We start from the raw sequence: 65,834 nt of genomic DNA on the forward strand, positions 1-65,834 counted from the left end.
GAGTATTGTGGCTGTTTGAGCTTTTTGGTAAATTACCCTTACTATATTTTATTCCATTGAAAAAGAAGAAAGAAGATACTAAGAAAAAATGCTGGCTTTAGAAAAGTGGGAAAGGATCCTTAATTTTTCCAAGGTAAATTTCTTTTGTTACCTTCTGAGCAAGACATCTATCCCCCCAAGGGGTATAGTTCACTTTCTGAGCTCTTAAAATAGATTTTTGTAATGGGTTTGTTCCTTCATCAGACACTTTCCTTCTGTAGCTGCCTTAAAAGGGCTTAAATTCTTCTAGTTACTGCCTGATTGCCTCATTTCATATCACACATGTCTTTGGCTGAGAAGAATGTTGAAGCATTAGCTTTTTCTTCAAAGAGAAATTTTAGCATGCAGATTCGAAGAGGAATGATGAAAAATACAAGCTCATGCTTCTGATCACATAGCAATTACTAACTGCAATGGCTGACTCCTCTAGTCACAAATAGTAGAGCTGGTAGGAAACACATTTTGGGGAAAGCAGAATGAGGGACAGCTCTTCAAAGTTTTAGTACTCAGTACTTCTTAGTTTAAAAGGTGGACGAAGAAATCTGCTGAGGAAGGGAAGGTTAGCCTATAATATGGACGCTAATTTTATTAAAGTGTCAGGAAAGAAAGAGTAAGGGATACTGCCAGGCAGTATTTCTGCTTGTGTACTTGTCGTGGTTTAACCCCAGCCAGCAACTAAGCACCACGCAGCCGCTTCCCCCTCCCAGTGGGGTGAGGAGCAGAGAAAAAAAAAAAACGTAAAACTGGTGGGTTAAGAACAGTTTAACAACTAAAGTAAACTAAAATATACTACTAACTAAGAATAATAATATTATAATAATTGTAATGAAAAGGAGTATAACAACAACAAAAAAAAAAAACAGGAAAAGACAAGTGATGCACAATGCAGTTGCTCAGCACCCACTGACCGATGCCAGAGCAGTGATCCGCTGCCCATCCCGGCCAACTCCCCTCTGTTTATATACTGGGCATGACGTTCTATGGTGTGGAATACCCTTTTGGCTAGTTCGGATCAGCTGTCCTGGCCATGCCCCCTCCCAGCTTCTTGCACACCTGCTTGCTGGCAGAGCATGGGAAACTGAAAAATCCTTGACTTAGGATAAGCACTACTTAGCAACAACTAAACCATCAGCGTGTTATCAACATTATTCTCACACTCAATCCAAAACACAGCACTGTACCAGCTACTAAGAAGAAAAATTAACTCTATCCTATCCGAAACCAGGACAGTACTGTAACTGGTTTGTTTCTCGTGTGTGTATGATGTGTAATTTGAATTTGCATTAACGCTTGCATAATTTTGTGTTATGCTTGTGTTTGGGTGGTGGGGTTTTTTATGTTGCAATTTGGTATTCTAAACACTGGTAACTTCCATTTGTGGTTGAATAAATTATTTTATTAACACTTCTGTTATGGTCACTGTTCAAGGTCTAAATCCTGTTGTTAAAAGGTAACACTTTTTTGCTTTAATCACTTAAAACCTTGGTGAAAACATCGGGTCTTTGTCTTCACTGTTCAAAAAATGTAATTTCACTTTAAAATAAGAAGGTTGATAAGCTGATGAATGTCTTGTCTCTATAGCTATCTGAAATAATTTCCAGGTGAGAAGATAGCACTGGACTCCTTATACCGATTTTAAACCTTTTCCTATCTAGAGCTTTTACAAAGAGAGCACTAAGTATTAAATTACCTTTTCAGGAAATAAAAGCGCAGCTTTGTTAACATGGTCTGTACCCTACTGTGTAAGAAAGCTTTAATCCTGGTACATCTGCCCTGCCCTCTGGTGGTCACACAAAGGCCATCCGAGAGTCTGGTTTTAAATAAACTGGAAGGTTGCCTCTAAGAAATCTTACCTCCATCTGCTACCAAAAAAAAAAAAATTATGTTTGCTCACTTTTAGTGGTTTACAGAGAAGGTACAAAAGAGTTAGACTTTTCCCTATTGTGTTTCAACTACAGTTTTGCAATCCTGTGGTAGCAGCAGAGACATACGTCTTGGACATTAAAGTAACATAGTAGGATTGATGACACTGCATGTTATATGGTGCTTTCTTCTTCTCACCGTATTTTGGAGATCTCCTTTCATATAGTTGAAATGAAGGGCAAAGATTTGTTTTTCTGAATGCTAGCTTGCCATTTTTGTCTGATATTTTTAGATGCATTGAACTTTGCACAAATACGGTAGCTGTACTATTTAATTCCAAATTAAAGTTTTGTGTTCCAGTGTGTGCTTTCATTCTGGAAATTATTGGCTGTTCTTCTGTAATCTTAATAGGAACAGAGACAGAGAAGTTTCTTTTTCCTATTTAAAAAAAATCTTTTGAATGTTTCACTAAAGCTTTTCTGCCTTTCTCCCTCTGCCACATGATTTGCACTTTATCACTCCATTTATTTTCCTTCCGGTTAAGGATACAGAAATTGGTAAAGTTCAAAATGCCCTAAAGGATCTAATCTGAATTTATGACTGTTTCATTTTGAAGCAAATCTGATACACATGTCTTACAGAGATGCAATCTTGTTTTATAAGCCACTGAGGTTTTTTAAGTATAGACTATGAATCTGATCCTGCGAGCTAGTAGTAACATAAATAGATGTTATGTAATGGTTCACGAAGTCACCAGGAAGCATCAGGTTCTTATTCGGAAACTGCTGAGGGAAAGACTTGTATAATACCACTGGGGTTTTTTTCCAAGAAAATGGGAAACGTTCTTTTTTTTTTTTTTTGTCACACTTAGTAAGTGTGACTTCTCGTAAAGGATGTTGTAATCTTTTTACAGTGATATATGCACTGAAGATTCTACATGTAAAATTCACTCAGAAGAGTAATCTGAATCTTCTGTTGAAATTGCAGCTGAATCGGGCTGCCAAACGAGAGCTTATGCTCAGACATATGCAAGGCTGAAATCACAAGATATAGGGTGGAATATTTGAATTAGAACTACTAGAAATTACTTGGACAAAAGAAGTTATGAAACCTAAGACAGAAATCTGTATTGTGAATAAGAAAGCTTTTTTTTTTCTTCAGCTTGTGGAGCCAAAGGTTGGAAAGAGGGTAAATGTTCCAAGTTTACCTCATCAATGAAGAAGGAACAGGCAATTGCAGGCCTACTCACTTGCAAAATATAGCTTTAGTGATGCGATGTTAAAAGGTGTGTGAATGTCTCTGTGTGTATATAGATGCTTATATTTTTAATGAAATGTGTGTTAAATACTGTATATTTATCAGTATATTGGAAGGTTTATAACTGAAAAAACTTGAAAGACAGTGGAACAAAGAAAACTTCCATTTCCTTCTTGTCCAAGCACCATGATGCAGTGGTCCAATTATGACAATTTTTAATAAAAATAAGGAGGGGAGAGTATAGATAACTCTCATATGTGTATCCTGAGTCCATTGAGGTTCTCATGGCAGAGGTCATGCCCTGTAAGTTCTTTTATAGAAGGTTTGTGTAGAGCTCTCTCCTGAAGTACTCTTGTATATAACTTCACCATTAGGGCTTTTGTTTTTATAAGCAATAGCAATTAAATGTCTTCACCCAATAGCTGCTTTCTTCACAGAAAAGCACTTTGAGTGGAAGTGCACCACAGAGGTTGGAAATTCATTCTTTTACCATGCAGGTTCCTTTTCCTGTTGTGCTTGATTAGGATAAGAACGAACCAGAGGTACAGTACTATTTCATTCCTATGCAAAACTAGTAATAATGACCAACAAATTATGTTCAGTGAATTGGCAAGAATGTTTGGCATCTTAAGTAGATATACTTCATATGCAGCTGCAATAGTGTAAGCTTGAGATGAGAAATGACTTTCCTCTTGTCATTTGTTTTATGAACAATAATATCTTTGTTGAAGTCTTACTGCCTAAGATGACCGCAGGTACTGTGGGATAAGGGAGACACCTGCTTTTGTGAGGACTGTGGGAGATCCCAAGCAGGGGTGTTTTGAGTAGGTGTGGCTTACAGAAAACAAATACTTCTGAAATGATCACTTTTTAATTAATCCAGAATTTTTTTATAAGTCTTGATTAGTTTATGAAAAATGCACGTCATAGCACAGACAAAGTACACAAATGAGATGGGAGTATTTAAGGATTTAAGTTTTGCTTTGTTCAGAGCTTTGAGAAGCATCTGCTGCTCAGAGGGAAGGATTGCCTAAACGTGGGACAGAGTCATGGGGAACATGCAAATTCAGTCACTTTGAAGGGGAGGTTACTGCACTGGCTGCAGTATGCTGCCCAATGGTTTTTGGGAGCAATCGGATGGACTGCTGGTGCCTAGAAACTTCAGATGAACGGACCCTGTATGGGTGAGGCTTTACTTCACATGTGCAATAAGCACATGGGAACTACTGCAGAATTAATTTGTGGACATGCCTCAGCTGCGGTGCCTTGGGGACAGATCAGACGATGTGCACATGGCTTTAGTTGGACGACAGCAATGTTGCTCTTCACATGTGCGGTTGTGGTGGTGCAACTGGGGGCCCAGGTGAATCTAAAACTTCTTTCAAGTTTAGACAAGTCCGAGGTCTTGCTGTGAACTCTGCACGCCCGCACTACCTGCAGCTGCTGCCTTTTAACTCTGTGGCCTTGCAAGAGCGCTAAGTAGGTAGCTGCTGTGTATGTGAGGCTTCAGCGGACCATGTGCTTGCATGGGAAAGCCGGTAAACACCGACGCGTGCAGTACATGCATGGGGACAAACACCAGTATGTGGCAGGGGTGGTGGTGACCCACTTCACCTGGACTTCTGTTACTGGAGCTACCTACTGCGGTGCCTTGTGCCTTTGCAGGCAAGAATGAGAAACCGACCCTATCTTTGCAAGATGTCCGCGGGTAGGGGTGTGGTGTGGTTGTGGGTGCGGAACGGAGGTAATGGCGGGAGGACTGGGACAGGCGGGCGCTAGGTGCAGCGCTCCCCTGACAGCGGCTCTCCATCGCGCCTGGGCCTCAGGGAGGAGGACTACAGCTCCCAAGAGGCTTTGCACATCCCGCGCATGCGCACACGAGGATCCGCGCCTCCATTGCGGCGGCGGCTCTCGCGGCACCCAGCGCCCTCTTCTGCGGGCAGGGGTAGGGGGCGCGGCCACGGGCCGGACTACAACTCCCAGCGGCCCCTCGCACATCCCGCGCGTGCGCACGGCGCCGGCCCGGTCGCACTCCGCCGTTGTCGCCGTAGGTGGGTGGGGGGAAGGGAGCGAGCGCGGCGGTGAGGAGGAGGGAGGGGGGGTGAGAGTTGAGAGTTCAGCCGCCGCTGTCGCTGCCAGCTCGGACTCATGATTCCCATATGCCCGGTAGTTTCGTTCACCTATGGTAAGTAACGGCGCTCGGTATGTATGTGTGTCCGTGCGCGCGGAGAGGGAGGGGTTGCGGCCCGCGCGCGCAGGGCGGGGGGGGAGCGGGACGGGACGGGGGACGGGGGGGGTGTCCTGAGGCGCCGTGTCTGACCTGGCGCTCGCGCGCTCTTTCTGTCCCTTGTCTGTCTGTCCCCTTCTCTCCCCCCCCCCTTCCCCCCCCGCCTCCCCCTCCCCCCTCCTCCTGCCGGGCCTCCTGTCATGGCCCCGACCGCCGCCGCCGCCTCTTGGTTATCGTCGACACAGTGCCCAGCCGGCTGGGAGAAGATGCCAAAATGGCCACCGGCAACTACTTTGGATTCACCCATAGCGGGGCTGCTGCCCAGTATAGGTAACCACCGCGACCCCTCCCTGCCCCGCCCCGCCCCTCCCTCTGTCCGGGCCCGCAGCCCCCTCTCCCCTCTTCGCCTCCGGTCCCATGTCTCTGAGCGGGATCTCCCCGCCCCCTCGGGGTGAGGGCTCGGGACTGCTCCCATCCCCCGCCCCGTGCGGGGGCCTTTTCTGCACCCCGCTCCTCCGGGATGGTTGTGCCTGGGACCCTTCTGGTTGTCTGCCCTGCCCGCGGGTGTGTTTTCTTGCTCTCCTGGTAAGGGCCTCCCTGTATTCCCAGTGGTGTGAGGGTGGGGAGGTGGAGCAGGGCACCACAGAGGAGGAGGAGAATCAGCGGCAGCATCAGGTCCCAAGGCCCTTAAATTAAAATGGCCACTTGCAGTCAACACCACCGGCGAGTTACCGTCTGCCGCCCCCGGGCCCTTCTCCTCCTTCAGCTTCAGGGAAGATGAGGCTTGCTCTCCAAGTCTTTGCCCCCACTTATGTCAGTGTGGGAGGACAGAATCCTTTTTAACGTAGGTTAGAACCCAACCTATGGGAGACTGGATGGATAAGGGAAGAGCTGAAGCACCAGAAAATACAGGGGACTTCATTCCATTGAAGCAATGTTATAATTAATGTCTCTAAGAAAGTAGAAAGATACTTTCAGGGCCAGGCGCCTTTTAGAAAGATTTCCTACTTTGATATCTAAGACCAGGAGCAGGTCTTCTAGTGGACCTTGGGGACCTGTAACTGTACATCTTGTACAGACACACTACCATAAGTCTTTGTATCTTTGTAGTTTTCGTGTGTCCAAATTGTGTATCAGAGTGTTAAAAAGTAATTTGTAGCATCTATTATCTCACATTTTCTGAAATCAGATTGCTTAATTTGGCAAAAACCAGATACAATCAGGAACATCTTCACATTTTTGGCTTGTATTGGAGTAGCACCTTAAAGTCCACATTTGAATCTACATTACTCGTTTCATAAATATGTAATAAAGACCTTCCTTGATGCCTAAGTCTTGGTTACTGGGAAAAACAGAAGAATAAAACAAATATATGAGGGATTATTAGCAAACGAATGCAGGTGTGTGGTACTGTTAACTAGCTAATAAAAATTGCATACCTGACATAGTTTCAGGAATATACAGTTTTATGGAGGACTTGGAATGACTCCCAATCTATTCTTTATATATTTTTTTTCCTGGAAATGGACATAAAGTGCATTAAATTTCATTTACTCCAATGCTTAATAGTTAAAGGAGAGGATTAAACTTAGCTCGTCTTCTCGTTCTTTTAAGATTAGGTGCTCACAGTATGTTTATGTTTTACTTGACAGTTATAGTGAAATTTGAAACTGAGTTGTCATGGGGTATCAAGGAGTTTCTGAATAGGATTTTCTTTTTTTTTGTAAGTAAGCAAATTAAGTGAGTAATAAACTGAGATCCGTATGTCTGCAGTTTTGAAGTGGAGATGAATTTTTAAAATTATTATTCCGTTTTTTGTGGAGCTGAGGTGGTCCGTAGACTTACGAACCTGAACAACTCATTTGAAATTTCCTCTTGAATCGCAATATAAAAACATAATTGGAATAACATTGAAGTTCAAAACTTGTTTTCATAGTTGATCCTAAATATGTTCTTGAGCAAATGGAGAAGTGATCAAAAGAAGCTTTTTCCTTTGGTATCACAAGTGCAAGATACTATTTCATTTGCTATCAGTAAAAGACGCTACATCCTATAAATGGTTTGTATATTTGCCATATCTGAAAGTGAAGAGACACAGCAATCAGTGTTAAAGCAGTCCTTTCATAAGAATGAATTTAATATTTTGAGGAGAAAACACAGGAGTCACTTAAAATGTCTAAAAGGGAGCTCACCTTCATGAGGCAGACTTGACAGGTCCTTAGTAGCTTGTTTAGAGTGCTACAAAATGTATATTCCACTCCATTATGTTTGAGAGAGAGATGGTGGTGGCACGGGAAGATAGTAAAAGATTTAATATTGCAACAAGTCCTCTAAGATTGTTACCAGTATTTGAAGTAACAGTTTATAGAATAATAAAATTCTTGCATTCTTAGAAATGAGGATAATAGATAAACAAATGAATGTTTATCTGCATAGTTAATACATGGGTGAGCCTCATAAATCTAAAAAAAAAAAAATTCTGGCCACAGAAATAATCTATGGATTGTAAAAAAGTTCCTCAAAATAGCAAGTTGTTTTAGGAGGGCAAATCAGACACTTGCAATTGAAGATCTTAGTTCTTTGATATATGCCGTTTAGAAGTCCTAGTATAGTTTTTATAGCAAGTAACCAAAATTTTCATAATAAACACATTATTGGTCACGTTTTTGGGGGTTCTGTCTTGGCAAAATGGCTGTAAAAAATTCTGATGTATTGGGAGAACTTTAGGCTGCAACTTTAAGGGAATCTCAATCAGTGCTCCCTAATGATAATGCATAGAATCCTGTTGATTTCAGCACTTCAGCTAAGTGCAAAAAATCTGTGCAATTCTTTTTAGGATACATGCCTTTCTTGGAATATCTCAAAGTATGAAACTGTTAAATCTTCAGCTGGAGACATGCAGAAAAAAAACCCCAAAACTTTGCATCAGAAAGAAGAGAGTCTAAATAGTTTCTGATCAATTTCAAAGAATAGAATAGACTATTTCAGTTGGAAGGGACCTACAATGATCATGTAGTCTAACTGCCTGAGCACTTCAGGGCTGACCAACAGCTAAAGCATGGTGTTAAGGGCATTGTCCAAATGCCTCTGAAACACTGACAGGCTTGGGGCATCAACCACCTCTCTAGAAGCCTGTTCCAGTATCTGACCACCCTCTCTGTAATGAAGTGCTTCCTCATGTCCAGTCTAAACCTCCCCTGGCACAGCTTTGAGCCATTCCCACGTGTCCTGTCACTGGATCCCAGGGAGAAGAGACCAGCACCTCCCTCTCCACTTCCCCTCCTCAGGAAGCTGTAGAGAGCAATGAGGTCGCCCCTCAGCCTCCTTTTCCCCAAACTAGACAAGCCCAGAGTCCTCAGCCGCTCCTCGCAGGATATTCCTTCCAGCCCTTTCACCAGCTTTGTTGCCCTCCTCTGGACGCATTCAAGGACCTTCACGTCCTTCTTAAATTGTGGGGCCCAGAACTGCACACAGCCCTCAAGGTGAGGCCACTCCAGTGCTGAATACAGCAGGACAATCACCTCTTCTGACGGGCTGGTCATGCTGTGTTTGATGCACCCCGGGATGCGGTTTGCCCTCTTGGCTGCCAGGGCACGCTGCTGACTCATACTGAGCCTGCTGGCTACCAGCACCCCCAGATCCCTTTCTGCAGGGCTGCTCTCCAGCCACTCCTCTCCCAGTTTATCCTTGTGCCTGGCATTACTCCGTCCCAGGTGCAGAATCCAGCATTTGGACTTGTAACATTTCGTCCCATTAATGATTGCCCAATGCTCCAATCTATCTAGATCCCTCTGCAAGGCATCTTGTCCCCCAAGAGAGTCACCAGCACCTCCCAGTTTGGTATCATCAGCAAACTTGCTAATGGTGCATTCAACTCCTGCATCCAGATTGTTGATAAATACATTGAACAGAACTGGCTCTACAGTTGAGCCCTGAGGAACACCAGTGGCGACTGGTTGCCCGCCAGATGTAGCCCCATTCACTACAGCCCTTTGAGCCTTGTTGTCCAGCCAGTTCTTCTCCCAGCACACCGTGAACCCGCTCATCCCACAGTTGGACAACCTGTCCGGAAGCATGCTGTGAGGGACAGTATCAAAAGCCTTACTAAAATCCAGAACTACATCCACTGCCTTCCCTTCATCCACTAGGTGGGTGACCTTACCATAGGAGGATATCAAATTAGTTAAACAAGACTTTCCTTTTGTGAACCCACGTTGACTGTGCCTGATGATTGCATTGTTCTTTAAATGCCTTTTAGTAGCACCCAGTATGATCTGCATAATTTTTCTGGGAACTAAGGTTAGACTAACAGGTCTGTAGTTTCCTGGGTCTTCCCTCACGCCCTTCTTGTAAACTGGAGTAACATTGGCTAGCTTCCAGTCAGCAGGGACCTCCACAGACTCCCAAGACCTTTGGTAGATGATCAAGAGGGGTTCTGCTGTAACATCCACTAGCTCCTTCAGCAGTCTGGGATGAATCCCATCAGGCCCCATGGACTTACGAACATTCAGTTGATACAGCTGGTCCCTTACAATTTCAGTGTCCACAAATGGAAAGTCACTGTTCCCGCGGTTGTAGTCTTCCCACTCAGAGGACTCAAAGGAGAAAATCTGCTGTACTAAGTGATACTTGAAAGATGCTTGTAATAAAGGTTTTCTGTATTTAATTGTAGGCTTATTGGAGACCAGTATAAACCCTGTTGGAATTCCAGTTTCTCAAAATGACAATATTCTAATTTGCATTAACAGTAGTGAAGGGACAACATATTAGAACTATTGGGTTCAAGGAAATAGCCTCTTTAAATCCACAACTGAAAGGACTATGAAGCTATTATTGGCATAGAAATCACTGCGTCTTCCTGTGATTCTAGTTGATGTGTGGCCAAGGTGGATCATTTAAATACTCTCTTATCCTTCACATGAAGGATAAATTAAAATTTATCCAAGGAGTATAGTCTTAACATTAAATACTGATATTTGAAGCAGTTGTAAAGGCCAGATTGGTAGCTGCTCAGGTGTTAGATCTTGGATTTGGGAAATTCATGAGTAGTGTGTGCAGGAGTTGATAATGTATGTACTGTTGTAACAGTGTAAGCAGTATAGTTCCCTGAATTGACTAGATAAGAAAGGAAATAGATGTCTGTCTTTCTTAGTTCATAAATACTACTTTTCATAAAACACATTTGAAATCTTAACTCGTTTCATATTTAATCAAAGGCAGCAAAAGAGCTGAGTGCCCTTTAAACCTGTAAATAATGGATTAGAAGCATTCTTGTTCCTTTCAGTGTTGTCACTGCATAAAATTTCCTGCTGCCCCGCTCATTCAAAATTCTGTGTGTGCACTACTCAGTAATAATATCATGTCTTAATGAGAGAAGCATTAGATTATGCAAATATCAATACAGGAGATTTCTCTGAATATTGCAATACCTTTACAATTTGTGCTATCAGCTAGTGGTGGTATTGGGGCCTAAGATTATAAACCTGCATGAAATGCAAACTTCATCTGTTACTTATTTAAGTAACTGTATTAATCCATCTGTTTAGGAGCCTGAAATAAATGTGGAATTTGGTGACAGTAGTCCTCTTTTCTTTGTGTGTGGATGCTCTGTAGGTCACCTGAACCATTGTGTGTCTATTCACTTTGAAGTGAACAACCTAATATTGGCTTGTCTCTCATGTAAAAAATATTAGCATTCTTGATTCCGTGCTGGAGAGAGGCATAGTTATGGTTTTATTCTAAAGTTGGCTGATTGAAATATGGGGATGCTGGTGGAGGATAGAGGCATTGAGAAATGTTTGGACAGAGAAGTGTGCAAATGTGGTAGTCTCATTTAATTAACCTTGTGTTAAGATTTTGGTTTCTGTTAAGAAGATAAAGAATCTTCAAGTGTCTGAGTTTCATCTTAGTGATATTCATACCGTGTCTCTGCTCTAATGAGACAGGACACAGATGGGAGATTCTTGGGTAGTTAGGAGTGATTTGTTAACTTTGAATTGCCTTCAAGTAGCGTGAATATTACTAAGTGTGGTGAGCCCTCACAGATAAAGGCAGTTTTAGCAGTTCAGGTCTAGAGCAGACCACAGTGCCTGTGAGTTTAGGTTAAGATGCATTCTTCTAGGCAGTCATGTGGAAGTTAACTCTTCCAGTTTTAGCTGTTTTGGAATTCAAGTGCAGTGCGTGGTGTTACAGGATATTCAAGGCTGGTGCAGAACAGCAAAGGAAGGTGAAAAGCTATGTATGGATAAGTTGGCTATTGAGAATTGTTTGGGGGTGGAGTGTTTTTTTTCACTTTTGCTAGTACTTCTAATTAACTTTACTTTCGTCTTCAGTGTCTGCCCCAGTTACCTCTTCTTCAGCTAGATACTGGTTTCAAAAGTATTCAATCTTTCAGAGACTTCAGGGCTGTAATTCACACAGGCTTACCAGCCCAAGCTTGAAGTATCACTAAACGTGATTCAGACTTGTACTGGTGGACAACAGGAAGATAAGGACAATACTGAATAGGACTTACGGCTTCTTCTGAAGTGAAAATGTACTACTAGACTTAAACTTACGTTAAGAAAAACATTTTTTCATCTTACAGTATTGTGTTATATGCACCCCATTCTAAAATGCATGGGGAATGAAAGTAATCATAGTTTTATCATAGGATGAAGGTACCTATATCATAGTATAAAAACTCCAAATGCTTTCTTTCTGTGAATTTTATGCCCATGCTATCCTGAGTTGCATCACATCTTAAAGCATGTGTATTTTTAGCAAAAGAGACTTCACTGAATATGATAGAGCTGTGTGGCACTCTTTTGTTCAACCAATGTTAGTCTTAAGTGCTATCCTAAACGTGCTGTTCTAGCTTACTTAACATACACAAGAAGCCTCCAGTAAGCTACTGCAGTTTATAAGAAGATTTTGATAGACTTATTTTCAAATCAGCGAGGTCCCACTCTCAAAGGAGGTATGCCAACATTAGAAAAGCAATGAGGGGCTCTGGGTTTGTTAACATGGCCTGTATGCCGGTATTGCAGTTGACTAATGATGGGGAGACAGAGGAGGTGGTGGTAATTGGGGAGGAAAGGTGCCTCACTATTCGGAGGAGCCTTTGTCATTTTTAGGAGGGAAGTCTGCCAGCTAGTTGAAATTTGTAGCAGGCTCATGTCTTTAGGAACCAAGGACTTTGTGAAGCTTTTCTGTTAATGGTATAGTTACGTCCTTTGTAGTTGTAACGTCAAAATGGATTAATGGTTGTAGGCTTAACTCTACGGTGTTAAACTACGTGTAAAAATTTTGTGTGCTACTAAAATGCAACAACGGTAGGTTAAAGTATAGTTGCATTATTGGTATTAGAAAAGCAAAGTAGTAGCTTAAGGCAGGAAATACAGAACGTTTTAAGAATTGAATAAAATTTTCCATACCAGTGAAGTTTCTTTCCTTTTATAGAGAACTTGCCAATTTTAGCATTTTTTTCTGTTTAACATCTTCATTAATGATCCGGATGATGTGGCAGAGTGTACCCTCAGCAAGTCTGCTCATGACGCAAAACTGGGAGGAGTGGCTGATACGCCAGAGGGTCACGCTGACATCCAGAGCGACCTCAGCGGGCTGGAGAAATGGGCTGACAGGAATCTCACAAAGTTCGACAAGGGGAAGTGCAAAGTTCTGTACCCAGGAAGGAACAACCCCAGGCACCAATACATGCTGAGGGTCACCCAGCTGGAAAACAGTTTGGCAGAAAAGGACCTGGGGGTCCTGGTGGTGAGCCAGCAATGTGCCCTTGCAGCAAAGAAGGCGAATGGCATCCTGGGCTGCATTAGACAAAGTATTGCCAGCAGGTCGAGGGAGGTGATCCTTCCCCTCTAACTCAGCACTGGTGAGGCCACACCTGGCACCCTGTGTCCAGTTCTGGGCTCCCCAGTACAAGAGAGACATGGACATACTGGAGCGAGTCCAACAAGGGGCCCACAAAGATGATGAAAGGACTGCAGCATCTCTCCTATGAGGAAAGGCTGAGAGAGCTGGGACTGTCTAACCTAGAGAAGAGAAGGCTGAGGGGGACCTTCTTCATCTATATAAATACCTGAAGGAAGGGTGCAAAGAGGACAGAGCCGGGCTCTTTTCAGTGGCGCCCAGTGACAGGACCAGAGGCAATGGGCACAAACCGAAACACAGGAGGTTCCCTCGGAACATCAGGAAACACTTTTTTACTGTGTGGGTGACTGAGCGCTGGCACAGGTTGCCCGGGTAAGCTGTGGAGTCTCCATATCCTTGGAGACATTCAAAAGCTGTCTGGACACGGTCCTGGGCAATGGCTCAAGGTGGCCCTGCTTGAGTGGGATTGGACCCCCAGATGACCTCCAGAGGTCCCTTCCAACCTCAGCCACTCTTTGAGTCTGTGATTTTGACAGGGAAAATGTTAGTAGTTGGTACTTTTTCAGGCAGACGTAACATCTCAAGCTCAGTTCTTTTTGTCTTGCATGTTATCATTGTGAGCATGGCTGTTGGCTAGACTTGAATAAAATCAATGTTTTGATAGTGAAAGCAATGAGCTGTCCATTGTGTGCAACTGACTAAAGGGAGGTAGATATAGAGCATATATTGCATCACTCTTACAGACACTTGCAGTTATGTTGTGATGTACGGTGAGGAAAACATTGCAGAATTTGATTGGATTTAAACCAAGTCATGAGACTAAATGTGAAGATAAAGCAGTAAAGGTGTATTGAAAACATGAGGATATTCATCTTTGAGGTGAGTTATTGGTAGTATATGGTTTAGCTATCTAGTAGCAATCAGTATTTTTTGTTTTAATGGAATGACACAAGGATGTTTTTAGAAACAAGAAAGAAGAAGGGAAACTCAAAATTGCTACAAAGAACTGTCTTTTTTAGGCCTTACGTAGTTGAACCATAGAATACATTACCAGGAGCTGCTGAAATTTAACAGAACTCAAGTGAGGATTGCACATTTGCATGCCTTCAGGCTTCTCTTTGGATTCTTAGTGAATTGTGTTACAAACAATGTTCTGTTCACAAAATTGTAATAATAGGGAATAATAATTTTCATTAAAGTTCTAAAAATATATATTCAGTCTTCATCGAAATTTTATGCCCGGAGTGACAGGCTCTAGAAAAACAGAAGTAAAGTCACTTCTAAAGTAAAACTTAATGTAGTGCGATATTACATTTCACTGTTTTATGCTGTTTATTGTCAAGTGTGGTCAGGAGGAAAAAAGCTCACTTGATTTTTTAATTATTATTTGGTTTTTGCTTTGCTCTGCCCAGGTTCTATTAACACACCTGAAACTTCATCTGACCAGTTATTCAGTAGTGCTTCTTCCTAGGTTAGGATCTGAAGAAGCAGCAGATTGTACTGCTTCTTTCAGTTTTTGTAGAGTTAGGTCATACTTGTTTTAGTCTTCGTATCCCTGAAAGAAAAACTGCAAAACTATTCTGCTACTAGTAGAATAATCTATGAGAAATCTGGCAGTTAGGTCTCAACAAATATGGTTTCCTTAATGCTAAAATGTTCAAATGTTCTTAAAAGTTGGAATTCAAGAAATAAGTCTTCATTAGTGGGGGGGGTTTAGTTCAAGATAGTTGTATTTAAAGAATTATTTTAAGAGTAGCTTAAATGTTGTGCTAAGCTAGCTTGAAAATCACTTCTTTAAATGAAAAAAAATGAAAAAAAACCTGCAAGAAATATGTTTTAGAAGTTGTAATTTCTGAGGAAGCTTGTCGTTTGGATAGAGACAAAATTGATTTTAGTCCTGATCTCAACTCTATGTCAAAATAGCACTCTTCAGAAAACTAAAACTAAAAAATTTAAGATGTTCTTTGCCTCTAGGAAGAGAGTTTTCAGTGTTCAGCACCTGAGAGAGAGAGAGCGCGCGCTTTTTCGTTTTTCTTCGGCTTACATGCACAAGTGTTACAATTCATTTTTATTTTTAAATTAAATCAGTCAGTGTGATGAAAAGCAAGGCTTATAGGGAACCTTTTATGTGCCGCCTCTATATATACCTTTTACGTGCTATGTATCTTGTATGGAAATAGACTGCATTTTCCTGAAAATTTATTCCTCTGGCAATAATTGCTACAGATACCTCATTAAGTTTCTTATCACTTGACTTACTCCACAAATATGTTCATGTGTGTCCTGGTTTCGGCTGGGATAGAGTTAATTTTCTTCCTAGTAGCTGGTACAGTGCTGTGTTTTGGATTTAGTGTGAGAATAATGTTGATAACACGCTGATGGTTTAGTTATTGCTAAGTAGCGCTTATCCTAAGTTAAGGACTTTTCAGTTTCCCATGCTCTGCCAGCAAGCAGGTGTGCAAGAAGCTGGGAGGGAGCATGGCCAGGACAGCTGACCCGAACTAGCCAAAGGGATATTCCATACCATAGAACGTCATGCCCAGTATATAAACAGGGGGGAGTTGGCCGGGAGGGGCAGATCGCTGCTCTGGCATCAGCCAGTGGGTCGTGAGCAACTGCATTGTGCATCACTGGGGTTTTTTTTCCCCTTAAGGTTTGTTTTTGTATTCTTTTTTACCCCTTTTTTTGGTTATATTCCTTTTAATTACAATTATTATTATATTTTACTTTAGCTATGAAACCATTCTTATCTCAACCCACGAGTTTTACCTTTTTTTCCTGATTCTCCTCCCCATCCCACTGGGAGGGGGAAGGAGTGAGGGGGCAGCTGCGTGTTGCTTAGTTGCTGGCTGGGGTTAAACCACGACAATGTGGAAGATAAAATATCTTACAATCTTAAGTCATCTGACGTTATTACCTGGCAAAATAAATAGCAGTATATTAAAGTGTTGTATTTTCTTGGTATTGTTAACATGCAAAAAATAAATAAGGCTTTCTACTTTCAAATAACTTTTTTACAAATAAAGCCTCAACGCTTTTTTACTAGAAAAGGCCAATAGCTGGAAATTAAAAAGGACAGAAGCCAAATGTTCTACAGAAGAGAATTCCGTATTTATTTCTCAATTGCTCTTAATTCTCTGTCATTCTTGGGCTGATACATTACAGGAAATCCAGACCTTCTATCAGTGTTGCTATATAAAAGTAACTAGCAAGTGAGGGTTCTGCTATATTAGATCTAATAGTTATAACACAAGATCTCATCTAAGCTGTTTTTGTGAAAGAATGTTGCTCATTTACAAACCTACATTATATAGCTATTTAAGTTAGACAAACCTGTGTGGTTTTGGAACTGGAAAACAATGTTTTGCTAAGTGGACACCAATACTTCATTAATTGCTATTGATCAGCAATTTCTGCCTCCTACCCAGCTTCTGACTTAATACTTTTAAATGTGCTGCCAGCTTTTTTTCACTTTAGAAGTCCATATTTCTTTTCCTATATTAAAAACACTGCTACAGTTTCCTTGTTGAAGATCTTTGTGCAGTTCAGAAAAGGTTTTTAATTCCTGCTTGAATATTCTGGTTTTTGATAAGGGGAATAAAAATTACCAACAGAATTACAAAATTAATCTAGTTATTTTAATAACTAATATGGAGTAGTGATGGCTAATACCTTCTGTTTTGAGAGCTTGTACTCAGGGTGTGGACTTTTTGTTGCTGGTGTTTTAATACAACTTGGCCAAATGTAAGTGTTCAGGCTGGAATTTTCCTGTCTGTCTGTCTAGAGTTACACTTTTTTTTAAAGCTATAGTATAGCTTAATTCATTTTGTGGTGTTCTGTTGGGCAGGGAGATCTTCATAACTCTTTGATGCTTCAGTGTTTTGGAATGGAGACTTTGCAAATGAGAAAGAGTTTTACATGTTATACTGTTTCAGAATCACAGTTCTGAGTATACAGAGCAATATCAAATGTTGATACCATGAAAGCAGCAGCAGTGTTAGTCTTACGTCCAGCTTGCAAAGTATCAGAGCAAAATACGCACCTGCCTTGGGAGAACGTACTTCCACTTAGTGAAAGGAGTTTCATACACCGGACAGCAATGTGGACAAGGCCAATTTTTTGCTGTGGCCTTTGCTCTGGGATGAATTCTGCAAGATTGTGAGCCAGTGTGGCTCCTCAGCCCCCAGAAAATCAGATTGACATGGGATTGAGGATAGTGTGGAGAAAGATACATGGTCACAGCTCACTGTAGTCAGTCTTATCTAGGAAGTTTAATATCATAGTGGTATTTCATAATAAATGGCATTTGTTCTGATACTAATGCATCAGAAAGATTAGTATTTCCCATCATTAGTGTCAGTAGAAATTCGGTGGTGTTCAAAGATTTGAGTCAAAGGTGTTACACAAAAAAATACTTTTCTTGTGCACTGTAATACAATAATTGTGAATAAAGAATTAATTCTCTTGATCTTGAGGTTACTTAGGATGTAGAAGATGAGGGCAAGCTAGGTATACACTAGGGTGTAAAACTTTTGAATAGAAGCAAGCTGATTTGGGAGGAGGAAGCAAAGAGCATGGGGAAATAGCAATATGCATGTAGCAGTTTAAAGCAGGTAGGGAGAGACAAAACACATTAGGTAAGGTGCTGGAAATGACCTTCTGTAGTTGACTGAAACATACATCTACAAAACCTGGAGCAGAACAATTGAGTGCAACATGTAAACTGTAAACTGGCTCTGGCTGGGATAGTGAAGATGCAGTGAAATAGAAATCTGAGCTGGAAGATGAGCATCGAAGAATGTATGTTGTTCCTAGAAAATAGAAATTAAAGTCAGCTTGGTGGTGAAGCACTGTTATTATTATGATCAGCTAAAGAAATAGGTGTGGTATGAATAAAATATATTCTTTTTGAATGAAAATTTTTGGCAGAAGAGGTAATATAATGGCAATACAGCAGAGTACAATTTGAAGCTCCCAAGTCCTTCACCCATAACTTCTTAAATCAAAGAATGATGTTTATTTTGATAGTAAATTAAAACAGTGTAAGAATTGTAATACGAAGTTACATTGAATTGAATGGTCACAAACTGGGTTTGCCTTACGTAAATGTTGCTCTAGAGCTCATTTGTTTTTGAAACTGAAGCTTTGATAAACTAAGGAAAAAATTCTTGACAATGAGGGTGCTCAAACGCTGGAACAGGTTGTCTAGAGCAGACTTGCAATCTCCATTCTCGGAGATGATCGGGACCTGACTGGATGAAGCCCTGAGAAACCTAATGTAACTTTGAAATTAGCTGTGCTTTGAGCACTGGGTTAGAACAGATGACCTCCAAGTCTTTGTTTCAGCCTAAATTATTCTGTGATTTTTAAGCTCCACCTAGTTAATAAAGCCAATTGGACTGAGTATCTTTTCATGTGAAGAGAGCTGGAATTCCTTGAACTCAAAGGTGCTAGTAAGGATATTAGAATTTATTTTGGGGAAGAGAAGAACTGATCTACGAAGAAAACTGGCTAAGTTACCAGGTCAGTGAGTTAGCATGTTTCTCTGCTGTGCTGCAGTACCTGTTTGCGTGTCCTTAGCCCATAGAACATACAGAGTGATTTGGTTCAACTTTTTCTCACTGTGGTGGGGGATTAAGCTAAACTGAATTACTCTCTTTGTTGTGGTGAAGAACACGCATGTGGTTTGTTACCATAGCTCAGCTGACATACTGTATTTCATTGTTTCTCTAATAACTTGATCACGTGCCTAAATCTTTTGGAGTCTTATTTATTGGGACTAAGTTGAAATACTTGATGTGGTGCAGTATGGAAAATTATTATTTAAGGTAGAGATTAGTAAAAGAATTGTAGAGAAGTAGCTGGCAGAGGTGGTTAGTAGAATTAGAGGAGTGATTATCAAATAGGAATAATTGCAGTGGAGTTCCCTAGGGACTGGTTCTGAGTCTTACTTAGTATTTATGTTAGTATGGCATGTCATGATATTTGATGCAAGGAAAATATTGTTAATACACAGGTAACTTTACAAGAAGCTGCTCTGAGGAAGCTAGACTGTTTGGAAAGAAAGCACTGTCTGGAGCAGAGCGGGTAGCACAGCTGAAACTTCCATCTGAAATGATGCATACGGTTCTTGCCATCTGTAGTCAAGAAAGAAGAATAGATAATACTAGGATAGGTGCACAGATGAACTGCAAGAAAGATCAGTGGAATAGGGAATCTGGCAAAATAATCTAGGAGGAGGTAAGTTCATCTCAGCAAATGTGATGAGGCACTAATCACCAAACAAGGATAAAAACTCTTGTAAGTTAAATGAAGAAGTTGGCACAAAAATCTTTTTATGTAAATTAATTACATGAAAATGTCTGGTCATCTTAATGTTAAAAGGTTTTCAGTAAGACCATGGGGAGAAAAAGGTATGTCATAAACTTAGAAAAGATGTCACGGTGAATTTCTGTAACAGAATGTAACATAACTTTTAAAAAGGAGGAAGCAGTCAATTCTAGAATATTTTTCCTGCAGTCTTGCAAACTCGATCACTAGCTCTGCATGATGTTGCAGAAGCAAGGGGAACAGGTTTGCTAAAGTAAACATGGTCATAGAACTGTATTAGCCTTAGAAATCAAATGATTTGGGGTGTTAATTCTATACCATGATAAGAAATTTCGATACAAAAATAGCACCAAAAAAAACCAAAAAACCCAAGGTCCCGCACATGGGTCAGGGCAATCCCAAGCACAAATACAGGCTGGGCAATGAGTGGATTGAGAGCTGCCCTGCGGAGAAGGATTTGGGGGTATTGGTTGATGAGAAGCTCAACATGACCTGGCAATGTGTGTTTGCAGCCCAGAAAGCCAACCGTATCCTGGGCTGCATCAAGAGAAGCGTGACCAGCAGGTCGAGGGAGGTGATTCTCCCCCTCTACTCCGCTCTGGTGAGACCCCACCTGCAGTACTGCATTAAGCTCTGGGGCCCCCAACATAAGAAAGACATGGACCTGTTGGAGCGAGTCCAGAGGAGGGCCATGAAGATGATCAGAGGGCTGGAGCACCTCTCCAATGAAGACAGGCTGAGAGAGTTGGGGTTGTTCAGCCTGGAGAAGAGAAGGCTCCGGGGAGACCTTATAGGAGCCTTCCAGTACCTAAAGGGGCCCTACAAGAAAGCTGGAGAGGGACTTTTTACAAGGGCATGTAGTGATAGGACAAGGGGTAATGGCTTTAAACTGAAAGAGGGTAGATTTAGATCAGATGTAAGGAAGGAGTTCTTCACTGTGAGGGTGGTGAGACACTGGAACAGGTTGCCCAGAGAGGTTGTGGATGCCCTGTCTCTGGAAACATTCAAGGCCAGGATGGATGGGGCTTTGAGCAACCTGGTCTAGTGGAAGGTGTCCCTGCCCATGGCAGGGAGGTTGGAACTAGATGATCTTTAAGGTCCATTCCAACCCAAACCATTCTATGATTCTATGAAATGAAACTAACTCTACCAGAGTCTTGTTAATAGTCCTGCTGATAATGATCATAATCTCTTCACAATATTAAATAATGAAAACTCTCAGGTAGCTTTAATCATATATATTCTGAGGACAAAAGCATTTTCTTTGATAAACTGACTGGTACTTCATAGTGTGTTGTGAGCACTGTGTCGTATTTTGTAATAGTAACTTAAGCACAGTTTCATGAAACTTGGAAGAGCCAAATTAATGCTTCCTGGACAGGTCCCTGTTCATTCTTGCCCTCCCATTTTTTTGCCCTATTTTCCCTATGTATAACTTATGTGGGTTCTGGCACTAAGCAGATTTGTTTTGTAAGCTCCAATGTTTCTAACAATTCTACCATGTTAGAAAACAAGCCCAGCAAAAAAAATTCTCACCGTTTTCTGCTAGATGAATGAGTTAAATCAGTGTACTGAATAACATGACAAGTAGCAGAACTAGTACCAGGGATGGAATAGGATGGCATAGCCAGATTTGGTATATGGGAGGAGGGAAGAAGAAGAGTGGGGATATGGTGGAGCAAGACTTTCTTTGTGGGAGTGTTCGACTGTTGATGTGTTGAACTGCAGTCTGAGTTAAGCAGTCTGCTGTCTGTTTTTTCAGTTTAGTGTGTTTTTAGTAGATACATATGATAATGATAATTACCTCAGAATTTGTGAATATTTTACACTTCTGTACTGTTAGTTATGTAGATAATGCAGCCTAATTTTATAGACTGTTACTCACTTTCACTATCATAAAATAGTCTTCCTGAATTTTCTGGTGGAGTCAATTTCTCACCTTAAACTGGCAAAACAGAGAATCTTCCTATGTACGTCAAGTAGGAGGATTTGTTTCAAATAGTGGTTGGAGCTACACCAAAGTGTTTTAGGTCTTTTCCTTCTACTGTTATGCTAAGAAATTAAAAATAAAATGAACATAATTGTGAGTACAACTCACAACTGAATTAAATTTGGATGGAATGCAAGTGGTCTTTTAAGCAATCAGGTGCCTACAATGGGAAGAAGGTGGAGTCCAGGCATGGAAGTCCAATAGTAATGAAATTTTCTCTGTTTCTGCTGTAAGAATGTTTTTTTTAAATATACTGAAGTTAATGGGTTCTGCTGTAATTAAAATGACAAAATCAGTTTTTCTAAAAATAAATAAATAAAATTTACTAAACACAAGGGAGTAATGGAAATGTCTTCTGCAAAAATAATAGTATGTATAGTTAAAAGGTGCTTTGTTTCTGGTAGTTATGTCAGAGAGAATATTGCAGACTTTAGGAAAAAGTACTGTAACTTGTTCCTTTTGGTTTTGAGCATAACCATACTGCAATTCCATTGTGCCACTCAGTATGTTTGCTTCAAGTGAGATTTCATTTTTCTGTTTTCTTCTGAAAAAAAAGGGGATACTACCTCCTTGATAGGCATGGAGTTTGTTTTGAATTATCTTTTAATAGTGCTATGGAGACGTGAAACCCTACAGAGATTCTTAAATATTATTGAACAACAGTGCAGGAAGTGTACTAAAAAATTCAGAATCATCACTCAATGCCCGCTTCATATCATTGTTCCAGATAGTGATATTTTGCCCAGTTCACTTTTATTTGTTTAAAAATCAAAATAACTATTCTAAGCTTCTAATCATAAAGCACAGTTACACACCAATCTAGGACAATAATATTAGTTTCTGTTCAAATAATTAAACCTTAGAATCCATCATTTTTTATTTCCGCTGTTAATATTTAGTCATTCTTAGTAAATAGCCACATATTAATGTTCTACCTGCAAACTTTAGAGAGGCAGATTAGTCTCAGCATGTGCCTGGAAGATTGCCATAGCTGTGGTAGCAGTCTTTCTGCTTGATCTGACTGACTGTTCTTTTGACGCTTCATGTTGTGAGGCAGTGGACTTCTGTACAAGCGAGTGGGGCCAGCTTTTATAATTCTAAACTTTTGTGGGAGAAGTCCCCTATCAGAGGTGTGTATTTGAAGTGTCTCTGCCTTAAATATAAGAGTTCTGAGCTAATTTTCACAGAAGTCTTTAAAATCTCATTACTTTAATACGGTTTATTGAAAAACTTGATGTAAGTGCAGGTCAGTAATGAGCTCTCACAGAAAAGTAGTATTTTTCTTAATTTGACAGGTATGTCAGTTCTATTGAAGAACTACTAAAGTATTTAAAAACTTGTCGGTCATGAAAAGATAACAGTTTAAGACTTCTGTATTATTTTGAATGAAAGACTTGTGTTCCACTGCTTGAAAAAAAAACCAAAACAAACACCCCCCTTGCTAAGGCAGTCAACGCCTGCATGATATATGTGCATCCACAGAAACTTCAAAATGATGCAGCCTTTTTGATCGGGGTTGGAAGAGAGGTAATAAAAGCCATTAAAGTGTATGCCTAGCTAGATAGCTGCTCCAGGTCTGTTTGTGGAACAGGCATGTATTAATCAAATCTGGGATTTTGAAATGTGTAGGCATTAGCTTAGTATGTTGGATTAATCTAATTATTTAATTACTGTCTTTTTCCAATATAGCCAGCAGCCAGCTTCGGGTGTAGCCTATTCCCATCCAACTACAGTTGCTAGCTACACTGTCCACCAGGCACCAGTCGCTGCGCACACAGTTACTGCAGCCTATGCTCCAGCAGCAGCTACAGTTGCAGTAGCCAGGCCTGCTCCAGTAGCTGTTGCAGCCGCTGCAACAGCTGCTGCATATGGAGGCTATCCTACAGCGCACACAGCTACAGATTATGGTTATACGCAGAGGCAACAAGAAGCTCCACCACCACCACCTCCTGTCACTACGCAGAATTACCAGGTGGGTTCCAAAAAAAATTACTTCTGTTGTATGATTTTTAAATGATACGTTAAAAGGAGGAGGCCTTTTTGGGTAAGAGAATGTGATGGTATTTATATTGTTTTCTTCTGTGAATCACAGTTTGAGTACAACTCAAATTACTTAGTACTGAAAACTGATAGAATGTGAAATGACCGCAGTCTCATATGGCCCATGTAGAGGAATATCAGCTCTAGTACTGCAGGAAGTAAGGTTTAGATATTCACACAATAAGCAGTGAACTGATGTTTACCTCCAAGTGATACTGTGGAACTGCTGCGGAAAAGAGTAGTACTGTCTTGTCTCAGCTAGCTTAAATGTTCAAGTGGTGTGCAGTAAACTGGGTCATGGAACTGATGTAGCTGAAAAAACTGTTCCAGTAAAAATTTTCAGTAGAGGTGGAAATAGTTCCCTTGTCAGATTCCTGGGTGCCACAGGAGTTCTAGTACCAAACATACGAGGATAGAAGATTGCCCTAGGAGAGGAACTACCCTTTGAGTAGTTCTTGGGTACACTGTGAGATCACTGCCTAACCTCGTGTGGCTACAGGCTTCTACAAAAAGGAACTGTTTGTCTGTTTTCGTCTTGGATGTTGAAATAGTATGTCTCCTGTAATAATTTTTTAACTTTTTAGTCCTAAACTTATGAAGGCATTATCTAGATTCTAATTAGTATTTTGTTTTTTTTAAAAGGACTGTACTATTGCTGCATGTTCTCAATTCTTTTGTACAGCTTTTATAATTTGTTACTGTTCAGGTTTCGGGTGGGACAGAGTTAACTGTCTTCTTAGTAGCTGGTACAGTGCTGTGTTTTGGATTTAGTGTGAGAATAATGTTGATAACACGCTGATGGTTTAGTTGTTGCTAAGTAGCGCCTATCTTAAGTTAAGGATTTTTCAGTTTCCCATGCTCTGCCAGCAAGCAGGTGTGCAAGAAGCTGGGAGGGAGCATGGCCAGGACAGCTGACCCGAACTAGCCAAAGGGGTATTCCATACCATAGAATGTCATGCCCAGTATATAAACAGGGGGGAGTTGGCCAGGAGGGGCGGATCGCTGCTCAGGCATCAGTCAGTGGGTGCTGAGCAATTGCATTGTGCATCACTGGTTTGGGGGTTTTTTCCCTTTTTTTTCCCCTCTTCTTTTTTTTGTTATATTCCTTTTTTTAACAGTTATTATTATAATATTTCATTATTATTATTATTATATTTTACTTTAGTTATTAAACTGTTCTTATCTCAACCCACGAGTTTTACCTTTTTTTCCTGATTCCCCTCCCCATCCCACTGGGAGCAGGGGTGGAGCAAGGGAGCAGCTGTGTGGTGCTTAGCTGCTGGCTGGGGTTAAACCATGACAGTTACATATGGTAAGGGATCGTAACATAGCACGCTTTCAAGTAGCACATGTACTCATATTTACGAGGTCAGGTATTAGATGCATTCAGACAGAACAGAGAGTCTCCTAAACTAAATAATTCCAGTTTACGCAGGTTGGATGGAAAAGAGATTTTATTGTTAATATTTCTTGGAAATAAAAAGAACTTTTATACATTAGTACATTTCAGCTGTAGTAGTTCATGCCTTGCTACCCCTCAGTTGATCAGCTCTTTACGCTTTACTGTAAATATGGTGAGGATGAAAGAATATATGTACATACATACAGTGGTTTCCAGGCCCTCCCCTTCTAAGCTGACTGGCCATCTCCTGAGTTCTAGAGGTGTCGCATGGGCTACTTGCCTTGCCATTATAGACTAGATATGGTTCCCTAATGGACTAGTTGATACACCAAAAAGTAAAGGCAGCTTTAAAAGTATCACTTTCATACTCTAAAAAATATAACCAAGAAAGGTATTGTTAATGATGGGATTTTTAAAGCCAATACAGCATCATGTTTGTAAACTTGTGAATTTATTGTGGTTTGTAGAAATTCACATTTTGTGGAGATCTCTGGTGGTTTTTCACTTCATATTTTACAGAAATGTAATCTGATACAGTTATGAAAAACTAATGAAAGTAGTTCTTTTCAGTAACAAAAATAATTTGGTAGGGAAAGTGATTTAATAGCATGAGGTTAATTCCTGTATTAAGTCTGAAGAAGACCATCAGGGTTGTTTTCAGGCCAGAAGTATCTGTAAACATAAATTTAATTTAATGCATTTATTTGTGTATACTGTATCTGTAAATGTTTTTTTACATCTACTTTAGTAGATCAGAAGAAAATACATTGTTTCTTTGGCTCTGCTAATGACTTTTATTACTCCAGATATATACTTAAGGAAGAAATTTGCTGCTTTTTCTTTTGTGAATTTTTAGGATTCCTATTCTTATGTTCGATCTACTGCCCCAGCTGTAGCTTATGACAGCAAGCAATACTATCAACAGCCAACAGCAACTGCGGCAGCTGTGGCTGCTGCTGCCCAGCCTCAACCTTCAGTAGCTGAATCGTACTACCAGACAGGTGGGTGCATGATTCAAACTGCTGTCATTATACACAGTCTGTGTACTACTTTTAATACCTTAAAAAATAGTCTTTTGAATATTTCACGTTATCCAGATTTAGTTAGTTAGTTAGTTTTGTCATGTAATCTCTGTCAATGTGTAGAAAAATTTGCTGCACCTAGAACTTGAACATTATTGTGACGTTGCTATAAGTAGCTATCTGTGAGGTTTGGATTGTTATTAAATACACTCAAAACATACTTCTAGGCAAAATTCTTGTTGATCTGTCTAGAAACCTTGCTGAAGTAGGTTGAAATAGTCGATGGTGGGTTCAGATGATAACTTGATTTGAAAGACACTTTTTTAATTCTTTAGTTACTTAATGTCTGTAGTTCTTTAATTATTGGTATCATGAGTGCTACAAAGCATAAATCCTATTTACTTTTTTTTACTAGAATTAGAAATAATAGGAAAGTTTAGGTGTACTTTGGTTGAGTGTACTCTAGTAAAACCATTGAATGAGAAGGTTGTTTAAAAACATGGCAGCACATTTAAAAATAAATAAATAAATCTGAGGCTTACTAGTGTGAGCTGTGACATGATTAAACAGTTGTGTGATACATGGTGCACAATGCATAACCATGACTGTAAAGAAAAAACCCCAAACCACAACACAAAAACCCAAAACTAATCAAACAAAAAAACCAAAACAAAAACCACTTGTTACCCATTTATTTCCCAGCATATCGTTAAGTATCATTTAATATGGTTTGCATTTCATTCAACTAAAATATGTCAATGTTTGTACACTTTTATTTTCTATCCTAATTAGCTCCAAAAGCAGGATATAGCCAAGGGGCAACTCAGTATACCCAAGCCCAGCAAACACGACAAGTGACAGCTATAAAACCTGCAACCCCAAGTCCAGCAACAACTACATTTTCTATATATCCGGTATCCTCTACTGTGCAGCCAGTAGCAGCTGCAGCTACTGTTGTTCCATCCTATACCCAAAGTGCAACGTACAGTACAACAGCGGTTACTTACTCTGGTAAGAATTTTGCATATTATGTTGCTGGGATCTTTGCAGTTGCTACAGGAGAGGCTTTAAATACTCAGAATTTTAGCAGTTTATGTTTAATCACATCATAGACTACTGAGAGGTATCAACTAGTTAAATCATTGTAATGGCAAAATATTTTGCTGTATCTTTAAAAGAGGTCTGGTGTTTGTATGTGCCTATTTTGTTACATGTGAGAATATACAAAGTGTTGGCATTGCTACATGCATGGTGTTCTGTGACTTACTGTAAGGTTTGGAAAGAAAAGATGGGGGATAGAAAAAATAAGGAAACACATCCACACAAATATTACCCAGGGAAATTGGAAGGGAGCATGCTGCCATCAAACAGCAGTTACAGAGGCAGGGAGGAGCAGTCCAATCTAAATCTTGTAAGGTTGGGCTGTCTTGACCCAAAATGGGAGGAGAATGGGTGCTGGAAAAAAGACTTCCCTTCAAACACTAGAAATCCAAAAAGTAGTTAAAGATGAAAAGATGTTAACTTTATGGCCAGATGGTAATCAATTGGCATATTATAGCTACCTTGAACTTTTTGTTTTGTTTTGTTTTCTGTTTAAAAAGGGATTTTAAGACTTCCTTGAGACAGAGCCTGATCAGAGGATTAAAATAGTTGAACGAGTAGATGTAGAAAGTTTATGGGAAAACTGGCTCAAAGGTATGAAAGCCCAGTTTCCTTGATTCATTCAACTTTGATACTAGAAATCAAGGACTGCATAGCCAGGTTTTAGCAGGCAAGCAGCTTCTCTGCAGTAAGCCAACTTAAATCAGTGAAATAGAATGTAATAGCACTGGCAATTCTGTCTTTTGTCTTCATTTTTTTTCCCCTTCCTCTACATAATGTCTGTCCTCCTTGCCATTTGGAAACTTGACAGCAAATCTGGTTCTGGAAGACTGCTTATTTCAAGTGGCCTTTGATAAATCTTCTATTAACATTCTTGTTACATCATACTTGGTCTTGCAAGATGTACCAGGAAATTTCACGTATTCTTTAGGGACGCTTTGATATATCTAACATAACTGTGTGTCTGCAAAGATGTGTCTAAAATCAAATATATCCCTGATACAATTAGTAGCTATGTATTTGTGTGCTGTGAAATGTCAAGAAAAATTCAGACTGCCTAACAAGATCTCAATAAATTGTTTATATCTTGCCCTGCCCACCAACTCTATTATGCAACATGTTTTGAATTAGTGTATTATGTAATTGATACATGATGTACAGTGATGTAACGTTTATTTTATTTTGATCTTTGAGGTACCTCTTATTCCGGCTATGAAGCCGCGGTGTATTCAGCTGCATCGTCCTATTACCAACAGCAGCAGCAGCAACAGAAACAGGCAGCGGCAGCAGCTGCTGCTGCTGCCGCAACAGCTGCTTGGACAGGGACCACCTTTACTAAAAAGGCACCATTCCAAAATAAGCAACTGAAACCAAAACAACCTCCCAAACCGCCCCAGATCCACTACTGTGATGTTTGTAAGATCAGCTGTGCTGGACCACAGGTACCTGTATTATGTAATATTCTGCTATACACTTTAGTCATAATTTCTTCAGCTAAAAAACTGACCCCATTAAGAATATTTGTTCAGTTTTAAAGACCTGATTCTATACTTCTACTAAAGGAATAATTAAATGAAAATGTGCGCTATTATAGAAAGAGTTCTTATGAGAAGACAAAAAGATACGTCCCCTGACCTTGTACAAAGAAGTTTCAGCTGTGCTTTAGACTTCAGAAATACTCTAAACTTTGAATTTGATTTGCTTTTTTAGCATAGCAAACTTCTTAGAAAATACTTCTTTCAAAACTGTGGAATTACATAAATTTTGTGAATGGTAAGCCTGAAAGTTTATTCTTCACTGTATTCCAGCATCCCAGTTTAGTTTCACAGTGGGTACAAGTGTGTAGAAAGTAGATACCAGTTCATGCAGAGTGTTTATGTGTGTGTCTGGCTAAACAGTTCTTACTCTTTAGGTAAAGCTGTCATTATTTCCCACCCTGTCTGTTCTCTAGATTGCTGGTGTTGGTATAGGAACAAATATCAACTTTTGCATTTCATTTTCAGCACAGCTTTATTTATGCACTACTGTCTTTTGAATTGATTTTTTTAGTTCTCTGGATACACTCAATCACTGTGATCTTGTAGTCTGAGGAAAATTCAAAATCAAGAATAATTGAATGCAATGCAGGGAACTGCAGTTTTCTGATCATTTCAAGTTTTACATGGTAATATCTGTTGACCAGTACTTGATTGAGGAAGTGAGAAATTAGAGGAGAAAAGCCCATATTGTATAACCTAAAAGTGGAATCCTGGTGGTGGAGAAGAAAATTTCTTGGTCTTAGAAGTGGCCTGCTAATGCCTTAGAGCATGTCATATGAAAGAAATGTTCAGTGTAGGAAGTATTTCTTATACAAAGCATGTGTTTTATGCTATGTCCTCTATTACATGTATTCACGTGAATGATGAACGAGCAGTTCAGACAGCTTATTGTGTGTGTATTGTTTATTTAAACAGACTTATAAAGAACACTTAGAAGGCCAGAAACACAAAAAGAAAGAAGCAGCATTAAAAGCTTCCCAGAACACCAATAACAGCAGCACTTCTGCTCGTGGAACTCAGAATCAGTTACGCTGTGAGCTTTGTGATGTGTCTTGTACAGGGGCAGATGCTTATGCTGCCCATATCCGTGGAGCCAAGCATCAGAAAGTAAGAGTTTTCTCCTGTTATTGTACAAGTCAGTCATGTATTTCTTCCCATTGTTTCTTCTCATCTTAGAGAGGAGAAAATACACAGAAACAATATAATTTGAATTATTTTGTTTAAAGAGGTTTAGTTCTGTTTTTTGTTTCAAACTTATCTTTAAGCTCACTATTCGAAGGGCCTTGTTGGGAGAAAGGGGGAAAAATATTGCCATGGCATCTATGAGAAGACGATGTGTTGGGAGAAGTATATAAATCGTAGGAAGAAGGTGTAGAGTAAGATGGGGAAAAGAGTCAGTGAGGACATGTGGTAGCATGCTTGTGCCCCCTAACTCTCTTCAAGACTTTCCTTGACATTTGTCTTATTTGCCTGGTGCTGTGAAGCTTTCAGTGCACTTTGAAACACTGTAAGCTGAGTCAATGCCAAGGGACAGGACTATTATGCATCACTCCTTGGTATTTTTTGCAAAGAAAATTTGCACAGGGGAGCGAGGAACAATGTCCTGTAGTAGACTTTATAATGAGTATGTTCGGAAGACTTTTCATAAGCATGTTTTCCCTGCTGTTTGGGTGCAGTTAGGTAGGCATTCTGGAATAAAGACTGAGGGCTGCACTGTGAACCCCTGTGACCTGTGTTTTAAATTTGGCCATACAATAGTAAATGCAATGACAGTGTAGAATGTGTGTTTAGATATTACAGATTTTCCTCATAATCCTGGAAAGATTAATGTCAGTAACAAATACAGTATTAATATTCAGCTTTTATAGCTCTTTGCATCTCAGAACACTGTATAAAGTGGCATCGCTAACATTGTTCCTATTAAATAAATCTCATAGCAGATCTAAAACAATTTTCTCACAAGAGCAAAAATTGTAATTTAGATAGACTTGCCTAGTGTTCTTTCTTTCATTAATAAGTTGAGCCATTACATTCTTGGGTTGTGCCCAATAACTCCATGTGTGTATGGAGTATAGTATATATTATCCTTATATATTTGGACAGAGCTTTCTCTTCCTCGTGGATAGTCGCTAACCACTGCTAATTTAGGTTGTCATCAGTGTAAAAATGAAATCTCAAAGGACTCGATTTCTGTGGTACACTGAAGAATCTTGTGCATTCTACTGGAAAAAAGTAATTTTGAACAGTGGCTTTAACTTAAATTTATAGTATCATGTGACACTAATTTGTCTGAATTCTGATGGGGAACATACTTCAAAAAGTAAGAACAAAAACTTTAGAAGTGTATGTATACAGTTGTGTGCATATCATGATTGTGTACATGTGTTTCCATTAAAGGCATGTCTTGCAGATTGTATTTTTTTTACTGCTATTTTCAAAACCCAGTCTTTAGTTTTGATTTTGCATGTTTTGTTCTTATGGACTACATGCATTGCTTTTTCAGGTGGCCATCAGCTGTCACCAAAAGAAGTATTAGTCTATCTCAAGCATGTTGTGGAAAGGCCTCTGCTTATTACTTCTAAGAATAAGCATGTACCTCCTTACTTTCTATGAGATACTAAAGAGCTCTGAAATACATGTCTCACATCCTCCTTAACTATCTCTGCAGATGTGCTTTTTTTAAAAAAAAAAAAAAAAAGAAAACCTTTGCCTAAGGAATCTCTTCAGTTTTGCTAGGTAACCTGGAAACTCTTTCAATGTGAATGCTCTTGAAATGTAGTGATCAAAAGAGACAGTGTTGTTGAATCTGAATTAAATAACTCTTATTTACAAATTTTATTTGGAACCAGAATAGTTCAATGTACTACACTTTTGGAGGGAGAGTAAAAAGCAACCAGGCAACAAAACAGTTACATTGAAACAGTTGGAGCAAAATGTTTCCTTGAGTTGTACTGGCTTCTGAGTTTATTGGCTTTCTGTTCTCATCTACACAGCTTTTGGAGTAAATGTCTGAATTTATAATGGAAATAAGCAATGTGAGATAACTATTGACTATTTCCTTGTTACAGATGACAAGAGCTTTTACATGTCCATCTTTTTTTTTTTTCCCAAAATCAGTTTTTGTAGAGAAGCGATAGCTGACTTTTTAGTTATATTGACTTTTTTAGTTATATTGATGTTTGTGTTACATCATTTTTTATATATCCCAGGGAGACCATATTATGAATTTCTCTTCATTCTTACAGGTAGTAAAGTTGCATACAAAACTTGGCAAACCCATTCCTTCAACTGAACCAAATGTGGTTACCCAAGCTACTTCCTCAACGTCCACATCTGCTTCCAAACCAACTGCCTCTGCTTCAAATATAGCAACTAGCAGCAGTACTGTGAACTCTTCTGTTGCATCCTCTGCAGTGAAAATTCTTACTCCCACAGCAAACACACCACTTAACACTGCGTCCAACAACAAAACATCTTCAACCGCTGCTAATATAGCTGTAAAGAAAATATCTACACCGAAAATAAACTTTGTTGGCAAGTACAGAAGTCAGTCTTTATTTTGAAACCTAACCTATTCTATAATTCTTTTTAAGACTTAGTGCAGCAAATACAAATGTATTTAGTTAACTTTATGCATGAGTAACTCTGTTGTGTTTTAAGAGAATTACTGATAGATGAAAATAAGACTGTAGATAAAAGTTTTGCTTCAAAATTTATGGTGTTTTCTGCCCGGTTGTCTCCACCTGACCTCTCTTGGAGGCTTCTCCCACCTTCATAAGAAGCCTCCCACCTTTGGTTTCTTATGTAGTAGCTGCTGGAGTATTGCAGTTTATAGTCCAGTTGGTCCTCATTTCCGTTTACAGCCTGGGCTGTTAAGGCAATCTGCAGTACGTTGGCAGTTGATAACTGGGCAACTGAAACATCCTTGTAACAGTGGAAATCTAACAGTGGAAACTTTTGAAATAAGCATGACAGACGTTTAGAGATGGGAAGCAGCTGTTCCACAGTAAGCTATCTTGCTCTTGAAGGAAAGACCTATGCAGTTGCAACACTAAGGGTTACTACCTTTGTTAGTACAAACATTATAAAGTTTTGAAGTACTTTTTTGGATCCATTTACCAAAAAAAAAATTATTTGATGACAAAAAAGAGATTGATTATTAGAATAGGTTTGCTAAGTTGTTCCCATTCAGTCCTATCTCTTTTGAAAAAGCATGAAAATGAATAGTGAAAATTGCAATTATATAAAGCAAAAGTTTTTCTTGCTAAAATAAAAAAGTGTTTAAATAACTTGAATGTTGTTCAACTTGTTTTTCAAAATCTTTCACTGTATTTAAAATGTGTTTAAGTTTTAACTAATTTTAAAAGGCTGATAATGCTTTGGCTAGAACATTGATGTTTGCAAATAGTCTTCAGTTTGCACATCATGTGTAATCACATTCTCGTTTTATGAAAGTTAACGATTTAAGTTTTTTGATTTGTAGGTGGCAATAAGCTTCAGACAACAGGAAGTAAACTGGAAGAAATGAAATCAGCTGAAACTGTTAAAACAACTCCTGCTGCTACAGTACAAACACAGGAAGTAAAACCAGACACAGCAGCTGAACCAGTGACTCCCACAACTCTTGCTGCCTTGCAAAGTGACGTCCAGCCAGTGGGCCATGACTATGTGGAGGAGGTATTGATATGAAAATGTGTATTATTTTTTAACTATTTTAGTGAAAATTGGTTCAACATGAAACAGTCACAAAGTGGCTGAGGTTGGAAGGGACCTCTGGAGGTCGTCTGGGGGTCCAATCCCACTCAAGCAGGGCCACCTTGAGCCATTGCCCAGGACCGTGTCCAGACAGCTTTTGAATGTCTCCAAGGATATGGAGACTCCACAGCTTACCCGGGCAACCTGTGCCAGCGCTCAGTCACCCACACAGTAAAAAAGTGTTTCCTGATGTTCCGAGGGAACCTCCTGTGTTTCGGTTTGTGCCCATTGCCTCTGGTCCTGTCACTGGGCGCCACTGAAAAGAGCCCGGCTCTGTCCTCTTTGCACCCTTCCTTCAGGTATTTATATAGATGAAGAAGGTCCCCCCTCAGCCTTCTCTTCTCTAGGTTAGACAGTCCCAGCTCTCTCAGCCTTTCCTCATAGGAGAGATGCTGCAGTCCTTTCATCATCTTTGTGGGCCCTTGTTGGACTCGCTCCAGTATGTCCATGTCTCTCTTGTACTGGGGAGCCCAGAACTGGACACAGGGTGCCAGGTGTGGCCTCACCAGTGCTGAGTTAGAGGGGAAGGATCACCTCCCTCGACCTGCTGGCAATACTTTGTCTAATGCAGCCCAGGATGCCATTCGCCTTCTTTGCTGCAAGGGCACATTGCTGGCTCACCACCAGGACCCCCAGGTCCTTTTCTGCCAAACTGTTTTCCAGCTGGGTGACCCTCAGCATGTATTGGTGCCTGGGGTTGTTCCTTCCTGGGTACAGAACTTTGCACTTCCCCTTGTCGAACTTTGTGAGATTCCTGTCAGCCCATTTCTCCAGCCCGCTGAGGTCGCTCTGGATGTCAGCGTGACCCTCTGGCGTATCAGCCACTCCTCCCAGTTTTGTGTCATGAGCAGACTTGCAGACTCTGCCGCATCATCCGGATCATTAATGAAGATGTTAAACAGAACTGGACCCAGTATTGACCCCTGGGGTACACTGCTAGTTACTAGCCCCCCACTAGGCTTCATTCTACTGATCACCATGCTCTGGGCTTGCCCATTCAGCCAGTTTTCAATCCACCTCACTGTGTGCTTATCCAGCCCATACATCAACAGCTTGTGTATGAGGATATTGTGGTGAGACTGTGTCAAGGGCCTTACTGAAGTCCAGGTAGACAGTATTGACTGCTCTCCCCTCATCTACCAGGCCAGTCATGTCATCGCAGAAGTTTATCACGTTGATCGAGCATGACTTCCCCTTGGTGAAGCCATGCTGTGACTACTGATGATTTTCTTGCCCTTAATGTGCCTGGAAATGGTTTCCAGGACTAGCTGCTCCATCAGCTTCCCAGGGATTGAGGGGAGGCTGACTGACCTGTAATTCCCTGGGTCCTCCCTGAAGATAAGAATGACAAGGCATTGAACTTGAAAAGGCTTGTGCATATGTTTACATTTTTGTATTGTACATGTATCTTTTATGCTCAGTGGGGCATTCTTCATGTGGGTGGCATGAGAGATGCAGATGAAGTCTGATGTAAATTTTTCATGATTTGCAGGTTTGTAATTATTCAACTCAGTATGTTCAGGCTCGAGTTTAAAGCTGTGTACTCTTTGGAGTGGAAGAACTTTGTTCTTTGTTCATTACCAAGCACAATGGTGTGTCTGTCAGAATTGAACGTTCTACTTTGCCTTCTTTCAGTTATTGTGTGAACTTTTTAGCATGTTTTGAGACAGGTAGACATTATCCAGTGTCACTGAATTAGATGAATTTTTACATCAGCTTTGGGTTTTTTTTTAAAAAAAAAAAGCCAAATGTGTTATATAACTTTATTTTCCAGGTAAGAAATGATGAAGGAAAGGTGATCCGCTTTCACTGTAAACTTTGTGAATGCAGTTTTAATGATCCTAATGCCAAGGAGATGCACTTAAAAGGGAGGCGGCACAGACTTCAGTATAAGGTTAGTAGAAATGCTAATGCTTCTATCTGAAAATCCACCAGATGTCAGCTGACTGACTACATGTGCTTACATTTAAAGACTGGACAAAAGTAGGTACTCTTGGGTAAACAGCATATAAAAAAAGGCAGAGAAATATATTTCTTGGGGAGTATAGTCTTTAAAGAAGTAATGCGGTCCGTGAAACTGTATTTTGGTTTGGTTTTTTAAAAACATTTTGAACATTGCTTTCAGGCAACCTTTGCAACATTAAAATATGGTACAACGTATGCAAGCAACAGCAGGTTCTTTATGTTGTTTACCATGAATTTCAAATAGTGTAAAATAGTAGTGCTCAATGTTTTTGGCAGGATAAACCACATAAACCCTTTGTGGAGACATTTGAGAAACAAGTGTTGCAGCTTTTTTAGTCATGAATGGAGAGACACCTGTACTGACCTATGGTGTGCATTTTGATTAGTGTAAGATTATATTGGAAGAATCTACTGTGGTCACAGGAGATACAATGGACCTGCGTAATCATGAAAGGGATGAAAGAAGAGACAAAACTGCCAGAAAATTTTACTCAGTAACTCATGATTATGCCCCGGTATGAGGGACCCTGCAGGAACAGGGCATCAGGACACACACTGTAGTTAAGATGAAATGTTTTTTCAGGCTAGAGAGTGGTCATCCTGCGACAGAATGAACAGCAAATTATTTAGTATTTCATGTAACATTTTAATCTTAAATTGCTTTCTTCTCCTATAAGTGAAGAGGGAATTCATGCTATTTGTAACATGTTGCTATTTCTTTCGTTTAAAATACTGGACGCAGATTTTTATTCTTCAGCTGCTCATTCAATGCAGTTCTAAAACTGCGTTTAACTCCCCTTGATTTTATCGTAGACCGGTAGTGTGTATTAAATATGTCAGAAGAACTCTGTAACCTTGAGATGAGAAGAGGAAAAACAACATTTCATTTATTATTTTTCTGAACTAGAAAAAAGTAAACCCAGACTTACAAGTAGAAGTAAAGCCCAGTATTCGAGCAAGAAAAATTCAAGAAGAGAAGATGAGGAAACAGATGCAGAAAGAAGAATACTGGAGAAGGCGAGAAGAGGAGGAACGCTGGAGGATGGAAATGAGGTAGTGCATTCTGTTTTATCAATGAATGAGACAAAGCTGCAGTCAGATTATCTAAAACTAACTCTGCTTCTGTAGTTACTTATTTTGAATACTTGTTTTGGGAACTCTGTGCTGTCTTGTTTTAAATTGAGTTGTCATTATCCCTCTGGGGTTTTTGTTTGTTAGTGTTCAATCCCTGTGAGGAATGCAGACTTATTGGAGTTATTTTGCTATAAATTCAGACCCACTTTCAAAATAACCATTCATTTTAGTTACCCTTTGGAGTTCACTGGTGTTTGCTTATGACTATTAGAAATGAGTTAGTGAGGACATACAAGAATTTAGTTAGAACGGTTGCAAGTGTTAACTGCTGTATAAGGAGAACACTTTGATTGATGCACTTCAGGCGATATGAAGAGGACATGTACTGGAGGAGAATGGAGGAAGAGCAGCATCACTGGGATGACCGTCGCAGAATACCAGATGGTGGATATCCTCATGGTCCTCCAGGACCTCTAGGCCTGCTGGGAGTTAGACCGGGAATGCCTCCTCAGCCCCAAGGACCAGCTGTGAGTTTCTTAACTTGAGGAAAAAAAAGAAATCGTACTTACCAGGAGGCACAGTTAAGAACTATAAATTATTCATTGCTACTTCAGTTGTCTCCAGTGTTTCTTAATAAAGGATTTGGAAAAGTGAAGAAATTACATGCTAATGAAACTGTGTAGGTGGACCTGTCTTCCAAAATAAGGCCACTGAAAAGACAAAAGGATGCCTTAAAGACAAACATTGTTTCTTCTGAAATACAAGTCACTCTGGATTTGTGTGCTACTTTTTATTTTATTTAATTGCATTATACAACATTATTTATCTAATTGCGGACAAATATATGGATAAAAAGTGGTTAGTCTCAGAGGATAATGGTTAGTGGTGGGTCATACTCTACCTGGAGGTCAGTAACAAGTGCAGTACCACATGGTTTTATCCTGGGATTTGTCTCATTAGCACCTTATCAATGATCTGAAAGGTGATGGAGTGAGTGCATACTCACAAGGTTTGCAGCTGGCATGAAACGGAATCAGTTTGGGGTGGAGAGAATAGTTGATACCTTTGAGGGCAGGGCCATCCAGAGGGACCTAGGCAGACTGAAGGAATGGACCAACGGGAACTTTATGGAATTCTGTGAGGACAAATGCCTAATGCTGCACTTGGGAAGGAATAACCCCTTGCGCTGATACAGGCTGGGAAGTGACAGGCTGGGTAGCAGCCCTGCTGAAAGGGATCTGGGGATCTTGGCAGACAGCAAGCTGGATGTGAGTCAACAGTGTGTCCTGGCAGCAATGAAGGCCAACAGCATCTTGGGTTATAGTAACAGGAGCATAATCAGTAGATGGAGGGATCAGCTTTCATTAGACCCAAACTGCCATACTACATTCAGTTTGGGGCTTTCCAGTACAAGAAAGATACTACAAACCATAGCAGGTTCAGTGTGGGACTACCAGGATGGTCAGGGGTCTGGAACGCATGCCCTCTGAGGAGAGACTGAGGGGTCTGGGCTTGTTCAGCCTGGAGAAGAGAGAGCTTCAGTGGGATGTAATAGCCTTCTAATACCTGTGCATTATAAAGGCAATGGAGCCAGGCTCTCTACAGTCATGAGAGGGCAAGATACAACCAGCTTAAGCTGAGACAAAAGAGGTTCAGATTGAATACAGGAAATAATTTTTTTCACGCAGATGTTGTGCAGCCTCTGTCTTTGGCGGTTTTCAAGAACCAACTGGATAAAGCCATGAGCAACATGATGTGGTCTGATAGCTGACCATGGTTTGCACAGGAGGTTGGACTAGAGGACCTCCTGAGGTCCCTTCCTGTTTGAATTCTCCTGTGATTCTATGAAAGCAATCATGGATACTGTATTTTGTAGCAATATGCAAGTATTTCCCACTTGATAGAAAGACAATAGATATTTATGTTGGGGAGATACTTTTGATCCTGGGATTTCATAATTTGTTTAATTTTGATGTATTTCATGTTTTTTCAGACATGATTGTGACCAGTGTAAGTTGTTAAGGACACTTCAGTTCTTGTTTTGTTACATTTCAGCCATTTGAGGTTTGAATATTCTGTTGTTTAGCTACATGTTTGGTTTTTGGTCACTTATCATTTGTGGATTTGGAAGCGTACCCAAATTTCAGAAATATGCTTTTTTGTCTGTTTAGCCACTACGCCGCCCTGACTCCTCTGATGACCGCTATGTGATGACCAAACATGCCGCTATATATCCAACAGAGGAGGAACTTCAAGCAGTCCAAAAAATTGTTTCTATTACTGAGCGTGCTTTGAAACTTGTTTCTGACAACATGACTGATCATGAAAAAAGCAAGAACAAAGAAGGAGATGACAAAAAAGATGGCAGTAAAGACAGGTATTTTTTTAAATCACTTTTTAAGAATTTCATCATTTGTTTCTGAGATTTTTCCTTACACTGTTCTCAGTGCTTCCAGGGATTCTCCTCACTTTGGGTTTTGATATGGTATATGTTACTATGGCCTCAGAAGTATGTGGAATACTCCTATTTTATTTCACTTTTCTATCTTCAGGATTAGTCTTCAGGTTTTTATATTATTTTAAATGCAACTTTTAACTACAATTCACAGAGCTTTGAAAGGAGTTTTACGGGTAGGCGTTTTGGCTAAAGGTTTGCTACTCCGTGGAGACCGGAACGTCAATCTTGTTTTGTTATGTGCTGAGAAGCCTTCAAAGACGTTACTCAGTCGTATTGCTGAAAGTCTTCCCAAACAACTTGCAGTAAGTAGAATTTAGATTTTTGGATTTGAATTTTTGTAAAAATACTGTAAAAATCTGTCCTCAAGTCAAATGTCTGCAGGGCTCACTGTGCCACGTTTTGTAGCTCAGGTTCAGTTTCTTTCCATTTTCTGAGTCTTTCCATCTGAATTCAGGGACTAATCTGCATGTTTTGCTTTCTGTATATTGTGTCCACACAAGTGTCTAGGTGTTTATGCTAGCAGTATAGTATCAGCCATCATTGAATAGATTTCATTTAATTGGCAAATAGAAATGAACAGAAGAAAGACCAGTTACCATCAGCGATAGAGGTAATTTGTGCAGTGTTACAGGAAGCTTGCTGCCTGAAGGTCAAAGTTCTCCATTAATGCCAGTCTGTTTGTACTTATATCTTGTTTCCAGTTTGTATGTGTCAGTGCTTTGTAGTTCCACGATTAGTTAACTAAGTCTTGTGTGTTTTTTTTTTTAATTTGGCCCTTTTAAAAAAAAAAAAAAAAGTACCTGCAGCCTTAGACCATTCAGCAGAATTCATGTAAACCATTTGCTGTATTTCCACAAGAAATGAAAGTATAGAATAAAGTCTCTGCTCTTTGATGAACAAAGCCTGTCCACCATTGTTATAGAAGGCTTGTCACAACATTAGTGTTTCAATACTGTCTGGTAAAATGTTCGGCGGAATCAGTGGCATGGTAGAAGCTTTAGCAGGATCAGATTATTTAGAAAATAATCTTGAGTTTGCTCTTGTTTGAAGTAACAGAACAGAATAAAATTTAAAAACTCCACATCTTGGTCTGGCTTTGTGGAGAAGTCACTTAACCTTCTAGTTTGTGGAAGGAGGTGACGGAGGTGCCTACAGCTTCCTTTTTGGGGGTATTTAGAATTACTAAATCTAGTTGCAAGAAGCAATTTGGAATAACCACCTTGTTAGTTACTCTTACATTTTTTCCCCTGGTGTTTATCTTGCCCTTTGTTCTTAGCATGTTGTGACAGCCAAGAGTAGAATGTACCTAGCAGTACCCATCCTGTAACTGCGAGCTTGGAGAACAACCACTGCATCTTTGTGCTTTTTAAAAGCTCCTATGATCCAATGAGAAACATATCCAGCTGACATTTTAAGTGGCACTGAGGCTTTTCTTTATCTCAAACACTGTCAAGGTTCTTGTTACGTAGCTTACTTGTATACGAATTTCCTTTCTGGGTAGTTTTTTTTCTTTTGCATGCTTGATGACTGCTGTGTATTTTCATTAATGATTTGGAAACAGTATGCAAGTCTGTATATATGTCTCTTAATTGTGTATATTGTGGTTTCTTTGAATACAGGGGTATCTGCTTCATATTGTGTTTCTGTCTTTCTTTTAAAAAGACTGTTGAAATCCCTTTTCTTCCCCATACTTTTATTGGCTACATGCTAATAGAAATTTCTGTTTCTCGATATTTAGGTAATAAGTCCTGAGAAATACGATATCAAGTGTGCAGTCCCAGAAGCAGCAATAATTTTAAATTCGTGTGTGGAACCCAAAATGCAAGTTACTATCACACTGACATCTCCAGTCATTCGGGAGGAGAACATGAGGGATGGAGGTTGGGAAGTTGTTCAAGATGTTACTTCTTCCTCACCTGTTTTTTTATGTTTATCTATTCTGCTTAAGATGGCATTAAGGTCCTGGAAGGCAACATGCTGGCACATGTGTTTGATCGAAACCTTGTTTTTCAACAACCAGTCTCGGGAGAGAACAGTTGGTTAAAATAAATGCTTATATGATGCGTTTATTTAATTTTTAAAATTTCTAACTTTATATCCAACCTCAGCTTTCTGGAAAAGGTACAAACTTGACTATTTTTTTCCCCTCTTTTAAAATTATGTGGAAAAAAGTATTTTATAGCAAGTGGCTATACACTGGCTTTATAGAGCAGTCTTACCCTAAGAGAAAGATTGTATGATTTTAGACAATCAAATCACAGGTTTTTGGGTTTGAAGTGGATCAGTATTACCATCACTTACACATTCCAAATAACAGCACCACTTAAAATGCACTTTTATAATACTTTTGATGGTAACAGTGCTTCTAACTTGAAAAGATGATGCGATTTTTTCCAGCTCTCTGAGGTTGCTTTTTGGTCTGGAGTGCTTTTTGAGTATGTTTAGGCTCCTGGTATCACAATCAGTCTTCTATCCAACTGGCAAACCCAGACTAGTACAATAAGAAATGGCTTTGTCGTTGAGCTGAAGCAGAAGGTGGAGCTTGTAAATCAATTTACATTTCTGAAGTCCACAGTTTCTCTGGTGCCAGCAGTGTTGCTTTAGGGTCTGTTCTGTAACACTTTCAAAGCTCCAAAAGCTTTTAAGCCAACAAGCATGATTAATATCTGCAGTACCTTGGTTCTTTTTGTTTACGGGTCAGATAAAATTAACTTTTGTTTCCTTTTAATCCTGTATTTTCATAGTTGAAAGAGATCATGGCAAACAGGGTTCTGGTGTTTGACAGTGAACCTACAAATAGGAAATCTGAGGCTATCTTAACACTTCTTATATGCAGGTTGAAAAAAATTGTATGTGTGTATGTATACATGTGCTTGTGTATATACGTATTTATATAAGCCACGGAGGTTTTTTTATTTCATCTCATCATTACCTGTTCTCTAAAATACTTGAGGTTTTTATATTGCATTAGTGAATGTCCTGTAGCTGTGACTAGTGCATTGTAAGCAAGCTGTGTTAACAAAGTCGTCCTACATAATCAGAAAGAAAAATTTCAAGATGCATTCTCTGGTTTGGATGACATCTGAAGAGTCTTTAAGAGTGCTTTGTACATGATTTTTAAGCTGTGCATATTATTCCTAGCTATAAAGACTTTGTACATGTACTGTCACACCCAACCAATTTTACTTCTTTTTTGACAATCTAAGTGTAACATGACTCTTGGTTTGTCTGTGCTGAATCCAACTTCACATGTTATTTAAGTTTATAAAGAATACTTTAACTTAAAAGATTTGATTATTAAATTAGATTAACCATTAAATGAAGTTAACCTTAAACACCATGTTTATTTCTTAATGTACTGGGCAAAAGTGCAATATTGATTCCTGCCACAATATTCAATTTCAGTTAAGTGGTTTCTGGCCTAAAATTCTATGATGTGGACTAAAAATTTAAAAAAATTAAAATTACTACCATCAATCCCTTAATTTATGCCACCTAAAGGAAACAAATCTGTATTTTTGTCTGACCCACAAGAGTTAAAATGATCATTGTGAGTTTATTCACTGCTGAATGCAGTACTGCCTCTAGGCAAGCACAATCAAGTTAGATTTCAAGACACTGAGCAGTATAAAATGGATGTGCAGAAAAGTTCACTTTTGAAACTAGAGCAAATAGAAAACTGAATTGCAAATTATTGCAGCAAAGAAGGCCTTATTACAAAGACTGCTGCTTATTTGCTGCAGAGTAACAGTATGTGTGTGTGTTTTTTCTTACTGCAGCTTCTCATGCTCTGTGTCTTACAATGGTTTAAAGTTTTCATTTTTTTTAGCCTGCTTGGGGAGCTAGGTCAGGTGATAAGGAAGGCTTTACCGGAAGAACCAGTTTGAGTAAAGATGAGACTGAGGCTTGCACATGGAGTAGAATCATGTTTGATGTGTAATAATCCCATTACATGATAAAAGGCTAAAAAGAAATACAGTGAAATAAAATTGTTAACCGCATAGCTACTGTTTCTTACAGTATTGTGCGTTTGACAGTTTACTGAATCTGATATATTCAAAGTGCTCTAACCCCTGCTGTGGAATCTTTCCTTCAGCAAACAAAGTGTATATACTTATAAACGCATATATGTGTGCGCGTGTGTCTTTTTTATCCTTAGCTAACAGCCCCGGTCCAAAGCCTTCTAGCAGAGGGACTTGATTCCTGTCAGGGGTTGCTGCCAAGACATCGGAAGGATTTTTGACCAAGGTTTTCTAAAGCTCAGTGTCACACCTGCCATGCTTTACAAAGGAGGGGGTTTGGATGCATAGTCCTAGCATCTACTGTTACTTTGTGTTTTTTTTTTTCTTTTCGTCTTTGTCTCTCTCCTAGAATTAAGCAGTGTTCACACTAGTCTTGAAATAGTTGACTGGGTAAAATGTATTTCACATAATAAAACTTACTGAAATTGATATACCTGTTAACTTTTAATGAAGAGGTAGTGTGGACACAGCATGTCTAACTGAAGATTAACCCCTTATATTTAGGCTAGTAATAAGTTATATAGGGTAAGAATTCGTGCTTGTGTTTTGTAAATTAATTCAGTTTTTTGTCTTAGCTTAACAGGGTGGTAGGTTAGGCATCTGAATTTAGTTAAATAGTCTCTAAGGGGTTAATCCTGAAATGTGAAACAGATGCAAAAATCCACAGATTAAATATTACAAGAGTTTCCTTGATACGTTTTTTCAGTCCATGTATTCTCAGTGCAATAGGTGCCTTGGCAACTTCTGACTTTCAGAGTCTTTTTAAATTTCAAGGGTATTCATATGATATCTATTAGTAGCACATTTTAGATCAACATTTCCAGCACTGAGTAAGATTCTCTTCTGTGCATTTAAACTGTAATTCTTTTTAGTAAAATTGTTTTCCAAATTGAAGTTTTTCAGAGCTAGAAATAATTGGAGTTTCAAATTATGTAATGAATTATTGTGCTAAAAGTTTGCACAGTGTCACCTATTTGCATATTAGTTTTAGAAGAATGTAAATAATTGACTGATTAGGCTACTAGGCCCAACAACCCGTATTTTTATTTTTAATTTCTCAACCTTACTTTGCCACTTTTTTCCTGCTGTGAGTTTTCTCTAGATGTACTCCTTGTCTCTTACATCCAGGTTGTACTCGTTTCATCAGTTATCTTACCTGGCACCTCTCTTGTATAGGTTTGGGTTTGGGGTTTTTGTTTTGTTTTGTTTTAAAGGAAATACTGCTTTAAATGTCTTCATTTGCTCTGTAAATGCCTTGTTAGTGCAGATTTTCATCTTTCCACATTAACATATAGTCCGTAAGTTTGAATATCTGTGTGAGAAGATACCTATGTTCTTCTCAGCTTCGTTCTTATTTTGAAATCCTCCCCCTTTTAGCCCTGTGCAGAGCAATGGGACTATCCTATAAAAAATGCTCAAATCTGAATGTAGTACTTCAGATTAAATTTAATTATTAGATTGCAAAGTTGCACCACCATGTTCATTCATGGCTTTCTAGCTCTCTGTATAGTAAAGTATCGTACTATTTATTTTACATTTGTGTAAAATAGGTGGTTTCAGAGCTGTCTTTCTGCAGCATCCGTAAAAACTTCTCGTTGCAGGCATGTTTCCTGACTCTCAATATATATATTTTTTTAATTTTATTCTCTGACTTACCTGAATTTATATCTTGCTGGAATAAACTATATTGTTCCATACAGCCAGCTCCTGTGAAATGAGTACCATTGAGTGAGGGCTTTTTATTTCATCTTAGCTGGTGTATCACCAGTTATGCTACCAATTTACTTTGTTACTGACAATAGCCATTTTCATAATTAGTAAAACAAAGAACTTCTAAAGCTGGTCACTGCATTATATCTGTATAATTTTTAAGTAACTCGAGGATGCCATTTCACATTGTTCAGTGGTTCCAGTTTCATTGATTAAACCACTTCCAAAAGGGCCTGTGGTCTCTTCCTTTTTGGTAACAAAGCAATCAGCTTGGTAATTAAATCCTTTTTTGAACATCTAAATATACAAGATCTGCTATATTTTCTTTATCTTTCAGACATTCTGCTTTGTTTTTAAACTATTCCTTGCTTTTCTTTTTCCTGCTGAATCTTAAGTAAAGCAGCCCCTTTTGAGACCCTTCCTTGCACCCTAAATGATATTGGGGCACATATATTATAGGCTGAGAAATTTTAGTTATATAAGTAAGAGAGAGGGTACTAGAAGGTAATGGAACTCTGTAATATTGAAGAACATTTCACATTCCTTTAGTCAGGTTTTTAAAGCAAAATAATTTCAAGTTTAAGGTACGATAAAAATAACATTACTAAACATCTAGTGCTTTTAAGATTCGTTATACTTAGTCTTTCTTTTAGGAATAGGTCCCAAATAACACATGATCATTAAAATTTACAAGAAACTAAGTTTGAATGTTTCTACTTGGTTAAAGTGGATTTTTGTGTTCCTTCTGTCTTGTGTTCTCTGTGCTGGTGCACTGTGTCCAACCATCCTTCCTTCAGTATTTAATTTTAGGGGATATGTGTTTTTCCAGTGTTAGCTTAAATAAAGAAGTACTACGCATTGCATAATCCGCAATGCATTTGAAAATAACCTCAGAGCTAAAGTATGATATGCTCTTGATCTCCATACTGGGTTGATGCCCTAATCCTAATTGAATGGCTTTTGTTGAACATTTACATTTGTTGTTCAAGGGTTTAAACTTTAAATGGCATGTGTGACATTGAAGCTACTTTAAGGAAGTGTCTTGCTCACCTGGTCAAACACCCATTCCTCACTGCATTTTGCCAATTCAATCCATTTTAGATGTAACCTCGGGTATGGTGAAAGACCCACCGGACGTCTTGGACAGGCAAAAATGCCTTGACGCTCTGGCTGCTCTACGCCACGCTAAGTGGTTCCAGGTTCGGAACATCATTTTACTTTCTTCTTGTAGCCTTATGAGAGATTAGTTCAGTTGCAATATAAATGTTTAATTATGTGAAAACACTCAGCGTTGTTCATGCTAATAATACTTAATATTTTTCTGGTCCCTAAATTTAAATGTAGAAGGTTGAGTATGGAGGAACTGCTTTATGCAGTTATTGCTCATTTGACATGATTTTTTTTTCTGGTCTTTGAGAAGGCGATGTTGAAAGCTTGACTCGCTTGGGGTGATCATATGTTGTATATTTGTTATATATTCCATAAGGCTGCAGAGTAACTTTGCTTTAAATAATGGAATATGTGTTTAAAGCTTTGTGTTTAGATGTAAGACTTTTTTTCCTATTTCTTTAAGTGCATTAAGTGTAGGGAATGAAAGGTGAGAAGCAACTGTTTGGTTTAGTGACTTTGCATTCTGGCAAAGGCACAATAAAGAAACCAAACAGATTCCCTTGACCTTTCAGTCTCTATACCTATTTCTTAGATCTTTACTTTATCCTTTTTATTTCTAATATAGAAAGATACTGTATTTATTGTTACAAGTGAACATAGGTCAAAGTGTACAGGGGATCAAGAAATGTTATTCTTGTATAACCTGTGCACTTTGACTTCTACCACCTTAAATTACTAACCCTGTATAAAATACTGCTGTAAATGGCAGCTCATGGAATAAAGTTGTAGAATGATTTGTTTCAATCTTGTATCTGAGCTTCCATTGAACAGTGGTGTTTTAGTCTTTCAACAAGTCCTATTTGCTGTAGGTGCTGGGATTAATTAATTTGATTTTGTATTGCTCTCAAGGCTAGAGCTAATGGTCTGCAGTCCTGTGTGATTATCATACGTATTCTTCGTGACCTCTGTCAGCGGGTTCCAACTTGGTCTGATTTTCCAAGCTGGGTGAGTAATGTTCTTTTGAATGAGTCTTTTTAATACACATGGTACTGCAAGTAAAGCATAGGGGAAGTGTTACTACAGTTTTTAAATGTAGACTTTTTCAAGAAGTAATGTAGGGTTTTGTTTGGTTTTTTGGGTTTTTTTCCCCAAAAAATAATCCGGATTCCCTCTAAAAATTGAATTTTCTGAGGTTTTGTCATTTGGAGCTGGAATTTATTTTTTTTTCCAAAAGGAATTTTCTTGTTCTTTTGTATTCTTTGTGGGTATAATTCTTATTCTAGACTTTAGCATTTTTTTCCTTTACTCTGTACAAAAGAATCTGATTTTTTCTAACCACGTACTGTGAATTGCTTGGAGTTTACTGAAGTTTATTTAAAATAATGTCAGCTGTGCCTAGATAGTTCTGTGATAACAGAAAGGCTACTTGAAAGAATAAATCACAGTAATTCCGGTGATCATTAATATGTCCCTTCCGCAAGATGAAATACCACAGTATTTCAGTACAGTCTGTGGATGTGTCACCATTAGCATTTTAATTAGTGTCATTTAAATTTAGGTTGTACTGGGTTACCTCTCTTAATTCTTGCAGCCGAGTGTTCTTGGCGCATTCCTCTTGCATTGACTATCTTAAATGATGCTCTCCAGGAGTCCAGCTTGTGCTCCAAATATTAACAGATGTTCAACCTGTGGACTGGACAAAGTTAGTCTGAAACAAAATCTCTGAAACCTGTATCATGTGGAAGTAAACTTAGCTCTGACTGTTTCGTTTCACAGGCCAAATCCTGTTGCACTGTGCTGCTTCCTTGTCAGTTTTGGCAGGAAGAGCGCTAACATTGTCAAGACAGTTTGAGCAGTTGGCATTACTTCAATGAGAAATGTTTTAAAACTGTACTAAGCTTGCAGACAATTTTATTATATTACTTCTGATAATATTTATTGCTTCTGGAAAAAACGTGGAGCAGTTATTTCTGGTTTTTAATACTTAAAAAAAAATAGTGCCAGTTTCTGTGCTACATTTCATGAAAGATCACTGTACAAACATAGCTTAAAAGAAGCTAAGTATGTGAGTGCCCTCTTAATATCACTATGATACTGAGTTGCCAAAGAATAAACCCTGGCATACTTTTAAAAAAGCATCCTTAGAGCTATGGCAACACACAGCAGGCACATAGGTGAAGAACAAGGAATGTTGTTTCTTATTTCTCACATTATCTGCTCTGAGGCACATCCAGAAGGGAAGACAGGTATGAAGCAGTGTGTCGGGCCTAGCTGTGTCTCAGTTCTTTCCAAAAGTGATTCAGGATTTGCTCCTGGTACCTGATGCATTGTCAGTGGCATGGATCAACATTGAAGTCTGTGTAGTCAGCTGTTCTTCTGGCCCGTTGGCGAAGTCTTACTGATAAAAACAATGACAGAATGAAAATGGTGATTTTAAATATATGTAATTTCTGCTGGTCACAGATGGAATTTCATAGATTGAAGAAATAAATTTTTCTGGATACAGAACTTCTCCTAACCTGTATGCTAGAAGCCTGTTACAAACCAAGGAGGTGCCAGAGCTTTTCAAAAAGAACCTAAGTAGTTGTAAAAACAGAAGATATTGGGAAGTCTAAATGTGGACATTAGTAGCTCCCTCTTTATGTACCTAAAAATAAAAACTAAATTAGAAGAATTTTGTCAAGTTCCTACAAGTCAGAAGGAACTATTATTCAAGGATGATTTTTCAAACTTGAAATCCAGCCTTTCGTGCACATAAACACCAGGGCGTCATAATTCACATTTTCCTAGTATTAAATTGTAGACTTCAGTGTCTTGTATGAGGATCCAAAAGAACTAGACTTGAACAAATGCAAAAACATGATCTGCTTTTTTTCTTTCCTGCTGTATTTTGCTTCATACTTGAAAACAACTAAATTACTGTTGCTAAATCCTGAGTGATACAGTGTGAGTATGGAAATACCATGCTCAAGAATTTAAATTTGTCAGGTAAATGGAGCTAAAATAGAAAGGAATGGGCACCCTTAGTGAAAGATTGTAATCAACACTGCCTATAGTTACTTGCATGCATCAGAATAGGCATTTACTCCTGGAAAGTAAAAATAAAAGGCAACATTGAACAACTGGAAACTCGGTGGGGAGGACCAAAAAACAACCCCCCCAAAAAAACCACCAAAAAACAAGAGAGACACATTTTTTGAGAATTAAACTTGCCAAAGAAGTTGTATTGAAACATCCATTCAATGCTGAAAAAAAACTGAGGAAAGCTATTCTTTACTTCTGCAAATATCTTTTATAGTTTTTTCTTGAAAAAATAGTGTCTAATAAAAGTAAACAATGGAATATTCACAGAAAAAACCAATAAGTTAAAATACAGCTAATCATTTAAACCATTTTAACTAATATCAAATAATGTATAAATTCTAGAAAACCTGTTTATCATCAAGGTTTTTTTACACTTGTTTAACATCTGAGTTAGTGTTAGCCTATATCCAGGAGAAAACTTGCTGTGAACTTCAGTTTTGCTAAACTGAAGAACTAGTAACCACTTAAAAGATCATTGAATTTTTGATGCTTTACGTTTCTATACTCTTGTAGAAAAAGTTTATTTTTCTATAGCATCCTGTTAATTTCATTAGATATACTGTGTGCTATTTATTCATGTGGCTGACAGATTCAGGTGACCCACCGTATTTCATACTCTCTCAATGGCTGGACAAGTTGTCTACCTGCATATGTAGGCTACTAGTGTATAGATTTCTACAAAACTTTTGAACAACTTGTGATGAGAAGAAGCATATTGGTATCAGTACTCAATGTTAATCTTGCACCAGCTTTGTTTTTATTAATCTTTATAAAATACCTGATTTTTTTTTTCCATTTTAACTGAAAGTGTTCTATGATGTGTACTGTTCTTCAAGATTCCAGATTCAAAAGTTCTGTATTGAACAACAGTAGCAGCTTTTTTCTGTTTTAATCAGTCTTCTAAATTGACTGGATTTTCTTATTGTTGGTCTAGGCTATGGAGTTGCTTGTGGAAAAAGCAATTAGCAGCGCTACTGGGCCACAGAGTCCTGGGGATGCACTGAGAAGAGTTTTTGAGTGTATATCTTCGGGAATTATCCTTAAAGGCAAGTTGCATTTGATCAGTGTCTGTATACTTATGCTTAACTAACGTAAAATCTGTAATCTTGGTTGAAATAAGGCAGAGATGTGGTAATAATTAGCTTAACTATTGTAGGTGGTCCTGGCCTTCTGGACCCTTGTGAAAAAGATCCTTTTGATACACTTGCTGTAATGACAGATCAGCAGCGAGAGGATATTACTTCGAGTGCACAGGTAAGGAAACGTATGTGTGAAGTAACTAAATTTGATTGCTGGTTTTTGGGGTGGTTTTTGTTTTGTGTTTTTGTTTCTGTGGTTTTTTTAAGTGGAGCTATATGGCGGACTTGAATTTTCCTTTCTTAGAATACAGTCAGGTCTTATCAGTCTTAAGCTAGGCCATGAACATGTCACAACAGAGGATGTATAATAGTGTTCATTTTTGCACTAAAATAACATATTTTCCCAACAAGTTTGAAGCACTCCCATCTGTATCTATCTGTAAAGGCGCTTACTCTGCAGCAGTATGTTATTAGATTTAAAATTACATTGGCATTCAATGTTTTACAGATAAATCTCTGGAAGTTTAATTTTTAATATTTATTGTATCCACTTACAGTATTGACCATTCACGCTTGCAGCTTAAGAGGTTACTGCCCCTGCCTCTTCATTTGATCCTTTTGCTAAAGATTACTAATGTGTAATGGGACATGTGACAAGCCTTGGCTGCTTCAGTGCAAGTCCAGCAGCTAAACCAGATGTACATTATTTTTAAGCTAAGATGATGTACTTTGTACAGAAGCAGCAAATGTGACATAGTGTTGACTTTGTTGGGGGAAGGAAGAGGGGATAATGAGACCTAAGGATAATATCATACACTGCTAATGTTCTTCATTAATTGTTTGACAAAGTATTCAAAATTGACATTTGTTTCTAACAGAAATATCTTCTTTCTACCCTTTTTCTAGTTTGCACTGAGACTCCTTGCATTCCGTCAAATACACAAAGTTTTAGGAATGGATCCGTTACCACAGATGAATCAACGCTTCAACATCCATAATAATCGTAAAAGGAGAAGGGACAGTGATGGGGTTGATGGATTTGAAGCAGAGGGAAAAAAAGACAAAAAAGATTATGATAACTTTTAAAAATGTTTGTCATCCGTGCTAAGATCGAAGGTGATAAAAAGTCCATTTGTTGCCTCGCTTTTACTTCATTCATAATAATGTCTGTTTAAAACATCCAAAACCAACTTGGGAATTGGATTTGGAAGAGAACAACCTAGCTGTTCTGTGAGATTGTGAGTATTTTAATGGATGTACTGTACCAGACAAATTATGGATGGAAAGACTGCAAATGGAAACTCTGTTGTCATACAAAAAAATACTTCTCCCTCATTGCATTTTCTTTAAACTTGTTGCTAACTTTAGTAACTTTTCTTCTTTTTTTTTTGTCTTTTTTATTAACAAGTGCGTTGTCTTCTTACCTTGACTGTATTTAATGCAGCATTTGTGCTTCTATTGCTATGTGTATTTTGACTTTTTATTTAGAAGGTTTTTTGTTTGCCTTTGACACTAGTTGTATAAGTTACTTTGTGTTAGATAGTATGAACTATTCCCCTCCCAATTAATATTTTACAGAACTTTTTTTTGTAAAGTGAGACTGCAGGATTATGTTTTTTTCTAAATGTGAAGGGGTTACAACACATAATTATCCTGCCATTTGAGTGCTCAGAATTAAATGTTTTTGCCAATCTTGTGGCATTTGTCTCCTTAGTGTGATATAACGGTGTAATTAAGACAAATTTGTGTTAATCTAATCAAGTTTGCTGTTAGTTGTGCATTAGCAGTATAAAAGCTAATATATACAGTATGGTCTTGCAACAGTTTTAAAGCAGCTGCATAATGGATCAAAGTTTTGCATGATGTTTTTGTTTTTAATAGAAGGGCTTTTAAAACTATCATTTTAGGTTAAATGCGTAGGTCTTTGTATGATTGACTTTGTGACATAGCAAGGCCAAAAAATAACTTTCTGAATTTCTTTTCTCAACATAGAAGCAAAAGCGGGCATTTCCCATTTAGACAAAGTTAGTCCTTCTTTTCAGTCAACTTTGTCGATATGATATTAATGCCTCTCAGCCCTTAAACTAAATGTTTGTCATATCAGTGCCTGTGAGGTTATTCCTTATAGCTATTCCTGTATAAACTTTCTGTGATTTTTTCAATAATTCAAATTTTAAAAGTGAAGTATTACTGAAAAAGTGAAGGTTATCAAAGAAAAAACCCAGAAAATTATTTGATGTGGCCATAGTGTATGCTTATGTCTCTTTCAAAAAGCTAAATATAGCAGTGGTGTAAGTAAAGTTACATCATACTGTTGATGTATGCTCTGGTACACAGGTGTGATTTGTTGTCACAGCACTACAGTGGAATACACAAATAAAAACTAAAATTTATTAAATTACTAAAATTCATTTTACACTGGAAACTGAAGTTTCATTCATTCTGTTCAATGTGTATTATGCTTTGTTGCAAACCCATAAAACACAGATTAACGTAGACTAACATTCCGGTAACTACTTTATCAATGGCCGTAGGATAGTATCACACATTACAAAGATCATTTGTTATTTCTGGTACCATTTATTAAAAAAACCTTTTGTTCCATTTTGAGGTCGAATTTATCTTTGACCTTTTTAATAAGTAACTCTTGGAGTAGGGGGTTCTGTTTGCAACGCCTACTGCTAATAGCATGGGCCTATGGAATAAAAATACGATATTTTAGAAAAATAGAGGGAGTCTAAAGACTTAAAGAAAAAATTTAATACAGTGTTCTTCAAGCATCAGAGTGCAATTTTTAAGGGAGTGATTATTAATGGTTAGAAAATAAAAGGAAAGCTTTCTCATCGTAGGAAAGATTTCTTACTGATATCAGCATCAGAAATACAGAAAGCAGAAATGCTTTAAAGTTACTTTAAAAAAAGATTACGCTAGTTTCTGTTGTCCGGCCTTCATACATAGCTCCAAGCATATGCTTGTTCTTAGTCTTTTTTTTCAGAGGATATCTTGCTGCCATGGTGTCTAGTTAGCCATTACTATTTATTTTGAAAGCTACAGGTGCTATTCGTGTGGCTGGTTCAACTCCATACCAAAGTTTCTTTCCTCATAAAGCAAACTTGTCTATTCAGGCACGTGACCCTAAAATTTAAGATTAAAAAGGTCAAAGATGTGTTTTGGGTTTCCTGTATTTTTGTTCTACTGGCTTTTAACTCTTAACCAGTTTCTGGATCTTTTGAAATATTGTGTACTTAAAGTGATTCCACATTAAATATGAAGCTGTGACCATGATTTTTGTGCTGTGTGGTGAAGAGTGAATTTGCAGTTTGTTTCTGGTTTTCCCACCCATTTTAATGGGCTATTTGAGGTAACTTCTGACTCTTGTTAATCTAAGAAAAATGGAAAAACAAGGTTTTAAAAAGTACAGAGCTAGCTTTGACTTTAAACATTACACTGTGCACTTGGGAAGGACAAAACCGAGACCAAGTAATCAATTTATGAACAAGTAATCATTTTAATATCCTGTGTTTTGGTAATGCTAGCAGTTTACTAATAAGCAGTGTTTGCCTTTTTTATTCAGGAATGCTATGTGTTAGATCTCAAAATCCCAGGCACTGTCGTCATCATACACAAAAGAGAAATGTACACAGCAAGAATTGTCCCCTCAGTGCTCACCTTAGAGGAGCAGTTTGTGAAAATGTGAGCTGTTCTGTTTTGAAGCTTTTTCAAACTTTGACTTGTCTGCCTAGTTTATAAGTATGTCCTGTCTGTGAGCAGTGTGGTTTCACGCAGATTCCTGTATAGAGGCATTGCTAGAAATTAACGTCTGTTGGACATAGTCCATCAACTTCTTGCCCTTTTATGACATTCTAGATGAACTGTTAATCTTACAGAGCTATTGAATGTGATGGGTTCATTTGCTGCTTCTATTTTTAGACCTATTTCACTACTCAGAAGTGATTTAATAGTCCTTAAAATTGTTGTATCTAGCAAATTTCTGAGAGTTGGAATCAAATTTAAATATTCCTACAACAATTTGTATGCATATTTAACATTCTTGTTGCTGGTTGAATATCTGCTGATCATTAGTCTGTTAAGTATTCACACAATGCCGAATTCATTTCTTTATTAAACAATTGAGACTTGTTTGGACTACCCAAAGGGATTTTAATAGCTGTTGTGGTTTAACCCGGCAGGCAGCTAAACACCACGCAGCCGCTTGCTCACTCCTCCCCCAGTGGGATGGGGGAGGGAATTGGAAGAAAAAAAAAAGTAAAATTCCTGCGTTAAGATAAAGACAGTAAGGACAGAAAAGGAAGGGAAAATAATAATAATGATAAAAGAATTAGAATATACAAAACAAGTGATGCACAATGCAATTGCTCACCACCTGCTGACCGATGCCCAGTTAGTTCCCGAGCAGCAGCTCCTGGACAATTTTCCTCCTAGTTTATATACTGACCATGACGTTATATGGTATGGAATATCCTTTTGGCCAGTTTGGGTCAGCTGTCCTGGCCATGCTCCCTCCCAACTTCTTGCGGGGTGGTGTGAGAAGCTGAAAAGTCCTTGACTTAGTGTAAACACTGCTCAGCAACTACTAAAACATCAGCGTGTTACCAACATTATTCTCATCCTAAATCCAAAGCACAGCACTATACCAGCTACTAGGAAGAAAATTAACTCTTACCTCAGCTGAAACCAGGACAATAGCATAGCATTAATAATAGAGGGGCAAAAAAAAAAGTAGTAGGCATACCTTGCAATCTGTTTTTTTCCACTTACATTGTAGGTTTATGAAGTACAGTGATAGATTCAACAAAAACATCTGTTGGTTTTTTTTTTCCTCTGACAGCTGTAAGCCAAAGAGCTTTCTAGCCAAAAAGGCTAGCAAATTAAATTTCTCCTGAGAGAGTCTTTTAGAAATCTTCTCAAGAGTTCTTTTTTCCTTCAGCGTGGTATTTCTCAGCCTTTCTAAAATGAAACAGATACCTGGTCTTTTGAGGAGGGAAAAAAATCCAAGGAGTGTCATCTACAGAGTTATCACCATGGTTTTGATTTACATCAAAATAAAAATCAAGCTTCATTCGGTAAATACCTGTTAACTTGTTCTCCCATTTTGTTCCACTTTCTCATTTGGATTATGAAAATGTGCGTATATATTCCTAGTACGGAGAGAAGTTTGCTGCTCTTTATTGAACTGCTTTCTGATGTTTTACAGTTTGCATTTTAAGAAATGGTGCCCTAATAATACTTGGCAAGTGTAAAGTTCCTAACGGGGTAAAGGTCATTGTCTTTCATGGGTACATGATTGGCAGCCGTTGCTGGGGATTTTTATCCTGCACAGTGCACACTTTCCCATTTAATGTAGCCTTAACATATCTGTGTTAGCAAGGGTCATCGTTAAGAGTTGTCTTCTTTAATACATGTGTTTTCTTAAACTATTTTGCAAAGCCATGGCCATTAATATTTATTCTGAAGCCAGTGATTCATTTATTGCAGGGTAGTTTAAAGCCTGTCAGCTTTTAGAGGCTCAGCTTAAGTACTTTCACATATATTCTACATCAATCCTATTTCAGGTTGATATCCCAAATCCAAAGAAACATAGAATGGCATCAAGAAACCTCAATGGATTTTTTAAGTTTCCTATATTTAAAAATCTAAGATTGCAGAATGGAATAGCTGACCAAGAGAAAATAAATTGCTTTTTCTACAGTAAAAGGTTACTTTAACATTAAAAGGGAGACAAAAAGCCTCTTGTTTCTACATGAGAATCACAAACCTTGCTCCTTATGTAAGCTTTTTTCTTTCCTTTTCTGCATGTTGTATCATGTTTGTATTAATTGTATTAATTGTATGCATATATGATTAGGAAGTTCTGTCCAGAATATGTAAGACAGCCTTATCGCGGACTTACCTTCTGGCATACATTTAAATTTGCCAGTAATTTGCTGGTTATAGAAGTTAATGTTTTCTTACTAAGACAGTAAGCTGAGCTGCATTGCTAACAATGCAAGTCAACAATATGGGAGAGATGAAGGTGCCAGTATACAGGGGTTTACTGTCATTTTACATGCTCCTAGGGTATGTGCTGCTCCAAAAGGGGACAGATTTCTCAGAGGTCCAGGCGCATAGCTGCCAGCCCCATATGAATACCTCAGTATGCCTTAGGACATCTAGAATGGCATTGTTTAGGTAACTACCACAGGCTTACATGCGTGAGAGAAAAGTGCAGGTACTTTTAAGAATTGGAGCCAGTGTTATCCAGACTGGTGCCAATATAGTCATGTGAAACTGCAACTTCAAGAAGGTGGGATAATCATGAAGGAAACATTGTGGTATCACCAACGGAGTGTGCTTGTCTCAGTAAAGCGCCTATAATAATTAAATGCTATCCTAATTTCTCCCAGTAACTTCCGTAATTTTTTTTAGTCTGTTTTGTAAGTGGAGAGGGAATAGAACAGGATAGAACAGAATAGAATAGACTATTGCAGTTGGAAGGGACCTACAATGATCATGTAGTCTAACTGCCTGAGCACTTCAGGGCTGACCAACAGCTAAAGCATGGTGTTAAGGGCATTGTCCAAATGCCTCTGAAACACTGACAGGCTTGGGGCATCAACCACCTCTCTAGAAGCCTGTTCCAGTATCTGACCACCCTCTCTGTAATGAAGTGCTTCCTCATGTCCAGTCTAAACCTCCCCTGGCACAGCTTTGAGCCATTCCCACGTGTCCTGTCACTGGATCCCAGGGAGAAGAGACCAGCACCTCCCTCTCCACTTCCCCTCCTCAGGAAGCTGTAGAGAGCAATGAGGTCGCCCCTCAGCCTCCTTTTCCCCAAACTAGACAAGCCCGGAGTCCTCAGCCGCTCCTCACAGGACATTCCTTCCAGCCCTTTCACCAGCTTTGTTGCCCTCCTCTGGACGCATTCAAGGACCTTCACGTCCTTCTTAAATTGTGGGGCCCAGAACTGCACACAGCCCTCAAGGTGAGGCCACTCCAGCGCTGAATACAGCAGGACAATCACCTCTTTTGACGGGCTGGTCATGCTGTGTTTGATGCACCCCGGGATGCGGTTTGCCCTCTTGGCTGCCAGGGCACGCTGCTGACTCATACTGAGCCTGCTGGCGACCAGCACCCCCAGATCCCTTTCTGCAGGGCTGCTCTCCAGCCACTCCTCTCCCAGTCTGTACTTGTGCCCGGCATTACTCCGTCCCAGGTGCAGAATCCAGCATTTGGACTCGTTAAATTTCGTCCCATTAATGATTGCCCAATGCTCCAATCTATCTAGGTCCCTCTGCAAGGCCTCTTGCCCCTCAAGAGAGTCACCAGCACCTCCCAGTTTGGTATCATCAGCAAACTTGCTAATGGTGCATTCAACTCCTGCATCCAGATCGTTGATAAATATATTGAACAGAACAATGTGTACATGACTTTCCTCTTATTTCTCATATGGAGCAACGAGCTTTCTATGGCCATAAGTGTTAAGAATGTCACCCAACACATTTTCATTCCCAAATGTATTGTTTCCGATAATATATCCAGTTTGAAGTTCATTTTGGTGGTCTTTTACAGAACCAAGGACACACATTTTAGCAGGAAAATGTCTACTGTTCCTAGCTGCTTTCCCTTTGATGGTCAATCACCTCAATAGCTGCATCTTTGCAGTGAAAAGAAGTAGTTTTTGAGTGAATTGTGACTTTGAGAAGAGAGAAGAAAGGGGAAAAAAACTAAGAAAAATGGTATCAGAAAGAACAGAACTGATTAAATGGGTCCAACTGAAGAAATAAAATGAGGAAGGTCGTTAGAGAGCTACAAATCAAAGCTAAATTAAAAATGAAAGAAAAGTTACATCAAGTAGTAAAACAGTCAACTACTAACTACAAAAATAGTGCAGGAAAATGAAGAGAAAGTCTCTGTTTCATGCAGAGAGAAGACCTAGTCCCGTACATGATTTGCCACCCATGCAGCAACTGCAGTGCTCCACAAAAAGATAGAAGTAGTGCCAGGTGATTGAGGAGGTTGAGACTGAAATGGTTTAGTCCAGGTGTTAATAAATATTACATGAAATGTCACTGCAAATGAGCTGGGAGGAAAGGTGAAGGGAAAGATGAAGAGAAGGGACTGACCTTTCATGCATCTATCCTACTTCACAGACAAAACTGTACATCTAGTGTCCATGCCTTGCTCCCTTACATGTGAATGAAGAGGAGAATGTTGGGGAGTGTGTGAGCGCACTTCTCCAAACACTTGGAAATCAAAAGGAATGCTGCACAGCCAAAAAAAAAAAAAGGTGCAGTGTTATGCAGCAAATCAACAGGCTCAGCTGGGCTAATACTTGAAACGTCTCTGTGTGCTCGTAACAGCAGAGAGCGCTGTGTCGTTAGCAGCAGCTTCCATTTGGAAAGGCAGAGCTAATTTTCACCTTGCTGTGACAAGCACGAAGCGAGAACTGTGATGTTTCAGCTACTCCAGCGTCCCTTTCTATTGCCAAAGAATGCATTTTAAAGGAATTTAAAAGTAAATTAAAAAAAAAGATGCAGCAAAGTTGCCATGGCAGCAAAATCCAATATCCAATAGTGCATAAGAGGAGAGCAGTGGTTCGAAACACAATCAGGACTATTTCATTAATAAATTAGAAGTAAATACTTTTGGGGGTAAAGAAATGAAACATTTCAGAGTAGGCATAGGAGAAGGGAGAAGAGAGATTCAATTGGTCCAGAGTCACTGGGGGGCTGCAAAGTAGTGAGCTATAGAAGTTCTCTGAGGTAAGGATTCCTGCTGAGAAAGGCGACCTGAGAAAGAGGTTATAAAGGAGGACTTGATAAAATGTGTGTTAGAAGAGTATACTTGGCAAATCATTGAGAACAGGAGGAGAGGGACATTTCAGATGCGATTCTTACGTGAGGAGATAGTGTGCATTTTTGCTTTCTTGCATCCGTTTCTTAGGAAACTTCTTGCAGCTACTGCCAGGGGTGATTTCAGGGCAATAGATTCAGGAAAAGCATTCCTCATATGGCAGTGGTAAATCATAAACCAGGATTCTGGATTCTTTAACTAATGTCCCCGGCATGTTCTCCAACATATCCAAAGGCGTAAGATGTGCCAATGTACAAGCTATGTGACCAGTTCAGAGCTCCTATTACAGGAGTAGCCAGGGCTGAAGCGTTTCCCAAGGAGCAGTGAAGCAGAGTGAGAGAAAACAGACCTGAAAGCCAAGGGCTTGGAATAAAGTCCGCACAAGAAATTTCCACCAACCCCCTGCTGGTTTATATATTCTGCCTGAGGAACAGTCCTTCTACAAATGTCACCACGTATCAGAAAAGAATAGAAGATTTAAAATAACTTATTTCCTTGGAAAAACCTTCTGGAGTTCTGGAAGCGCAGGTGAGTTCTGGAGTCCCCGAGACAAACGTTTCCAAATACCCATCCAACATTCAGGCATGCCAAATTCCCATGCAGACATCAGTGTGAATATGTTTTAATTCTAGAAAGTTTGGTCAAGAAACTTTCCAAAGGCCTGGAGCTGAAAACCACAGCAATTCTGGAGAAAAATGTTCTAGCAAATCGAAGACAGTTGCTAACAGGGAAGAATATATGGGTTTATGAGATTTCTTTTACAAGATTTGCTGCTTCTACAAAGTTTGCTGCTTCAAAGGTTTGTTTGTCTTAGCCAAATAAAGGTTTACCTTGCTTAGACAAAGGCCTTTTTGGAGTCAGGGACAAAAATGGGAAGCTAGAGCCAGCCTCTAGACTCATGTTTGTGTTTTACCATTAGTTTCAGCTAAAGAGCATGTAGCTTTCCTTAAGGGGTAGGTTTGTGTCTGTTTCTTAAATTATCCGGGCTGGATTTTTTAGTAACAGCAGCTGTATGGGAGCTGGGGACAACAGTATGAGCATTTAGCTGGATGGCTTCTCCCAATACTCGACATCCATGATTAGTGACTCACACATGCATTTTTCATTAGGAAATCAAAGCCAAGAGTATGTCAAGAGCCTGGTAGGCAAAGTAAAACAAGCACATTTTTTACTGCAGTCATGCGCTAGATACAATTTTCACTGCTAAAGGAAAGAACAGAAGGGACAGGACACTACTAGCAAAAGCTTCAAGTCTCTATGTGTACTTCACAAAGAGAAGAGGCTACTGTCTAGGCCTAATACCGAGTATTTCTCCCTACCGATATGCTGGAACCTGCCTGTCCTGTACCTTGTGACTCGGATGCTGGACGGTTCTCACTAGCTTCTCTTCTCCCAGAGCAGGAGTCCTCATGTCCAGTAGGAAGAGTCCTGCAAGAAACAGCTATTTAACTAGATGGACCAGATTCCCACCTGGTGATGGATAGCTGGAAATCTTCCCCAAGGACTTTCCATCCGCATTGTGTTTGGAGAAGTTACTTGCGCAGAAAGAATCAGGGCCGCCCAGTAACTCCAGCAAGGACCCCTTGGCACCTTTTTCCAACACCCAGCTCAGGGACTGGCATCCAAATTGGGAGCTGAATGTTGCTCTTTTCTTTCCTGGGGTTCATTCCAAGACAGAAGAGTCAATTCAAGCTCTTTGATATCAGGAGGACCATATAGCTATTTATCATTCTTATTTTCTGAGAGCTTATGATCCTTAGCACCTCCCTTTGGACTGCAGGTTGAGAAGAACTGAGAGTGAGAGGTGAGCCCTGATTTAACTTTGTCTCACATCCAGACATGGCGTAGGCTTTCTCCTGATATGGATGGGCTTTGGTTCACCCTTTGGGTACTGTTAAGGAGAAGTCGTCTCCAGCCTGAAGTAATTTGGATTCACAGCCTTTTGGAGCATAAAAGGAAGAGGTTCACCACACAACAAAGAAGTCTGTGTGTGCCCATGAACAAGTAATTGTGTTTGCTTTCAAGAGAGCTAAAAAAAGGGAGGGAACTTCCCTAGCTCCTGTGTTTTTGTTTCTGATACCCACGCTTCCTTGAGTGAGTAGAGTTACTAGTTACTCACTTCCTCTTCTCCCACTTATAGCTAAGAAAAGGAGGTGGTTTTGCTATTAGATGTGAGGTGCTTTGTTCCTTCAATTTTCACAGCTCTCATAGCAATACTTTGTTTTCCATCCTCAAGTTTAAAACATGTAATTCCCAGCTGCGTCTCTATGACTAAAGTAAACACTCTGGTCCAGGGTGTGTTCTCAGCAGTTAACGCCTCTGTCCTACTCTTCATTATGTACTTGTTAATTTAGTCTTGCACTCTTCTGCATTCATGTTTTGGTACCATATGCCCCAAATGGCAGATGAACCTTCCTGGTAAGTGGTGGGATGCCCTCATGGCCCCTCTCTACAGCTTTTTACTATCTAGATTATCACTTGACCAAGACTCAAAATTTCAGTTTGCTCATTAGCTCCAGAAGGCCCTTGTAGAACAAAAACATTCGGTAATTAGTGGATGGACACAAAATTGCAATGGTCTGTATTGCTACTGCTGAAGGAATTGCTGTTTGCCATCTGAGTCATGAACTGGCCACGTGGGACCTCCCAGGTGCCTTTACTTAAGAAATAAATTGTATCTCTTCAACCACCTTCAGGGAGGAGCTGTGCACATCGTGTCCCAGGACTGAGACACGGGATGGTGCAGGAGTCAGAGCCGGAGGTTTCAGCTGAAGAAAGCTAGTATAGAGCTGCTTTCCCTTTGGAAAAGGGAACTGAGGGAGATTCACACAAAACATCCCCAAAGAAATTAGGTTCTCACAACAACGAATAGGAAACTCTGCTTAAAAAACTGAAACACAATACAGTCAGTAAAGAAAGAACACTACAATAAACGTAAAAGACAAAGAACACATATAGGACAGCATTACACAATCTCTGACCATATACTTAGTAAATGAGAATGAAAACAAATGGTTGTATTGCACAGCTCCAAATATTACCTTGAAGTTCACTATGAAGGTGCCAATTGTAAAGGATGAAGTCTGAACCTAGTTTGGAAACTAACTCCCAAAGGACGCCTGAAAGTACCAGCAGATGAAAATGTCAATGTGAATCCAGTGCTAAAAGCATCATCTTAGAGTAGAGCCTTTCTTTTTATCGTCTTCTTTTTTTCTATAGAATTGTCTTAATTTTCATAAAGCTTACATACATGACTTTTAGTAGGAAATTATTTTAACCTGTGTAAAGCAGAGCTAGCTGCTGGCTGTTTATAGGCAGACTGATTTACTGACCTTTCCCCAAAGGACATCACAGTACATTCCTCATTTTCAATTTTTTTCTTTGATAGTTTCCAGTAATCTGACTTCCAGCTTCATCTTAAGTCTTCTACGTTTCTTGCATACTGATTTCAGCTACTTTTATATGGTCTTATACTGTTTAATATACTAAGCCCTAAAGCGAGTTATTTAATTGAACAATAGAAATAAGGAGACCCAGCAGACCTTCAGGCCCAGCATGCATGGCCGATCTCTGTACACTCAGGGTAAATTTGACGCTTCTGGGACACCTCCTACCTTCTGAGCACGCATGGCCACCTGTGATGCTCTGGGAAGCGTCAGACTAATTATGCATATACTACAGAAATACCCAGATTTCTACACCCAAGGGCAATTGTTCTGGTAACACCCAGACAAGTCTAAAAAAAGAAAAATCTTCACATTCTACCCAGGTAGCTTTTCAGGATAGAAGAAGAGCATCTGGAAACCTTGACACATGGTAACTTTGTGGGATTCTTTTTCCAGCTACTACTTCAAAATCTTTACCTGTGTCACAATTGGAAGTGCATTCACTAAAAGCAGCCTCCAGACCTGGATCCAGCCATGATGAGAGGTCAAGGGGGGACCACAGCCGCAGAGTCCTGCCAGTCATTTACCACCTTGGAATGGAAGCTCTGCACAGATCTGTGCCTTTGCAGGTCTACAGCAGGGCAAAGACTCCCTCTATTTCCTTCAAAAAGAGGAAAAAAAGGGAGTAGAAATTCAGATGTAGTCATGACAGTTTGCTCAACACTCAGGAACGGCTTTTCACACTTAATTTGTCACACCTGCCCAACCTACACCAAAGCACCCACAACACACAGTGACCTGCAACCCCTGCCCATCTGAACACCCTTCGGACTCCCCAAGGCACTGACATTTACAAAGCCCCAGGCTCAGAAAAGCTGAAATGTAGTATAAAGCTGTGTTCAGTGATCTTTGCCAACTGTGCTCCGGATACTGCCTAGGATAATGCCTTACCCAGGCTACTCACTTCCTAGAGCCAAGGCAACCCTGACACGGAGGACTGCCACAAAGGAAAATATGAGATACAACTTGTTGTAGTTAAGAGGATCCCTGAAAGAAAACTGATAGGAAAGCTGCAAACAGCTCCTTTGTGGCTCCCCTCCATCAGCTCTTCCCACCGAGCCTGGGCACAGCTGAGAATTCAGCCCAAAGAACTACTCAAATTAATGGCATGTAAGTTTTTTTAAACAAAGCAATCTCTGTGCACAGGAAGAGCAGAGCTGGTCTGTGAGTTTCCCTCCTGCAGACAGCTTTAAAGGTAAATACTGTGATTATATTTTTAGAAAGAATGCAAAATATCAGGATAAAATGGGGGCAGTGAAATGCCGTATGTCCTTCACCCACCACAGACGAACTAGAACTTGACTTCTAAAAAGTTTTACTCTTCTACATTTGCATGACTGTCATTGACATACATCTAAAATTGAACAAAATTAAATGACATGATTTTATAAGATCACTTTTTTTTTTTTTTAATGGATGGAAAGTCATTGGCAGCATGGAACAAAACTTCCCATTTAGAAGTAATGTGGGAAGACAGATCCTGTTAATACACCGTCCCAGGAACTTCAATTTGTTGCAGAAATGATTTTTTAAAAAGTCTTCATTAGTGATGAGAACCATCCTGAATGATACAACACTGAACCGTCTTACTTCCTCATGGGGAGGGGGTGATTCAGAAAAACACTGCAGAATAAAAATGCTAGAGGGAGGGAGCATATGAAGATAACAGAAAAGTTAATACATAAATACATAAATGAGAGGCAGTAGATGACTACAGGGGGAGTGTAAAGACGAGGTGGGGAACAGGGACAATCAAGAAAAGCCAACTTCAGCCTGGCCAAGCTGATTTCCCGAGGTGTCCTGAGTGCTGGGCAGCCTCTTGAGGCTGTTTCTGAACAAGGGGTTCATTTGGGTACCCCCATTACCTCCAGAAGGAGCCTATTTCCCTCCACTGTCTGCAGGGGGAATCTATGGAGATTAGGTGGCTGGGCTGAAGCTGGCTTTTGTGAGTACTCCTCACAGGCACTCAAGATTTTAAAGAGAAAGGAAGAAGACTGCACAGAGGTCTTTCTGGGGAAATGGAAGATCACCAAAGCCCTCGGTGCTCTGTAATCTGTTGGGGCACAGTGGCTGGGTTGCAGCTGGCCTTTTCAAATGCAAATGTACTTTTCTGAGGTAAGTTAATTTGCATGTGTGGTAGCTTTGTTTCTTCCATTCCAGAAAAGATGAACGCACTGACTGATGAAGTGGGGATCTGAATCCAGCCCTCAAATTCCAGGAAAAGGGCTTCAAATCCCTTCCACAATGGTTTCAGCCAGGCACACTTGGCAGCCTGGGGAGCAAATCCCAGGAAGGAGCACTCCCTGTCCATTACCAGGAACAGGACATGGGGCCATATGGATATTTTGCTGATGCAGAATAGCAGTTACATTCCAATTTTTTGGATGTAGGGCTTTTTTTGATGAGATGTTGAAGAATGAATTCCCATGTGCTATGTGGGAATTAAAGATCCTTTTGCACTTCCCACTGGAGTCAAGACTCTGGCCTGGTGTCAAAACATCCCTTCTTCTCTGATACGTACTATGCCAGTAAGTAGCTGCTTTTTGCCTTAGTCTGCTGTAAACTTCAGGGTGTGCTTGGAGGTAATCCTGCTGTTGCCACTGTAAATTCAGATGCTTTAAAAGATTATTTTTTTTCATAGTGCTATTCTCTTTCTTTGTGTATTTTAATACACTGGAGAGCATGGAGGTGCTGTCTCAATTTTCCCCTCTCCCTAGGTTTACACCAGTGTAGTCTCATGGGCTGTACTTTTGACCTATGCAGCTGAGGTCAGATGCAATGTAAAGGAATGATGTGGAAGCAGCTGTGGAGTGAAATGTGAGACCTCTTCTGCGTGGGATCCCACACCAGAATAGCCTTTGTTGTGAAACTACTAATGAAATCCAGTCTCTGAGTTTTCTTTTTTTCAGGCAGAAGGTGATTAAATCCAAAAGGCTTCTCATTCCTTGAGTCTGAGACTGAAACTAGGGAAATTAATTTATTTCTGAATTAAAACAGTCATTCCATTTTATTTTTATAAATGCTGTGTTATGACTCCATGTACCTCTTTTTCTTTCTCCTTTAGTTTTCCTAGGTCTGGGTTTGGAGCAAGATAAAGAAAGTGAATTATTACAAGAAAAAGAGGAGACGTGATATGAAAAGTACTTACCATTGATATTTGAAGGAGCTATTGATTTTCACGTCCTATGGTCTATTGAAGTTTGCAAAATATGTTTTATTTTTGTAAAAATATTTCCATAATGTCCACTCTATATGCAAATTGTCACCTGGGTTACCATTTGTCATTTAAATTGCTAGGTAGTCCTGCTGCATTGCCACAGGCAGTTCACAGTATTTGCATTGTTCTGTATCCACATAAAAGTTAAGCTTTTAAAAGTAACCTAGATACCTGGTAAACCTGGTGTTTATTTACAGCTCTGGTTATACAGTGTCCAAAGACAACATTCCAGGGAGGCTGTGGCTGTAACACTTTACTAGACATTGGGCAGAGGACTTCTTGGGGTGTATCAGCAGTCATGTTTTAGAGGATTTAGAGGATTATTTCATGGAGCGCTCGTTTTATGTCATTTTCCTTGCACCTCTCCTGCCATAAGTAAAACT

The 65,834-nt window shown here is 39.3% G+C and overlaps 1 protein-coding gene and 1 non-coding gene across 3 annotated transcripts; both read left to right on the forward strand.

Annotated features, from left to right (window-relative positions):
• The first annotated feature begins 5,290 nt into the window (after positions 1–5,290).
• Positions 5,291–53,334, forward strand: ZFR (zinc finger RNA binding protein). 2 transcript variants are annotated; one of them, XM_050912824.1, is made up of 20 exons: positions 5,291–5,344; positions 5,632–5,716; positions 23,265–23,547; positions 25,874–26,018; positions 26,832–27,050; positions 28,335–28,582; positions 29,594–29,785; positions 31,924–32,224; positions 33,162–33,355; positions 35,208–35,327; positions 36,306–36,451; positions 36,837–36,999; positions 38,644–38,849; positions 39,082–39,232; positions 40,669–40,810; positions 45,764–45,861; positions 46,682–46,777; positions 49,791–49,902; positions 50,013–50,110; positions 50,842–53,334. In XM_050912824.1, the coding sequence occupies exons 1-20, from the start codon at positions 5,308–5,310 to the stop codon at positions 51,019–51,021; spliced, it is 3,216 nt and encodes a 1,071-aa protein (XP_050768781.1). In that variant the 5' UTR covers positions 5,291–5,307; the 3' UTR covers positions 51,022–53,334. The 2 variants fall into 2 exon arrangements, with proteins under 2 accessions (XP_050768781.1, XP_050768782.1); XM_050912825.1 differs by having other exon boundaries at positions 31,924–32,212.
• On the forward strand, positions 19,777–19,913 carry LOC127027877 (small nucleolar RNA SNORA66). The gene has a single exon (XR_007767839.1). It is a non-coding gene; the product is annotated as a small nucleolar RNA SNORA66 (small nucleolar RNA).
• Positions 53,335–65,834: the final 12,500 nt, after the last annotated feature.

Source organism: Gymnogyps californianus, chromosome Z (assembly GCF_018139145.2).
Source record: "Gymnogyps californianus isolate 813 chromosome Z, ASM1813914v2, whole genome shotgun sequence".
NCBI classification, from domain to species: Eukaryota; Metazoa; Chordata; class Aves; order Accipitriformes; family Cathartidae; genus Gymnogyps; species Gymnogyps californianus.

What these genes read in the sequence shown, in the direction of transcription:
- ZFR (XM_050912824.1), top strand. Translation starts at nt 5,308, where the DNA reads ATGATTCCCATATGCCCGGTAGTTTCGTTCACCTATG. An exon ending in CTCAGCCCCAAGGACCAGCT is followed by an intron (nt 37,000 to 38,643) that starts GTGAGTTTCTTA and finishes TTGTCTGTTTAG; the next exon opens with CCACTACGCCGCCCTGACTC. An exon ending in ATATTACTTCGAGTGCACAG is followed by an intron (nt 50,111 to 50,841) that starts GTAAGGAAACGT and finishes CCCTTTTTCTAG; the next exon opens with TTTGCACTGAGACTCCTTGC.